Below are 71,774 nucleotides of genomic sequence, written 5' to 3'. Positions count from 1 at the left end.
TTAGGATGGAATGTTCTGAATATATCTGTTAAATCCATCTGGTCCAGTGTGTCATTCAAAGCCATTGTTTCCAATTGTTATATCTTCTTGTTGGATTGTCCCCTTTATTATTATATAGTGTTCTTCTTTGTCTTTTGTTACAGTCTGTTTTATTTTTTTATTTTTTAAAGATTTTTTAAAAATTTATTTATTTGAGAGAGAGAATGAGATAGAGAGAGCATGAGAGGGGGGAGGGTCAGAGGGAGAAGCAGACTCCCTGCCGAGCAGGGAGCCCGATGCGGGACTCGATCCCGGGACTCCAGGATCATGACCTGTGCCGAAGGCAGTTGCTTAACCAACTGAGCCACCCAGGCACCCTACAGTCTTTGTTTTAAAATCTATTTTGTCCGACATAAGTATTGCCACCAAGCTTTCTTTTGACATCCATTTGCATGATACATGTTTCTCCATCCCTTCACTTTTTAAAAAAGATTTTATTTATTTATTTGAGAGAGAGCGAGAGACAAAGCAAGCGAGCACATGCAAACGTGAGTAGGGGAGGGGCAGAAGGAGAGGGAGAGAGAATCTCAAGTTGAGATCAAGAGTTGGATGCTTAACCTACTGAGGTGCCCCTCCATCCCCTCACTTTCATTCTGCATGTGTCTTTAGGCCTGAAATGAGTCTCTTGTAGACAGCATATAGATGGGTCTTTTTTTTTTTTATTTAAGATTTTATTTATTTATTTTGACAGAGAGAGAGAGACAGTGAGAGAGGGAACACAAGCAGGGGGAGTGGGAGAAGGAGAAGCAGGCTTCCCACTGAGCAGAGAGCCTGACTTGGGGCTCGATCCCAGGACCCTGGGATCATGACCTGAGCCGAAGGCAGACACTTAATGACTGAGCCACCCAGGCACCCCTTGTTTTTTTTTATCCATTCCGTCACCCTATGTCTTTTGATTGGAGCGTTTAGTTAATTTACAGTCAAAGCAATTATTGGTAAGTATGTATTTATGGTCATTTTGTTACTTGTTTTATGGTTGTTTTTGAGGTTTTTTCCCTGATCGTTTCTCCTCTTGCTCTCTTCTCTCATGGTTTGCTGGCTTTCTTTAGTGATAGCCTTGTGTTCCTTTCTCTTTATTTTTTGCATAATTATTAGTGGTTTTTGATATAGCGATCTATATTAAATTGATGATTGCTTAAGTTTGAGCCCATTCTTTATCCTTCCCCGCCATGTTTTTGGTACATTGTGTCATACTTTACATCCTAAAGAAGATGTGGTATAAGATACAATGGAATATTATTCAGCCATAAAAAAGAGTGAAATCTTGCCATTTGCAACAACATGGATGGATCTAGAGAGTAGAATGCTAAGTCAAATAGAGAAAAACAAATACCATATGATTTCACTCATGTGGAATTTAAGAAACAAAACAGTGAAGAGCGCCTGGGTGGCTCCGTCGTTAAGCATCTGCCTTGGGTTCAGGTCATGATCCCAGGGTCCTGGGATTGAGCCCCATGTTGGGCTCCCTGTTCAGCGGGAAGCCTGCTTCTCCCTCTCCCCCAACCCCTGCTTGTGTTCCCTCTCTTGCTGTGTCTCCCTCTGTCAAATAAATAAATAAATAAATAAATAAAATCTTAAAAAAAAAAAAGAAACAAAACAGTGAACAAAGGAAGAAGAAAAGTGACAAGCCAAAAAACAGACTCTTAACTATAGAAAACAAACAAATGGTTACCAGAGGGGAGGTAGGTGGGGGGATGGGTGAAATAGGTGATGGGGATGAAGAGTACACTTATCTTGATGAGCACTGAGTAATATATGGAACTCTTGAATCACTATATTATACACCTGAAATTAATATAACACTATGTTAACTACACTGGAATTAAATTTTTTTTAGTTTTTTTTTTAAAGATTTTATTTATTTTTTTGACAGAGGCAGCTAGAGAGGGAACACAAGCAGGGGGAGTGGGAGAGGGAGAAGCAGGCTTCTCGTGGAGCAGGGAGCCCGATGTGGGGCTCGATCCCAGGACCCTGAGATCATGACCTGAGCTGAAGGCAGCCGCTTAACGACTGATCCACCCAGCCGCCCCCAAAGTTTTTTTTTAAGTAGGCTCCACACCCAGCATGGAGCCCAGCAATGGGCTTGAATTCACGACCCTGAGATGAAGACCTGAAGTGAGATCAAGAGTCAGACACTTAACTGACAGAGCCACCCAGGCACCCATGGAATTAAAAAATTTTTAAAAGGGATTCATAAAAAGAAAACAAAAAAACCTTAATAGAGCTTCAGTGTCCATAAATCTCTCTGCCTATTCATTTACTGCCTATATTTTAGGGCATGCTACTTCAACAAAACACTGATATCATCAAGTACTTTTTAAAAAATATTACTTTAAAAAATAATAAAATAATCTTATATAAAAACCCTTGCACATTTAAATGCATTTGAGAAATGCAGATCAATAGAAAAAAAATTTGTTTATAACACAAACATTTAACGTTTTCATGTATTTCTTTTTAGTCTGTTTTTTCCTCTCTTTATAGGTAATACTCATTTTTTATATGCACAATTAAATGGTATGCAAATTATATGCCAATAATTTTTCATTTTATTTTATTTAATTACTTTTTTTTAAAGATTTTATTTATTCATAAGAGACAGAGAGAGAGAGGCAGAGGGAGAAGCAGGCTCCCCGCTGAGCAGGGAGCCCGATGCGGGACTTGATCCCAGGATCCTGGGATCATGACCTGAGCCGAAGGCATACGCTTAACCATCTGAGCCACCCCTCCACCCTAATTTTTCATTTTAAAATATATAATATTTGTAACTTCTATTTTGAATGAGTATACATGGACTTTAAAAATATGAACATTTAGGTTATATCCACATTTTCCCCACTTGACAAAACAAAACAAAATACAGCACTGAAGGCTTATAATGGATTTATTTATTGAATTACTTCTTAAACGTGACTGCATTTTGGAATCACTTGGGGAGCTCTGCTGAGGCCCTACCCCAGACTAATTAAAGTAAAAATCTCTCAGGTGGGATTTTGTTAAGCTGTGATATTAATGTGCTGCCAAGTTTGAGAACTGTTATATTATAGGGGTGATTCTCAAAGTTTAGTGGGTATCAGAGTCACTTGGAGGGCTTATTAAAGGACAGGGTGGTCCTGCCCCCAGAGCTTCTGATTCAGGAGGTCTGGAGTGGGCTTGAGGAGATGCATTTTCTAACTAGTTCCCAGGCGAGACTGATGCTGATGCTGCTGGTCTGTGGACCCCACCTTGAGAGCCATTGATTTGTGGAGAATGATTCCTTCAAGAGAGACTACCTAAAAGAGATTTACAAGGACAGAGGGTAATAAATATCTATTTTTCCGACAAAGGACCTTAATCAAAGTGTTTTCAGGATAAGGTGCACAAATTTATAACTTTATTAGCAATGTATAGCTATAGTAGCTTCACTTTAGCACTCGTAGAATTATATTATAATTATTATATTTTATATATTTATATATATTAATATATTTATATTTATATGGTATATTTATATATTATGTTTCTATATTATAATTGTTTTGAGTTTTTTGGAGTTTATAGGCAGGAAAGGTTATTTGGAAAACAGTTTACTTGGAACGTCCTCTCATGCACTAGAGGCAGTATCGGGTGATTCACTAGGGCTCTGCCACGGGGCTAGGAGTTGGTGGTGGGGAAGAAGGAAGACCCTCTCTCTTGGAAGGTCAGTGGTTTCCGGGGAACATTTCTGTCTTGCCCCCTTTGGCACCTTCAGCGTGGGTGCAGTGAGGATGCGTAATTGCCATAGTGTTCTTCTTCTTTACGTCAGACTCATCTCTAGAAGTTCAGATTGAACGTTTAAAGAATTCTCCAGGTGCTTTTCACAGGAAGCAGCACGAGGACCCTGCTGGTGAGGAGATGCAGGCCCTGTAAGGTGTGGCTGCATTTGTGGTGGCACCTCTGAGCTGGCCGACTTCTACAGCTCTGCGTGGCTCCGGCCCCCGGTGGGTCAGGTGCTGAGAAGGCAGGGCCTCTATCAGATGCAAAGATGATTAGGCTTCAGCATGTGCACCCTATAAATCTCACAAAATTTACAGGAAGGGAAGCAGACATAGCGATTCCTGAGGCGTCTAAGGAGGCCACCAGACACCCTGGTTGATATTAGCAGCTTTGAAAGAGGTGTGGAAACCGCAGAAGCAATGGCATCTTGGTTGCCTAGTTATGTAGATATTTCCTAGGCTTGGACTCCTGGAGGCCAGATTCTCAGAGCGCTGATTCCTGCATGGGGAATTGATGTGCGAGGGTCACACTGCCCTGGTCTCTTTGAAGGGCCCCCGCGCCCTGGAAAGAAGAACACATCATGGGAGTACTGTTTCATGTATTTTGTCATGTAGCCTGTTGTGTAGCTTCCTTGTCCTTCTCTCCCGGAGCACTAGTCATTCAACTCTCAGATTCTGAGAGGCTGTTTTCGCCACTTCTCCACTGCCATGGGACTTGGACACATGAATTAACCTATCAGATATTTAGCAAGATACATTCCATCGCAGGATTGTTATAAGACTGTTTGAAATTGTCCGGCATATTGTACATCTGGCTATTTTAGAAAGCTTTACCAGTGTGTGTGGATCAAATTCTTTCTGGCCCTAAATGCTGTCCTAGCAAAGTCCTGGACGTCTCCTATTGGAGGGGAAGAGGACGAGGACATGGTGGATTTGGGGCACCAGCATTGCCATCAGGCTTGACTGCAGCTGTCACGCTTGCAAGCCTCTTCTACCAGGATAAGGGCGCATTATCATGGTACCATTCAGGCTTAGTTTGTCTTTGAAAGCCTATAAGAGGGGCACCTGGGTGGCTCAGTCGGTTGGACATCTGCCTTGGGCTCAGGTCATGATCCCAGGGTCCTGGGATCGAGTCCTGCATCGGGCTCCTTGCTCAGCAAGGAGTCTGCTTCTCGATCTCTCTCACAAATAAATAAAATCTTTAAAAAAATAAAAAAAGAAAGCCATTGGGGTTCCAAAGAGAAATACGTAAAACTAAAAAAAAAAGCCTTTAAGAAATGTAGGATGCTTTTGCTATCCCCACTTTTTCCTACAAAGAAAGTACTGTTCAGGGAGATTCTAGACCTCTCTAGGACCACACAGCTGACAAATATTAGAGCAGGACTTTAAGCTATGTCTTGAGGTTTTGGGCTGTTCTCAAACCTTGGTTTTTAATTGGTGTCATCTGGGAGCTTGGTAAAAATGTAGAGCCCAGGTCCTATTTAGTGTCGGTGGGCCTGGGGCTCTGTGGGCTCCTTGCTGATTCTGATAAAAAGCCAAGTTCAAGAAAAACTGCTTCAGATTCTGCTCTGCCCACAACCTAATCTGTTAGCTTCCACAGATAAAGTCTAGATGAAGGCAGTCACATCATCAGAGAAATCATTATTTCAGCAAACATAAGATTGCCCTTCCCATGTGTCCTGGGTCTTTAAGATAGGGAAGATAGTGCAGGAAGGGTTCTCTGGGCTTGGTCAAGGCACATAGGTGTGAGAAGAGGTTAAGTATTCTGGGATATTTAGCAGGGTAGTATTCTGGGAGCCTGCAAGGAAGGGAATACCAAGAAAAGATTATAGAAAGCTAGAATGGGGCCTGGCCACCAAGATCTCTGAATGTTGGGCTAAGGATCTGAGCTGTGTCTGTGTTCTTTAGAGTAGAGGTAACATAACGCTAAGACTGAGCTTATCAAGAAAATATTTATTTCATGATAAGGCACTGAAGTGCTGAACAGGGTAAGTGGATTAACCCTCTCTTTCTATTCTCTCGCTTGATTTTGGGAAGAGCTGGACACCAAGCAAGGAGAGAAGCAATGGCCTACCAGGGGCAGAACCAGGCCCCCAGACAAAAGCCTGTTCTCAAGGGCTCTGATGACAAGCTTACTGTGCCCAGTGATTCTAGGAAGATAGAACATGTTCCTGGACAACAGTCTCCCTCTGGGACCCCTGGAGGCAGGAGTGTAGGTGTGGCCCCAGATTCCCCTGTGATGGCCAGTGCAAGCTTAGGACCTTCTGCGGCTTTGCAAAGTTCCCCTTCTTCCTCAGGCAGCTCAAACCACTCTCTCGCCTTTGACATATTCTCTCAGTGAAAAGTCTACAGAATCGGGAAGTCAGAGACAAAAATCCCATCCCAGGACAGGGGCCCCTTAGGACACTAACTGGCTCCTCTGGGGAAGACCTAGGGCTATCTCAGCAATTCAACCACCAACTCTTGCAGCCATCACTGCAGGAATGTCCAAAATGGGAAGAACCCTTGAGTCCAAGTCTCAAGATGCTTCTACAAGCTTTTCTAAAATTCCAACATCCAAAGAATCCCCAGGAGATACTTCTTGATGTAAGAGATCCACAGTCAGACATGAAAAGGCTGTTCCAGGCCATGCTTCAGGATTTTTCTTCTTGGCAGTTGCTCTTAGATGAGAGCCTTGAGAGGATACTTCAGCAATACCTTTCAGCCTGGGGCCAGCAGCCTGGCTGGGGAGACCAGCAGGGGAACATGCTGCAGCCCCGTCCGCCCACAGTCCAGTATCAGCAGCAGCCCCATGGCCAGCGGGCTGGCTGGAGAGCACAGCAAGGCACACACTGCAGCCCATCCCCCATGGTCCAGGGTCAGCAGCCCGGCCGGGGAGAACAGCAGGGGCAGGTGCTGCAGGCCTGCCCACCGACAGGCTGGCAGCTCAGCTCAGAAGGCCAGCAGTCCCGGAAGGCTGCAACCCCATCACCTCTGTCCCAGGGCAGTGCACAAGGGGAGAGGTGACTGCCAACTCTTCACTAGTCTCTGATGTTGGAGCACGAGATGCACCTGCCTCAGCAATAGTCCCTAAATTAGCGCTACTTTTGGAGACTGCTCTCCAGATACATAAACCTGCATGCATGAGCATCTCCACCCACTGCCACAGCTGTGGGCTTTGTAGCTGCACTTGCAGTCTCTGAAATTGTGAAGGAATTGCCTATTCTGGGATCTCTGAAGTCACGTCAGCAAACCCAGAAGCAGCTTTGTATTGTCTCCAAAGCTGATGATGGTCTCAAGCACAGGATGGCTATATTCTTTCCCATCGAAGGTTCTAGGTGCCATCCTGAAGCAGAAACTGGCACAGGAGACTCCAGAGAAAGGTGCCTCTGCTGTCACTGTCAGCTGTCTAGACTACTAAGAGAGCCAAGGGGGTCCATTCAGACCCTTGTCTGGGAACAAGGTCAGGATCTGAATGTTTCTGACTAAGATCTAAATGTTCATTAGGTTAAAGAGTTTCACAAGTTTATAAGGGATGGCTCTGCCTCTGCTTTGCACAAATTCCTGACTGTGTCTCTGTAGGGGCAGTTGGACACTCATCTCTATGGGGCCTGTCACTGCTGCCAATTTTACCATTTTATTGTTGCACAAATTAACTATGAACTTATGGCTCCATAGCTCTCCTACCATGTTCCTTTTCTTACATATGATACAGGATGCAGATCTGAATTGTTATCCTAATGTGAATGAAGAAGGATGATTTAAAATCTTATTTCCAGGATGAAATCATTGATTAAAAATTAACTTCGGACATTGAGGAGAACCAGTACTTAAGGACCATAATCTGTGCTAAAGGGTTTAGCCCAGGTGGGGATGTGAGTTACACTGTAGCTTTTATTTTTTCTAATGGATCAATAAAGTTGTTATATATTTATTTTGAGTCACTGCATTCCCCTGCTGCTCTTCGTCCTCCACCATCTTAGGTCTTAGAACCAGGGACTCTTCGCATCGGGCTCCCTGCTCGGCGGGAAGCCTGCTTCTCCCTCTCCCACTCCCCGTTTGTGTTCCCTCTCTCGCTGTGTCTTTCTCTGTCAAATAAATAAATAAAATCTTTAAAAAAAGAAAAAAAAGAACCAGGGACTCTTCAGCTTGTCACAGGGTGGGGGCTGTCTTCCCCCTCATCAACTTATTTTCCAAGCCTTGTCTCACTTTTCTTTTCATTCAGCTCAATGGATCTAATGACTGAGTCTTGGGCAAAGTCCATCACCATTCTTCATCCCTGTCTTTGCTCATGACTTCCCTTCAGCTAGGCTTATTTTATCTAAAAACAAAGCCTAAAGACTCATTTTTTTAAAAAGATTTATTTATTTGTTTTAGAGAGAGAGAAATAACTTGAGCAGGGAGAGGGGCAGTGGGAGAGAGAATCCTCAAGCAGACTCCCTGCAGAGTGGGGAGCCCCACATGGATCATGACCTTAGCTGAAATCAAGAGTCTGCTGCTTAACTGACTGAGCCACCAAGGCGCTCCTCATTTTATTTTATTTTATTTTATTTTATTTTATTTTATTTTTTTTTATTTTTATTTATTTATTTATTTTTTTTTAAAAGATTTTATTTATTTATTTGACAGAGAGAGAGCACAAGCAGGGGGAGCGGAAGGCAGAGGGAGAAGCAGGCTCCCCGCTGAGCAGGGAGCCCGATGCGGGGCTCGATCCTAGGACCCTGGGATCATGACCTGAGCTGAAGGCAGACGCTTAACGACTGAGCCACCCAGGCGCCCCAATATATTTTTATTTTTTTTAAGGATTTTATTTATTTGACAGAGAGAGAGAGAGAGACAGCGAGCGAAGGAACACAAGCAGGGGGAGTGGGAGAGGGAGAAGCAGGCTTCCCTTGGATCAGGGAGCCTGATGCGGGGCTCGATCCCAGGAGCCTGGGATCATGACCCGAGCTGAAGGCAGACGCCTAATGACTGAGCCACCCAGGTGCCCCTATTTTATTTTTTTTTAAAGACATCCTACTTAATTTTTAAAAATATTTTATTTTTGGGTGGGGGGATGGGTTAGCCTGGTGATGGGTATTAAAGAGGGCACGTATTGAATGGAGCACTGGGTGTTATATGCAAACAATGAATCATGGAACATTACATAAAAAACTAATGATGTAATGTATGGTGATTAACATAACATAAGATTAAAAAAAAAATATTTTTAAGTAATTTCTACACCCAACGTAGGGCCCAAACCCACAACCTTGACATCAAGAGTCGCATGCTCCACTGACTGAGCCAGCCAGGAGCCCCAAGACTTTTTCTTTTTTTAAAGATTTATTTATTTATTTATTTGAGAGAGAGAGAGAAAGAGGGCATGAGTGTGTGAGCGAGGGGAGGGGCAGAGGGAGAGGGAGAGAGAGAGAGAATCTCCAGCAGACTCTCCGCTGAGCATGGAGCCCAACAGAGGGCTCGATCTCACAGCCCTGAAATCATGACCTGAGTGGAAATGAAGAGGCGGACACTTAACCGACTGAGCCACCCAGGCGCCCCCCTCCTCTAGGACCTTTTGTAGTCGAAAGCCAGAGGACCCGTTTTCAGCTATGGATATATAGGAGTATTCTGTTTCATATATTGAATATTACAAGTCTATGGAATGTGCATGTTTATATGTTCTCTTCTATTAAATATAGTTGCTTAAAATTATAGATCAATTTCTACTTGTGCAAGTCAGGAAGAATAGACACTGGAAACTAACTTGAATTTTTCCAGAAAAATTAAGAACTGTACCAAGAATAGGAAAAATTGTTAGCACAAGTGGACACACAATACCAGGTATAAAACCATGTGTTTTCAGACAATGTAGTCCCAAAAGTCCCAAGAGGAGAGTATACTACAAAGACTAGACTCCCTAGATATAGGAGATGAAGCCTCTGATCACCCTACTGGTTATAATCAGATGACAAGTAGGTGCAATGCAGTCAAGGGCAGACTGTGAGTAGACAGCCTGTGAGCAGACATGATGGACACGGAATAGGGAGACTGCTCTTTCAAAAAAGTAAACTTTTGGGGGTGCCTTGGGTGGCTCAGTCGGTTAAGCGTCTGCCTTTGGCTCAGGTCATGATTTTGGGGTCCTGGGATCGAGTCCGGCATCGGGCTCCCTGCTCAGTGGCAAGTCTACTTCTCCCTCTTCCTCTGTGATCTCTCTTAAATAAATAAAAGCAAACTTTTTATTTATGTATAACATAGAGAAAAGTGCCCAAACTATAAGTATACAGCTCAACTAATATACATAAAGTGAACACACTTGCATAACTGCCAGTTGGTTCAAGAAATTCAATATTACCAACACTACAGATGTCATCCTTGTGCCCCCTCACAGTCCCTGACCTCTCCAGTGTTAATCCTGACTTCTAACCCCATGTGTTATTTTTTCTTGCTTTTGCTATATTTTTAATGCCCAACCAGGACCAGCAAGGACAATTTAGTCCAAGGGCAGGCTTATTGGCTTGCTGCAACAAGGGAGGGCACCTCGGCAACTTGAGTGCATTTTGGTAAGAAGAGGGAGCAGGGAAAGGCTGGGATTGGGTTGAATAATTCTGAGGGGGACCAAGGGGAAGAGGGGATCAGCTCTAAATTGGGAGCTGTCATAAGGCAGCTTAGCAATTAAGTATCTCCATAATGTTTGCTCAGATGGGAACAGTGAGGCAGGACTGGTGCCTTATTAGTAAAAAGGCAGCAGTAACTTGAAGAAGGGGGTCATGATGGCACTTTATATCTGTAGCATGGCCTTGGGAGAAATATTTTTGGTTAACTTTGCAGCTGGCTTCATGTCTGTTATCAGATAATAGATATAGGCAATGGCTGATTCTTGGACTAATTCTATTTTTTTTTAATTTTTTTTATTGTTATGTTAATCCCCATACATTACATCATTAGTTTTAGATATAGTGTTCCATGATTCATTGTTTGTGCATAACACCCAGTGCTCCATGCAGAACGTGCCCTCCTCAATACCCATCACCAGGCTAACCCATCCTCCCACCCCCCTCCCCTCTAGAACCCTCAGTTTGTTTTTCAGAGTCCATCGTCTCTCATGGTTCTTCTCCCCCTCCGATTCCCCCCCTTCATTCTTCCCCTCCGGCTACATTCTTCTTCTTTTTTTCTTTCTTAACATATATTGCATTATTTGTTTCAGAGGTACAGATCTGAGATTCAACAGTTTTGGACTAATTCTATTCATTTGGTATAAATCACACAATGTAAATCTTTCATGTCTGGCTTCTTCCATTTGACATTGTGTTTGTGAGATTCATCCCTATAGTTGCATGTAATTGTGGTCTGCTCATTGTCAGTGCAGTGTAATATTCCCCTGTGTCATATACCACACTTTACCCATTCTGTTACGAGCACTGGAGAATTTTCAGTTCTTGGCACAAAGAATGGTGCTATTAACAGTCCAGTGAATGCTTTAGGTGAACAAATGGGCCCATTTCTGTTGAACATAAACCAAAAGTAACATTGCTGGGCCATTTGGTATGCATATAGTCAGCTTTAGTAGATTCCGCCATTGTTTTCCAACCTGGTTACTTCAATTTAGATTCTCACCAGTGGTGTAGCAGAGTTGCAGATGCTCCATGTCCTCACGAATGCAGGTATTGTCTGCCTTTTCACTTTAGCCATTAGGATGGATGTGGAGTTCTGCCTTGTGGGTTGTTTGTTTGTTTTGTTTTTTATTAAAGTAGGCTCTATGCCCAATATGGGCTTGATCTCATGACACCGGGATTAGGAGTTGCATGCTCTACCGACTGAGCCAGCCAGCCAGGTGCCCCTGCCTTGTGATTTTAATTGCATTTCCTTGATGGCTAATAAAGTAGAATATTTTAACACGTGGTTTATTGGCTATTTGGATAGGCTTTATTTGTGAAGTGCTTAAGTCTTTTGTTCATTTTTCTGTTGTGTTGCCAGCTTTTGTCTTATTAATTTATAGGTTTTATATCTCTCTCTCTCTCTCTATATATATTTTTGAGGGGGTGGGCAGAGAGAGAGGGAGAGAGAATCTTAAGCAGGCTCCTGCCCAGCTTGGAGCCCATCACGGGGCTCGATCTCACAACCTAAGCTGAAATCAAGGGTCTGACACAACTGACTGAGCCTCCCAGGCGCCCGTTTTATTTATATACTTTTTTTTTTTTTTAAAGATTTTATTTATTTTTTAACAGAGAGAGAGACAGCGGGAGAGGGAACACAAGCAGGGAGAGTGGGAGAGGGAGAAGCAGGCTTCCCACCAAGCAGGGAGCCAGATGTGGGACTCAGTCCCAGGATGCTGGGATCATGACCTGAGCCGAAGGCAGACGCTTAATGACTGAGCCACCCAGGCGCCCCTTATTTATATATTCTTGATATAAGGTCTTTGTCAGATAGAAGTATTGCAGGTATCTTCATCCACCATGGCTTGCCTTTTTACTTTTTTTTCTTTTTCTGTAAGATTTTAAGTAATTTCTACACCCAACGTGGGGCTGGAACTCACAACCCTGAGATCAAGAGTCATGTGTTCTACCAACTGAGCCAGCCAGGCGTCCTGCCTTTTTACTTTAATAGTATTTTTTTTGCACAGAAAATCTTAATGTGTTCCAATTTACCAGCTTTTTTCCCTTTGTGGTTAGAGTTTATTCACTGATGTGTCCTCAACTTCTAAGCCTAATATAGAGTGAGTGAATGGATGATTTAATGAAATAATGAAATTAAATGTATTAAAAATAGGGAGAGAAATAGGGTGTTCAGGGAAGAATATGCCCCAGGAGGTGTCATTGAAGAAAGGCCTGAATGAAATGGGGTGCAAAAAGACTTAAAGAAGGGTACCTGGGTGGCTCAGTCATTAAGTGTCTGCCTTTGGCTCAGGTCATGATCCCAGGGTCCTGGGATCGAGCCCTGCATCAGGTTCCCTGCTCCGCGGGAAGCCTGCTTCTCCCTCTCTCACTCCCCCTGCTTGTGTTCCTTCTCTCACTGTGTCTCTGTCAAATAAATAAATAAAATCTTTAAAAAAAAAAAAAAAGACTTAAGATGAAGACAAATGAAACTTAATATTGAGTAAAAGGAGGAGTATCTCATCAGATTCCCCCAAATGAGGACAGAGTGGTGGATGTTCAAGAAGAAGCATCAAAGGACTATTACAAATCAATATTTTAATTCTTATAAAATCCCAAGACCCATGCAGTCTCAGAACTTTGGGAAGAAAACGCATGTAAATGAATTGCAGTGTTCATAGGAAAATAGCAAACAGTTGGTGGCTGTTCAGAGGAAAACTGAACAAAAATAGTGTGGGGAGAATGTTTCCCTAAGCTCAGAGAAACCCATGGTTAACATCTGTCTTAACATCTGTCTGATAGCAAAGAGTACCTAACCCCACTTTTCAACAGTAAAGCAATCTGCCAATACTGCCAGTTAAGAGATCCTGCGAAAACAAAGCAGTTTTACTATTCCAAAATGATGTGCACTAGTACTTCATAGAATAGACAAACCCACAGAACCTGAAAGTAGAATGTTGGTTGCTAGAGGCTGTGGGGAGGGGGAGATAGAGGGCTGCATTTCAACAGGTATGAAGCTTCAGTTATGCAAGATGAATAAGTTTTAGAGATCTCCTGTCCAACATTGTGCCTATAGTTTATTTTATTTTTTTAAAGATTTTATTTATTTATTTGACAGAGAGAGAGAGACAGCGAGAGAGGGAACACAAGCAGGGGGAGTGGGAGAGGAAGAAGCAGGCCTCCCGCTGAGCAGGGAGCCCGACGCAGGGCTCGATCCCAGGACCCCGGGATCATGACCTGAGCCGAAGGCAGACGCTTAACCGACTGAGCCACCCAGGCGCCCCACATTGTGCCTATAGTTAACAGTACCACATTGTGCACTTACAAATTTGTTAAGAGTGCAGATCTCGGGCGCCTGGGTGGCTCAGTTGTTTAAGCGACTGCCTTCGGCTCAGGTCATGATCCTGGAGTCCCGGGATCGAGTCCTGCATCGGGCTCCCTGCTCAGCAGGGAGTCTGCTTCTCCCTCTGACTCTCCCCTTCTCATGCTCTCTATCACTATCTCTCTCAATAAATAAATAAAAAAAAAGAGTGCAGATCTCATGTTAAGTGTTCTTATACACAATACAAAAAATGTGCACTGGTGTATGTGTATGCATGTGTTTTAATTAGTTTTATTGATTTAGATTTATATACCATGTAAAATTTATATATAATATCTACCCATTTTATGTAAATAGTTCAATGAATGTACTCATGTCATTGCCACCACAGCTGAGTGAACATTTTCCATCCGTTATTCCACTTTGTAGTCAGTCACCTCTCTCCTATCCCCTAACCACCAGTCAACTGCCTTCTCTCATAGATTTGTCTTTTCTAGAATTTCCTATACATTATGTAACATTTTAAGTCTCATTTCTTTCATATAGCATAATGCTTTTGAGATTCATTCTGTTGTATTTTTTTTTTATTGTTGTTTACTCATTCACCTGCTGATGGACACTTAGGTTGTTTCCATTATGAATAGTATGCTTATTATGAGTAAGCCTGCTATGAACATTCACATAAAGGCTTTGGATGACAATGTTTTCACTGCTCTTTGTAAACACCTAGGAGTGGGATTGCCAGGCTCTGTGATAATTCTCACTTTGTAAGAATAGTCGAATTATTTTCCAAATGGCTATTTTGTATTTCTGCCAGCAGCTTGCTCCATGTTCTTGCCAATACTTGGTATTATTATGCCTTTCAAATTTTAGCTATTCTAGGGGTGCCTGGGTGGCTCAGTCATTAAGCGTCTGCCTTCGGCTTGGGTCATGATCCCAGGGTCCTGGGATCGAGCCTCGCATTGGGCTCCCTGCTCCGCGGGAGGCCTGCTTCTCCCTCTCCCACTCCCCCTGCTTGTGTTCCCTCTCTAGCTGTGTCTCTCTCTGTGAAATAAATAAAATATTTAAAAAAACCCAAATCTTTTATCCACTTTTTTTTTTTAAAGATTTTATTTGACAGAGAGAGATCACAAGTAGGCAGGCAGGCAGGCAGAGGGAGAGGGATTTTAAGAGTTCTTTATAGATTTGGATACAAGTCTTCCTTTATCAGATGTATGTTCTACAAGTATTTTCTCTCAGTCCATAGTTATTTTCTTCATATGAAATCTTAACATCGAAATCCAATTTACCAATTTTTCCTTTCTATGATTTGTGTTTTTTCTTCGAGGCACTTTATAGTTTTTGTTTTTATGTTTACATTGTTTATTTCTCTTAGCTTCTGGTAGTGGCTGTCCATCCTCATTGTGTCTCAGCTAGCAGCTGCACAACTCCAGTGTCTCTCCTGTCACATGGCATTCTCCCTTCATGTGCCTGGGTTTCTGTGTCTCTTCTATTTATGCTCTATTTCTTCTATTTCTTAAGGTGTGCTCCTCAGGCTCAACTCAGTTGCCCCAAACCCAGTGCAGGCTGGTACACGGTGCCTGCTGAGACTTATGGTGGCCCCTTCCTTTTTCTTTTCACTGCCTTGTTGTACTGGCTACGTCTGGGACAATGTTGGCTAGAAGAGAGGAGTAGACATCTTTGCCTTCTTCCCAGTTTTATGAGGAAACTGCTTTTTATTTTACCATTAAGTATGTCAGATGCAGGTTCTTCCATAGATGCCCTTTAGTAAATTGAGGATGATCCCTTTAATTCCTTATCAATTGAGAGTTTCTAATCATGATGAGTGGTTTTTTTTCACATACTTTTTCTACATTTTAAAAACGATACAGGTTTTGGGCGCCTGGGTGGCTCAGTTGGTTAAGCGACTGCCTTCGGCTCAGGTCATGATCCTGGAGTCCTGGGATCGAGTCCCGCATCGGGCTCCCTGCTCGGCAGGGAGTCTGCTTCTCCCTCTGACCCTCCTCCCTCTCATGCTCTCTGTCTCTCATTCTCTCTCTCTCAAATAAATAAATAAAATCTTAAAAAAAAAAAAAAAAAAGATACAGGTTTTCTTTTTTACTATGTTAGTATGATTAAATCCATTGATTCTGAATGCTAATGCAAACTTGCATTTCTAGAATAAACTCTATGATGTATTACCATCTTTTATAGATAGCAGTTTCTATTTGCTATTTAAAAAAAATTTTTTTTTTTTTTAAAGATTTTATTTATTTGACAGAGAGAGACACAGCGAGAGAGGGAACACAAGCAGGGGGAGTGGGAGAGGGAGAAGCAGGCCTCCTGCTGAGCAGGGAGCCCGATGCGGGGCTCGATCCCAGGACCCCGGGATCATGACCTGAGCCGAAGGCAGACGCTTAACGACTGAGCCACCCAGGTGCCCCTATTTTTTAAAATTTTTGCATCTGTTTATGAGAGATGTTGATGTATGGTTTTCTTTTCTCGTGAGGTCTTTTTCTGGCTTTGGTATGTGGGCAATGTTGGCTATAAATGAGTTGTAAAGTATTTCTTCCTAGAAGAGTTTTTATAGAATTGTTAATATGTCTCCCTTAAATGTTTGGTAGAATTCATTTGTGCCATCTGGGCCTGTACTTTTTCTGTGTGAGAAGGCTGTCAGCTACAAATTCAACTTATTAGGGCTATTCACGTTTTCTTTTTCTTAAATTTTTAAAAATATTATTTACTTATCTATTTTAAGGATTTTATTTATTGGAGAGAGAGAAAGCATGAGCGGGGGGGGGGGGGGGGGGGGGGAGAGGGAGAAGACTCCCCGCTGAGCAGGGAGCCCAATACCACCTGATCCCAGGACCCCAAGATGATGACCTGAGCCAAAGGCAGACGCTTAACTGACCGAGCCACCCAGGTGCCCCTCCTTTTTCTTCTTGAGTGAGCTTTGGTAGTTTGTGCCTTTCAAGGACTTTTTACATTTCACTTAAGTTGTTGAATTTATTGGCAAAAGTTAAAATTCCACACTGCTTTGGCTAGATCCAACAATTTCAATATATTCATTCAGTTCAAAATCTTTTCAGATGAGATTGGGCATGTTCAGGGTGGTATGGGCATAGACTAGTTCAAAATATTTTTTCTTTTCTTTTTTAAAGATTTTATTTATTTATTTGAGAGAGAGGGAGAAGCAGACTTCCTGCTGAGCAGTGAGCCCAACACGGGGCTCAATCCCAGGACCCTGGGATCATGACCTGAGCTGAAGGCAGATGCTTAACCAACTGAGCCACCCAGGTGTCCTAGCTCAAAATATTTTCAAATTTTTCTTTTTACCTCCTCTTTAATTCAGGGCTTATTTAGGAAGGTGATTTAATTTCCAAATATTTGGGAATTCTCAGATATCTTCCTGTTAGTGATTTCTAATTTAATTCTGTTCTGGTCATAGAACATCTTTGTATAGTTTTCATTCTTTTAAATCATTTGAAACTTGTTTTATAGCCCATAATATGTACACCGGAAAATAATGCATATTATGCTGTTGTTGGGTGGTGGTCTATAAATGTCATTTAATCAAGTTAGTTGATAGTATTATGTACTTTTTTTAAATTAAAGATTTTATTTATTTATTTGAGAGAGAGAAACAGTAAGAGAGAGCAGGAATGGAGAAGAAAGGGAGAAGCAGGCTCCCTATGAGCAGGGAGCCTGACATGGGGCTGGATCCCAGGACCCTGGGATCATGACCCCAGCCAAAGGCAGATGCTTAACAGACTAAGCCAGGCACCCCAATAGTATTATATACTCTTAACTGATTTTCTATTTTTATTATCATTTAAGTATTGAAATATCTATACTTGAAAACTTGCCTATTTCAATTTTACTAGGTTTTTTTTTTTTTTAAAGTAGGCTCCATGCCCAACATGGGGCTTGAACTCACAACCCCGAGATGGAGAGTTGCATGCTCCACCAGCTGAGCCAGCCAGGTGCCCCTTGACTTTCAGTTTATATTTCAGGCATTTTGAAACTCTAAGAGTAATGGAGCTAGAAGACAACTGCTTTACTGTTGGATTCTCAAATGCCAGAAATGGAGGTCTCTCTCTCGGAGTCATTCAATTTCTGCAGAGAAGAAACTTCCCATCTCTTGCTGAAGGGTAAATCTCTGGTTGGCAAGTGCACAGGGGTTGGGGAGGAGGGCATGTGCGTATGGGATTAAGTGAATGTTCCATATACAACAGGCCATTAATTTCACTGCTTTCCCTTCATGTCTCACTCCTGTCTTCTACAGTATTAAGCATTTCTGAGCCTGGAGCCAAACTGGCTCCTTTTTGTCCTTACCTACTATAAATGGCACCTGCTTCTGCTCTGATACAATAGCCATCCTCCTTCACCTTTCAAATTTTTGTTGAGATTCCTTGTTTGTTGTGGTCTTTCTCCTATTCTCTTTATTACTGTGGTTTTAAAAATGTAAATTTTTTTTAGCATTTTAATGCTGTCCAGAGAGATGTTTAACAAAAAGCACATTTTCTAGTCCTTTCTCTGCTAGTCATTTTCCTTAGCTGACCAAACAATGACATGATATCTGTAGCCCTTGCTGATCAATTACCACATGCTCGTATGTATTAGCTTTTCCCAGATCTACCTCTTGAACCTACTTGTTGTTCTCACCTGCTCTCAGGTACCAATCCAGTGCCAGTTTACTCTCACAACTACTTAGAGCATCTTGCTTTGAACTCTGCTTTCATTATCTAGGGTTCAGTATTGCACCCCATGACCAGTTATGACCCTTTCTTATCAATGATGTACAAAGAGAAAGGCATAGGAGCTTCCATATTTCTTTCTCTCCCCTAACTCTGGCTAGGGCAGATGGTAGGAAGAATTAAAATAATAGGGGTGCCTAGCTGGCTCAGTTAGTAGAGCATGCAACTCTTGATTCCAGGGTTCTGAGTTCGAGCCCCACACTGGGTATAGAGATTACTAGAAATAAAATCTTAAAAAAAAAAGAATTAAATATATTCATTAGTATTTTGATTTTAAGATATTAAACAATTCATTTAGAAAGGAAATAGCACTCACTGAATAGATATGAATTTTAAGATTTGTAAAGTCTCGAGTAGTCAACAAATAATCTGTAAACTATATCTTTTGCTAAATTAGGGACAGGATTATCAATTGGATATAATTGATGAGTACTGAGGATATCCAAAGGTCTTTGTTCAAATCAAGTACTTGTAAAGTATCAAGCCTACTGCAACCCTTGAACTCTGAAAAATTTTTTTTCAATAATCCTAAAACATCTTTTTTTAAAAATTTTCACATCCCTGAAATTGGGTATATTAAGCAAAGTGCTTTCTTTTTCACAATGGTTTCTTACTATCTGATGAAATGTGATATATCCCGTTGTTCCCCCTGCATTTTCATGTACAAGTTCCTCTTTTCCACAAACTTCCTTCCCATAATCCGTAAAATGCTTCCCAAGGACTCTGATCATATTTCAGTTGTATTAAGGAAGGTGATGCTTAAAAGAAAACAGTAAAAGCTAAATATAGTTAAAAACATTGATATTGTAAGTTATGCATAAAAGGAAATTTGGAAAAACAGGCTGTTTTACACCTGAGATCTGAACTTCAAACCTTCCCCCAGCTTCATCACATGTGGGTTCTTGTGATCTTATTTGGCTCCAAATCCCAGTGAGATCCTATACATCAGGAAATTAGAAGACATATGTGATGAAAAAGTCGAATCCAAAACAGATACTCAGGTATGATCCATGATGGTAGGAGGAATTGAGAAGCATTCATTACTCTAGAGATGGTGAAACAGAATCACATCATTTGTGATACTGCCTTAGGGTATCCAAATAACTGAAGGATATTATGGAATGCTAAAGGACAGATGCTCAATCACCACCCTAATCATTCCATATGGAATACTTGCCCAGGGATGGAGTCAAATATTCTGGAACTCTCAAAGAAAGGCAAATGTCTTTAATCTCTCTCCTTCATTCCTTAATAGAAATTAGCTGTTTCCCCAAAATTAATGTACAATTTCCCTGTTATCTGTGTCCAGGTAACTGCTTCAGGTTACATTGTCAGGATATATCAGTTACAACCCCACCTTCCCAAGCTAATAAATAAGGCATCCATATTTTCCCTACCATTTTTCATATATGGATACTAATTATTGGTGGAAAACTGGAATATTGAACACTGGGTAGCCTCCTAAGAAATGCTTGCAGAATCATTAACTATCAGAAAATGAGGGTTGCTGTCAGGAGCTCCTCATTGAACAGTAAATTCCAATTTAGTTATGTATGCAATCACTTTTCTACTCTCAACTGTTGCTTGAGTTTCTTGTATTAACTTCTAGGGGATGAATGTGTAACTTGGTGAGGTGTCCTACCTTCACAACCCAAGTGAATGATATGTGACACAGTGCATATTTTAGGCCTGATCATCCCAAACATACTCTCCAAATATGTTTTAAAATGTTTTTGTGTAGCTATTTTTATACAAAGTACTTTCAACCAAATATAAAAATAATTTTATAAAGAAGTTATAGGTCTATAGTGAGGCCTAAAGATTTAGGCTGGGGATGCTGTGAATACAAGCGGCTTTTGGCCGCATATTAAAACAAGAGATAAGCCCAAAGAGAAAAATATTAGAAACTTTCTCTCCTGACTTCTTTGTTTTATATAGTATAGAACATGAGTGCTGAAAAAAATTAATGAGGTATTGAGGAATTAAATACATTTAAATATATTTCAACTTCATTTGCTATGTTTCAACATGGTATGTACCCTACTTGGCTTTAGTTTGGCAGCAGGGGGTCATCTGAAGTGGTGAAATCTGGAAAAACTTCAACAGACCAGCTGTACCCAGGAAAAATAACTATTTATGTTCCTGAGCAGCTTTCTTGAGGGGAGAAATGGTGGGGGGGGTTCAACATCCTATAGTGCATGGGGTATACCAGACAAGTAGCTCTTCTCCACCTTCTTGTTGTGTGGCCACAGACTTGTATATTTTGCAATAAACACAACAGATTTCATGCCCATAATATCTCCAACCACTCCCTCGACCTAAAACTAACATGTGCAGTCATAGTTTAAAGAGGCTAATCAGGGCTGGAAGGAAATATGAAAAACACAAGGCACAAGATTTTAAGAGAAACCAGAGTTTCAATTTCTCAGAGAACATGAACAAAGGGAAACATGTTCTGCTTACACAAATATAAAGTTCTTGCACTTAAAAAAGCTGGGTAGGACATGTAGTTCTAATAACACTGGCTGAACTACAAAGTACAGACATTTCACTGTACCCATATGAGGAACCAGAAGTCAATTTGTTGTATAGCATAACAAAGAGCTTGGTACTTAAATACTTTAAATGAATGAATGATTTTCAGTGAGGGAACATAAATGAGTAACTTTTACTATCTCTCTCCTGAGAATATAAAAGAATGATGTTAAAAATATTTAAGTCTTTACAGCATGAGCATATGACTGAAGATCTATTTAATGGGATCTTTCCTATGAACCCGCTGGTGGATGTGGAGGTTGGAGCTCTGGCTGAAGCCCTTCCCACACTTGCTGCACTCATAGGGCTTCTCTCCAGTATGCACTCTCTGATGGATGAGGAGTTTTGAGCTCTGGCTAAATCCCTTCCCACACTTGCCACAGTGATAGGGCTTCTCTCCAGTGTGGACTCTGAGATGGATGCGGAGATCAGAGCTCTGGCTGAAGCCCTTCCCACACTCATAGCACTGGAAAGGCTTCTCGCCTGTGTGTATGCAGCGGTGAATGTGAAGGTTCGAACTCTGACTGAAGCCCTTCCCACACTCCCCACACTTGTAGGGCCTCTCCCCAGTGTGGACTCGCTGGTGGATGTGCAGGTTGGAGCGCTGACTGAAACTCATACCACACTCCCCACACTCATAGGGCTTCTCGCCAGTGTGCACTCGCTGGTGGATATGCAGTTTGGAGCTCTGACTAAAGCCCTTTCCACACCTGTCACATTTATAAGGCTTCTCGCCTGTATGGACTGCGTGATGAATGAGCAGACTCGAACTCCGAGTGAAGCCTTTCCCACACTTGTCACACTTATAGGGTTTCTCATCCGTGTGGACTGCTCGATGGATGAGGAGACTGGAGCTCCTTGTGAAGCCTTTCCCACACTGCTCACATTTGTAGGGCTTTTCTTCTGTGTGGTGTCTTTGATGAAGTAGTAGTTCTGAGTGCTCACTGAAGTCCTTACCACACTGACTACATCTGTGTAATTTCTCTGCAGTGTGGATTTTCTCACATGAATGACCGTCTGAGCTGTTGTTACGTCTCTTCCCAAGGTTGTAATGGTTACAGGGTTTCTCCTCTGTATGAGCTCTCCGATGACTACGACTGACCACTCGTGATTTCCAACCACAAATGTCTTTGCAGGTACAGTCAAAGAGATCCAAAGACTCTTTCAATTGGCCATTTTGGCATTTTGCCTCACCACTGACCAATGATGAGACCAGTTCTGTTACGTTAGATGTAAGTTTAACTTGAAGGTTCTCTGAACAATGGTCCATGGGAGGACTTTCTCCCCGCAAGACTTTTCTCTCAGTGCTTTCTTCAGTTACAGATAGACTTTTGCTTTTCTGAGGGTCCTGGGGCTCATTTTTACAGAACGTCACTGAGGAGTCCTGTGTGGCCATTTGGCTTGGGACTTTCAAAGACAAATATTCATTTGCCATGTTTTTGTAATCATCACTTTGAAGAGTTACCACACTGCTCATTTCTGGAAATATAGAAGATGCTTCTCCCTACTTCTGATAAGGGGAAAAATCTAGTTCAGGATTCCTGTACACGCCTCCTGGAAGATTCACAATATAATCCTGACTCTGTTATTGTACTGGCCATATCTTTAAAATTAGCCAGCAGAAAAGCCCCTATGTAATAGATCGCTAAGTCCTTTCTCTTGAAGATTCTCCATAGAATTTTCTTTCAAGTCTCCTAGGGAACAAAGAGAATTCAGTGATAAGAACACACAAAGAGTAGATTTCAAAATTTTATTTTTTTAAAGATTTTATTTATTCGTCAGAGAGAGAGAGAGAGCACAAGCAGGGGGAGGGGCAGAGGCAGAGGGAGAAGCAGGCTCCCTACTGAGCAGGGAGCCTGATGCAGAACTTGATCCCAGGACACTGGGATCATGACCTGAGCTGAAGGCAGACGCTTAACCAACTGAGCCACCCAAGCGTCCCAGATTTCAAGATATTAGAAATGGAGTGCCTAATGCCTGAAGATTTAGTAACTAGGAAAAAGTTCAGTCTTGTCCTTATAGTCATGTCCTTTGGGTTAATATCAGAAAGAGAAAGCTTAGCTGTATAAAACAGCTTGTACACAAAATCTTGTCTTGCCTTTTAAGCATAGCCAGTAAAAGTGTTCTTTCCCTACCCTGCAGAGGCTATGAATCCCATGTCCTTGTCACAAATAACATTTCATTTCACTGTACTTCATTTTACTTTAAATTTGTATTTAATTGGTAACCCACTTTAATAGGTGCTAAGGATACAAAGAAGAAAATAGAAATTCTTTTGCTAAGCAAGCTAGAGCCTACTGGAAGAAAAAAAACACATCAACCGTGGTAACGCTCTAAGTGCAACAATAGATGCATGCACAACGAGTCGTGGGAGCACAGAGTAGGGGCATTTGACCCAAATCTTGGGGAAGAATTCTGGGAACAAATATAAGGGAAAGAAAAAAAAGTGAAAATGTAGAGAAAATATGACATGCTCAGGAAAACTATATGCAACTTCTTGTGGAGGATATAAAACAGGTGACAGTGGTAAAGAACATGCCCTGGAGAAGAATGCAGGAGCCCAAACAAAGGGTTTGGTGAGTACTACTAAGGAGTTAGGGCTACAACCCTCAGGGATTTAAAGTTTAATGACTTCAGTGGAGAGTGAAATGCCTGACTTTGTGATTATAAACACCTTCAGAAATAACCAAGACTTTAGGTAGAACAACTGCTGCAGCAAATCAGAAGCAAAGTGATAAGGATGGTTAAGAAGAGAAAGGGAGAGATTCATTCTAAATCATGTGATGACTGACTAAATGTGGAAGGAGGCACCCAGCATGATCCTCATATTCCTTGCTTGAGTGACCAGGTATGAAAGTATAAATGGTAAGACAGCCAGGGGTTGGGAAGAGGGGACCAATAAACACAAACTTTGACTTGGTTAATTTGTGGTACTGGTGGAACATTCTTGAACTGTTCAGTAATATGGGTCTAGAACTCCGAGAGAGAACTGTGCTAGGAATACAGATTTTAGACTTACTAGTATGTATGTCAGTCATAACAATTAGAACGAATATCTTAATATTACACTGAGATGACAAAAAATAAGTCCACAATAGTCTTGGAAAAATAGAAAGTTTGCAATCAGCAGGATAATGTTGAGGAACAGAAATGTTGAGGATAATGTTGAGGAGCAGAAAATGTTGAGGAACTCCTAGATGATAAAGAGCAGATGGGTAAGAAATGATGGAGATACTAGGAAAAAAACCCCAAACACACAGCTCAAATCACATACAGAAGGCTTCCAAAAGACTAAGAGATCTTCTCAACAAGTCCTAGAGATTCAAATTCCAAACTCAGAAATAACAATTATAAAGTAAGAGAGGTTGATCTTGGAAACAGGTTTATTAATTCACATTAGGCCTTTCTTTCTCCCTCCCTCCCTTCCTTTCCTATTCATTCATTCATTCATTCATTCAGTCAAGTAATCTCTACACCCAATGTGGGGCTCAAACTCATGACCCCAAGATCAAGAGTCACATGCTCTTCCAGATGAGCCAGCCAGGTGCCCCTCATGTTAGGCATTTCTAATGGCTGGACCAGTTGTTGCCATTTGCAGCACCGCTCTCCCCAACACCTTCTTCCCTACAAAAACTGAAATACTGGGTGGCTAAGGGTAGTGGCCCCACATAAGCCTCAAGAACAAAATAAATGGCCAAAAGAAATGCCAAAGAAGGGGCGCCTGGGTGGCTCAGTCGTTAAGCGTCTGCCTTTGGCTCGGGTCATGATCCCAGGGTCCTGGGATCGAGCCCCGCATCGGGCTCCCTGCTCAGAGGGAGGCCTGCTTCTCCCTCTACCACTCCCCCTGCTTGTGTTCCCTCTCTCGCTGTCTCTCTCTCTGTCCAATAAATAAATAAAATCTCCAAAAAAAAAAAGTGCCAAAGAAAGACTCCTAATGGTATTATTTGGGCTGGAGAGAATAGCAGAAGTTGAGGTAATACTGAACCTGCACAATGACAGGGTTGATAAAGTACAAAAAGAAGCAAGTGACTCCACATCTGCCCAGGATAAAGGCTCAAGGTAACCCCTGAAGTGGGATTTCTGACAAGGGAGATACCTTAGAGCTGGAGATTGAGAAGCGGGGGATGTCCCAGGTAACTTACTGGACTGAAAAGGCAACATCAAAAAGGTGGTTGTAGAAGCACCCCCCATGTGGATTCTTATAGCCACCTCAAGCCCAATCAAAAGAAGCCTCCTCTATAAGGACAGCATGCATGCACCAAAGAGGGTCAAGCATCAGCTGAGGATGTATACTCCAGTATCATACTGTGAACATAAGACTTTTGAAAAAAACATATGAGACGATAAAAACAATATAAGCAGACCAAAAAAAAGTAGAAAATGAACATAAATGAAGATTGGCATAAACTAAAGAAATAACAAACAGAGGAAACAGAATTTAAATGGTACCTAATTAAAATCCCAGAGAAATCTGAGAGGGTATCACATCTAGAAAAACAACATAATCTAATAATAAAATATAAACACATTGCTAAGAAAAATAATCAGAATTCTTTTAAATTAATACAAGGATCGAAAAAGATGACAATTTTAAGAACTAAGACCTACCATGCCCATTTGAAGCACTCAGGCACTAGTTGCACAATCTCATGTAAGAGGAACTCCTAGGACATCTACACATGAGGAAACCCAAGGATGAAGAAATTAAGTAACTCGTGTCATGTCATAGCTACTGTTAAGGAGGCTGATCTTAAGGTCTGCAATCTAGATGGGTCGAGTAGCAAAATTAACACATGGTTAAGTTGGAAGACTGAGGGGTCGAGTAGCAAAATTAACACATGGTTAAGTTGGAAGACTGAGGGGTCCTCCTAGAATGTGGAATAAAAAGGACAGACAGATGGAAAGATAAAAGTAAAAGCCCATATTGTAGGAGTTCCATGAATATAATGAAGACAAAATGAAGGGAGAGAAATGATCAAAGCAGTAATAGATAAAAATGTTTCTTAGAATTCACAATTCACGGCTCACTGAATGCTTTAAGTTGTGTGGGAAACCTCTGGATTTCAAGGAAAAAAAAATTCCAGAAAATGCTAAAAGCATCCAGACAGAAATGGCAGATTGTGTGCAAATAAATGAGAGTTATATTGACACTGAACTAACAATCAGCAATACTGGATACCTAAAGATAATTGAGCAATATCTTCCAATTTTGTAGAAAAAGTGATTGTGAAAAAGATGATACATTATACAAGAAATAGCGGTGAGCAAAGAAGTCAATAAAACAGTGAAGCTGAATCATTTGTTGCTACATAAAACAGTAATAATTAACCAAATTAACCCAAATGCTATAAAACAGTATGGGACGAAAATCACTCCAAATAAAATATATTTTAAAAAGCAAGCATTAGCTTTAGGAAAGAAAAAAAAAAAGGAACTATAATAGTACACTATTCGACCCTGCAGGGAACAAGAGTTACAAGGTCAAAGCAATGTAAGCATTAATCACTGATATGACCCTGACATAAAATCTTGGGAGGATGCGCATGTTGGGGGAATTAATGTAAAAGGTCTAAATCCTCCTCTCTGATGTAGAAAAGTCAATACAGAGTATAAAATATTGATCAATTGAAAAACAGTAGTATATTATAATAAGCTCAAACTGGACTGAGATACCATTTTCCACTTGTTACCCTGGCAAAAACCCAAAGCCTGAAGCCACACTGCTTGTGAGTGTAAATTCGTATCACCCTCCAAGAAGGACATCTATCAAAATCATAAATGTATGCACTCAGCATTCCAGCTTGCGGGTTTTATTTTTCAGATTTCCAGGCAGAGTTGTGAAATGATACTTGCACAAGATTTACTCACTGCAGATGACTTGTGACAGCAAATGACCATAACCTGGTAGAGAGGAGTTAGGGATACGATGAAAGGCTTATACTGTGCACCTTTTTATTTTTGTAGTATAACTTTAATAATTTAAAAACATTTAGTACATTTGGGAACTTTGTTTTCTTTGCTGCTTGCACATACTTTATTTTCTGCCTTTTCTCAGAATGTTCAAAATTTTCATTGTACATTTTTTCCAGCTTTATTTAGGTATAACTGACAATTAATACTGTGTACCTTTTTATGCCTTTTTTTTTTTTTCTTAAACCAATGTGAATGTATTTGTTCCTTAAAAAAAAAGTAAGTAGCGGGGCACCTGGGTGGCTCAGTTGGTTAAGCATTTGACTTCAGCTCAGGTCATGATCTCAGGATCCCTGGGATCGAGCCCTCGTGTCAGGCTCTGTGCTCATCGGGGAGTCTGCTTCTCCCTGTGCCCCTCCCCCCGCTCGTGCTCTCTCTCTCTCTCTCTCTAAATCTTAAAAAAAAATTAGTAGCTGCCTAAATGTATTATTTGGAAATATGAAGGCAAATACAATAAGGAACAGCTGAAAGGATTAAAACCAAGTGACTATGAGAAGCTACCCTGTGGCATAAGGAGCAGCAGAGCAGGGAGACTGGCTTTTGTAATAAGACTTTTGATACAACTGGCTTTACCTAGGTGAATGTATTATTTTGTTCACAAAGTTTAAAAGTAATGGCAAAAAGGAAAAAGAAAAACAGTGCAGTTTGGAACAGTTAAGTCATGTGCTGGGCCAAAGTTATTAAATGGTCGAAGGACACTGCCTCAACATCCTTGCTGTACAATGCTTGGGAATGACTGCAAAAATGGCAGGTCTATGAAAATCAGTGGGGGAGACATTGTATTAATGGTAGTTTTTTTTTTTTTTTAAAGATTTTATTTATTTGAGAGAGAAGGAGAGCACAAGCAGGGGAGGGGCAGAGGGAGAGGGAGAAGCAGGCTCCTGGCTGAGCAGGGAGCCCGACGTGGGGCTTGATCCCAGGACCCTGAGATCATGACCTGAGCCGAAGGCAGACATTTAACCGACTGAGCCACCCAGGCGCCCCAATGGTAGGTTTTATAAATAGTTATGAAACCTTGTGATACTAGTTTTTAAAAAATATTTAAAATAAAGAATGAATATTTAATATCAGAAGAAAATGCTGATGTAATGAGAAAAGGGGTCCTTTTACAGGGAGTATTTATGTCATAACAGAGATCTCTAAGACATACTGCATAAGATTGCCAGTTGAAAAATACAGTATAATCTCACAAAATTTTAACACATATTTGTAATATACACACCTATGTATGGAGTACATAAAAAAAGGATACACAAACTATTATTAGTGATATCATTTCACAATACTTCTGTGTTGATTCTTTTAAATTTTTATATCTTACCTGCATTATAAAATGTTGGACAACCACGTTCAATTTTTTATCAATTAAAAATGAAAACCTAGGGGCACCTGGGTGGCTCAGGGATCGAGCCCCGCATCGGGCTCCCTGCTCCGCGGGAAGCCTGCTTCTCCCTCTCCCACTCCCCCTGCATGTATTCCCTCTCTCGCTGTGTCCCTGTCAAATAAATAAATAAAATCTTAAAAAAACCAAAAATGAAAACCTAGCGCCAAGCTTGAAACCGGAAGCACATCCTACTTCATTTTTGCCCCACTGCAAACCACTTTCTACACAGCAATCCCCTTGATAGTGGGTAAATCGGATCATACCACCCTGTTGTCCACTGGCTTCCCACTGAACTTAGCGTGAATTCACACTTTTTACCAGTGCCTTCAATGCCACAAATGAGCTAGGCCCTGCCCACCATGTCTCCCGCCTCTGTTTTTCCCAGGTGCTCCCTGTATTCTCACCACGCTCCTTCCAGATTTCAGATTTTCCTTTGTACTATTCTCTCTGCTTGGAATATTCTTACCCTAATCAGTCACCTGTTTCATGCCTATTAAGCCTTAGATCTCAGTTGAAATGTCATGTCAGAGGCTTTCCCTGAAACTTTCTTTTTTTTTTTTTTAAAGGTTTTATTTATTTATTTGAGAGAGAGAATGAGAGAGAGAGAGCATGAGGGGGGGGGAGGGTCAGAGGGAGAAACAGATTCCCTGCTGAGCAGGGAGCCTGATGTGGGACTCGATCCTGGGACTCAATCCTGGGATTCCAGGATCATGACCTGAGCCGAAGGCAGTTGTTTAACCAACTGAGCCACTCAGGCACCCCTCCCTGAAACTTTCAACAATACATATATTATCACTCTTGTCCCATCCCATGCCTTCATTTTCTCAGGGCACATTATTCTATCCTTCACAGGACTTAGCAATTTATAATAATATATTGTGTTTACTTAATGCCTCTTTTACAAGACTGTAAGACACATTTCTTCTTTGCTAAACTCCATAGTAGTCAAATTTTAAATCTTGACTATGTATACCCAGCACAGGAAGTATTAAGTACATTGCCTTCCCTCCAGAAACTTGGCTGGAAACAAGGAAAATAAATCAGACTTGCAGATACAATGGCTAAACTTGGCTGGAAACAAGGAAAATAAATCAGACTTGCAGATACAATGGTTAATATAAAAGCATACCAAAAAAAAAAATACCCAATCAGGTCTGATGAGACTGTGAGATATAAATTGAAAGCTCTGAGAAGGAATGGTCAAAAGTTTCACACTAGACTTCAAATAAAATCTTAAAGGACAAAATTAATCAGGAACCAGAGTATCATAACCATCAAAGATTCCAGAGAAAGCCAAGCAGGGAGTTTTGAGGCTCTAAACCAGCTACTAAAGGTAATTCCAGGTTTTTATGCAAAGAGTGACAAGATAAATGATATATTAGGGGAGATAAGTCTACTCACAACATCTACCTTGAGCCTGAGGAATGATGTCAACGATCTGTCTCATTGTTACCATTGTTAGCATGAAGTGGACCTATTTTAGAGTGCTGTCTGTGGGACTTAAGTGTTAATAAATTTAAAAGAACTTAAAGTCAAAAAAGAATTGGTGAGAGGATTACAGATGCTGGGGACGGTGAGGGACAAACTAATAATGGCTTATTTCTAACCTAGGGGGCTGGTAGGATGTTAATACTGACAAAAGTGGGAATATGAGAAGTTAAAAAGGAAAGTAACTTAGAAAATTCTCAATACACTGAATGTGAAGTGACACTGGATATTCAAGGGTAGATAGCCCATAGCCAAGAAAGTACATGGGAATAGAGTTTCATATGAGGATAGGAAATAAAGACATTAGGGTTATCACAGTAGAAAGGATAGTTGAGGCCATTTATGTGTGCACCAGCTCTTCAAGGGAGGCAGACAAGTGTACAGATACAGTGTACATTCTCAACAGGGGTACTACTGACACCAAGGGGGAGATAACAAAAAAAAAGTGGAGAAACATTGATAGATGGTGATCTAAAGGCAAAGGGCCTTTTAAGATCTCCAAAGTTAGAGGAAAGACAGAGAAGCCAGTGAACATGCAGAGAAAAGGAACAGGAGAAAGGCCAGAGGAAACAAGAAAACAATGACTTCATACATGTCAAAAAGTTTGAAGGTTAAGGTGAACACTATCAAAGCCATCAGAAGAATTGGTAATAGTAAATCTTGAAGAAAAATTAAAAAAGGAAAAGCTCTGAAAGGGACAAAAGTTTAATAGTGACCTCCAGGTGAACAATTCTGGTACAAAGAGCACAAGCATTAGGTTTACATAAAGAAAATGGAAACACAGGACTCTGACTACTTACAGGGACCAATTCACTCTGTGGTGCTTGTCTTACCTCCCAGGTGTAGCTGAAAACAATGGTTCGAGGGCCACAGTTATGAAAGAACCATGTGGACAGAGGCAGGAAAAAGCCCTGAAAGCCACCATTACAGGCTACTTCTTTTCGGTGGTTTTTGTACAATGTCCGTTTTCACTACAATATGGCAATTTCACATGGTTTAATCTAGTAGGTATATATGTATCTTACATCTAATTAAAAATTCTTTATCATTATTTTTTTTAAAGATTTTATTTATTTATTTGACAGAGAAAGAGAGCACAAGCAGGAGAGGGAGAAGCAGGCTCCCTGCTGAGCAGGGAGCCCGATGCGGGGGCTCGATCCCAGGACCCTGGGATCATGACCTGAGCCGAAGGCAGATGCCCAACTGACTGAGCCACCCAGGTACCCCATATCATTATATTTTTTAATGGGTACACATTTTTCTCTTGTATATTCCACTATAATTTGTATAACCAACACCCTGTGACACATTTGGTGAGTAATTTTTTTCACTATTTTAAATAATTCTACAATGACTTATCTTTTTCCACAATTTTCAGTTGAAGTTACTAATTATTTCCTTACGATACCTAAAAATGAATTATTACATCAAAAATGTTTAATGCTCTTTGATTGAAGCAGTCAAAATGTTTTTGAGAAAAACTGTGTCAATTATACTCATATCTTTCTCTATGGTATGAAATTTTGTCTCATCACAAGTATTGTCTGATATTCAGAAGGGGAGATGGATGAATCCCTGAATGGGAAGAAAAGAAGCAATGGAAACTAGATACTGTAGGGTGGGGATATTTAATGAAACTAAAGTCCAAGCAAAAATGGTACAAGGCCAATGTGGGGAAAATGTGGGAAAAGATAAGAGTACCAATAAGAAGGTCAGTGTGTATGGGAAAGACCACAACCATCTGCAAAGGAAGAGGGGGAATAAGTGAAGAGACAAAGGTATATCAGTATGTGCAAAGTATCCTTTCGATGCCCTGGCTTTCTCCACAAACCAGAGAACTTCAGAGAGAACTCAGAATATTTCAAAAGGAACTCCTCTTCCATGTATTAGCCTGAGCTTGTAATTTGCCATGGTACCTAGCTGATTTCTTTGGAGTTCATTCGCCATTATATAATGATCTTCACCCTGCTCTGAGAGATTACTTCTGGGTAACAGAGGGATCGGGTAACTGTGCAGAAAGCAAAATCAGTCCCAAGAGATGGTTTTATAAGGGATATGGTTTCTAAGACGACTCAGTAAAGCTACATTCTTCATTTCTTAACAAGCCAAATTCTTTGGCTGCTTAAAATAATCAGAAACATCCTTTGTGCCAAAAGGAAACTTTTGATTCCTAACCCACAATCCCTGGGGCCTCATTACTATTTAAAATTGAAGAAACAAAGAGTCCAGTGGGCAGGTGTCCAGGCTCATGTTCTTACCTATGGAGACCAACTGGCTGTTGTTCTCCAGCATCACAGCTCGGTGTAGCTTCCTCTGAGCGGGGTCCCGGCAGCCCCGCTCCTCCTCAGTGAAGCCCCCAGAGACATCCTTGAATGTTACCAGTTCCTAAAACATTAAGCAAATTCCTCCTCAACTGACAACTGTTTGCACAAATGCCCTGGAAGGACTGTGGGGCTGGCAGCATTGGACAAAGTGAGAAGGGGACAGAAGAGTACAGTGCAGGGAGCTGAGTCATCTAAGTTAAGTCTTGTTGGAACAGCTTTCCTTTCTCATCTACTTGGCTACTTCTATCCAAACCCTTCCCCTCCTGCCCACAACTCACTCAAGCTCAAGCTGTCCAGTTACTGAATCTTTCTTTGTCACTGTCATTTCACGGTCATTGCTGAGTTGTCCTTTCCACCCCATTCCTACCATTATTCTGACAACCTCAACACTCAAGAGAACAATTTGCTGAATGCTCTAACCTCACATTTCTTAATTTCTTTATAGTGCTCATGATCTCTGTCTCATTTCTTCACACTCAAAAACCATGACCAGGGCCATTTCACTATGTGGACCACTCTGCTTTTGAAATATTAATCTCTTAATATCCTACTCCTTAAAAACATCTTCCTGATCTTTTTGCTCTTCCTCTTCCATCACACCTGCTTTATCAAGATCACCACCCTCAACTCTTCCTCTTTTTTCCTTCCAGCCAAAGTATACTTCCGATCTCAAGTCTTTCCCTAGTCCTATCAATCATATGTCCTTTCTTGTTCTAAACTAAGTAGTTGAACATTCCTGGAAAAAAGAAAATAGCACACATACACAAACCATGATACTCTCCTTAGGTATTCCCAAATATTTACAGCCAGCCCTGTTTCTCCTCACCTGCAGGCTCCAAATCTCTACCTAACATCTGCACTTAGATGTCTAGGAGGCACTTAAAATTTAATAGGCCCCAACGGAACTCTTGCTCCCAACAATCTCCATCAATATCTGCTCTTCCCTAGGGGTCCCCACTTACAGTAAATGGCCACAGAACCCACCCAATTGCTGAAGCCAGTCTTAGAAGTCATTTTGATTCTCTCCTCTCTCCCTCACATTTTATCCATCACCAAGTCCTACCTCTAAAATGTATCAGAATCTACCCACTTCTCCCCACCTTGCACAGTTATGGTTATAAGCCCCAGCCATCATGTAGTCCCAACTGTACCAACCTCCCAATTTGTCTCTCTGCTTCCATACTTGCTCTCCAACACAATGAATTTTCTACATAGTAGCCAGGGTGATCTTTTAAAACATATACCACATCAGGCATGAAACCCTCCAAAGGCTTTGCAATGGACATCAAGTAAAATCTAGACGCTTCATCTTGGCCTGCAAGGTTTTATAGACTGGGGTCCTGTCATTTCTCCAACCTCAGCCTGAATCACTCCTCCCTATGTATCACACTCAGCCCCAGTGACCTTGCAGGTTCTTGACAACATCAAACCCATCCCAACTTAGGGCCTTTGCACTGGCCGTCCCCTCTGCCCACAACGTTCTTTTCCCACATCTTCACACGCCTGGTTCCTTATCATTCAGGTCTCAGCCAAATCGCTACTCCTCAGAGAAGCATTTCCTTGACTGTCTAATCCACAGTGGCACCCAGAAACTACCACTTCTTGTTTTAATTTCTTTGTACTTATGTCTTACCCCATTTTCTTATTTATTCATTTGCTTTCTTATTTAACTGTCTCTCCCCATTAAGATATATATTCCTTAAGAACAGAGAGATATTTGATCCTTGCATCCCCAAGGCCTCAAGCAATGCCTGGCATCTAACAGGAATCCAGGCGTTTATTTAGTTAACTTCACAGTGACTCTGGTTCCTTCCAGGGTTCTGTTGATGGAGCAACACTTCTCAAACTACCTCTGGTGAAGGACAAGTTTATTTTAAAAAGTTTCTAATATGTCACACTTTTGTCAGATATTTTTACAAAATACAATAAAAAAGAGTTACTAGAAATAAAAACCCAGATGTATAAAATACCAATGCCATTTTAAAAAATATTAGATTTGACAGACATAACATTTTTAAACACTCTTAGTTTCTCTCCTTATGTCTTTGCAGACTGGTAACAAGCAGCAGTCTGTGGACTGGCACCAGCCTTCGGGCCACACCCTGAAAAGCAGAATGACAGAATACACACAAAATGACTAAGAACCAAGTGAAGCCAAAGAAGCAGCTCAACTCTGGGCCAGGGAAGTACCTGATAACCTTCAGAACTCCAACACCTCAGGCCTGAAGCTGAAGGGGCACTACTCACACGCTCCTCAGGAATCTGAAGAAAACCAGGCTGTTTGCAGGAGTGACAGGACTACCCTACTTATCACCAGTGGAGAAGGTAATGATGAGGGAAGGTGGCAGTTTCCTCCCAAGCTCTCCTCTCAAGGTCTTGGGTCTCCACTGTGTCTGAGGTGAAAGAGATGAGATTGGGCTCAAGAAGCCTGCAAGTCCAGTGGCACCTGGGTGGCTGTTGGTTAAGCATCCAACTCTTGATTTCGGCTCAGGTCATGCTCTCAGGGTCCTGGGATTGAGCCCCGTGTTGGGCTTCATGCTCAGTGGGGAGTCTGCTTGAGGATTCTCTCTCTTCCTCTGCCCCTACCCCGCCACGCGCTCTCTCTCTCCCCCTCTCTAAGATAAATAAATAAATGTTAAAAAAAAAAAAAAAGCCTGCAAGTCCCTGTGCAAAGGTGGGACAGAGAAGGGGTAGAAATGGAGGTTGCTGGGCGCCTGGGTGGCTCAGTCGTTAAGCGTCTGCCTTCGGCTCAGGTCATGATCCCGGGGTCCTGGGATCGAGTCCCACATCGGGCTCCCTGCACCGTGGGAAGCCTGCTTCTCCCTCTCCCACTCCCCCTGCTTGTGTTCCTGCTCTCACTATGTCTCTCTCTGTCAAATAAATAAATAAAATCTTTAAAAAAAAAAAAAAAGAAATGGAGGTTGCTGCCTCAGGGAGCCATACATACACCCACTAGGACAACAGCGCCTGGGGTACATCGAGCAGTAGAATTAGCCACTCCTCTCAATCAGACTTTCTTCTCAGCCTCAGAGAACAAGGTTTCTTTCTGTCCAAGGCTAACCTCTCCCGATGCATTCTAGCTCCAATCCTTTGCTTCCTTCTGAAATTCAAGTCCATTAATTATCTTTTTTCCCTTTCATTTCTGATTCATTTTTCCACTCAGTCATCTGGATGGTCTAAGACTCCTACCCAATCTCAGTAATATTCAAACCACTTCAGATCTTGTCAACTCATGTCCCAAATCTCCCACCATAGTATTACCTCTTCTTTATTTTCACTGCCACTGTTCTATGTAAGGCCCTCATTTCATACCTAGACCACAATAACTCCTTACCAAGTCTTTAAAGTACAAGTTTTGTCATCTTTCAATCCATAGACTGAAAGACAGAATCATTACTTTTTTAAGATCTCACAAAGTGGTGGGGAGAATTCCATGCCAAGAATGGAAAGGGCACATACACATATATATAATATATATATTTTTTTCTTTTTGAAATGACATATTGATGGACTACTAACTCTGCAGTAGATTGGAGATTGCTGGATAAGAAATGGTGGAACAGTGGGCCAAATGAAAGGAATCAGTGTGACAAAGGAAAAGGGAAAGAAAATAGTGGTTCTGCTAAAGACAAAGGGGCGAATGAAGGAATCTGAATAATGAAGAGTCGTGTCCCCCGCCCCCCCCATCAGTGGAGCTAATAAGTTACACCCAAGGTGGACTCAGTATCCTGAAGGCCAACCAAAGGGGAAGGTCATGGGACTAGTAGTTTCCTGTTCCCACCTGACAAATTTCAAACTTTTTAAAACTACATATATCATGTGGCTTTCCACTTCCTTTTCAGAGCCCATCCTCGCTGGATCCAACAATTTACTTAGAGGCAGGAAACAGTAATGCTGAAGTCAGGAGGTGGACAAGATCTGTCATCACAGAGGATTACCTGCAGTCAACCAGATGTCATGCTGTAGTCTAGAATAGCCCTTTACATGCTGCTTCTGCCTTGACTTGTATTTCTCACATCCATTTTGCAACTCCTTCTAGTTTCAGGACAATCAACAACTGCCTTTCTGAAGCATGAAGATAAGTTAAATGTTTCCTTCTCCAAGATCTCATAGTATTTTTCCCATCTCTCTACCAAAGCTATAAAATCTGTCTTCCAAATTAGCTACAAGATTCTAAAGGATAGGGGCCATGTTCCGCTAATCTTTAAATCCCCAGCAACTAGCTCAACTGACTAGGAATCTAAATGATATTTATAAATTCACATTCAACTTAAATGAATAATGAAAAGATACAAGTAAAACTGAACTTCAGGATCATCAAAGGAAACTCTTAATTTTACAGATGAGAAAACCAAGGCTCATGATAGTGAAGTGACTTACTCAAGGTCACAAAGGGAGGGGTTAAATTGGGACTCCTGCCTTTCAGCAGACTCAAGGAGAATGTCTGGTTTATAAGAGAACACTCAATAAATATCGGTGGAATGAAATCCTTTCTTTAAATTCAAGTTATTAACATATACCAGAATCTCAAAATTTCACTATATTAGCAATCCCCATCGTTGTGATAAATAATCTTCATCAGGGACCAGGTAGAGGAAAAGGAAGGAAAATACAGAGAGCACAGGGTCTTATTCACATTAATTTCCCTTGAAGTCCTCAATTCCTTTTCAAGGCACAGAGATGGCATTCTCAGGACCTTGAGGCAGCTTACTGCCTTCTAAGCCCATTTTTATAAGAGCTCGTGTTCTCTTCCTATGTATGTAAGAACTGTATTTGCCAAGCAAGTTTGCTGGTAGTGGTGTTAAGAAACAATTATTTCTTCCTTAAAATCCAGCCTGATATTTCATTCAAGTAACTTCTGGTGTAACTAACCTCTTTAGCTCTGGAGAGGGAATAGCATGGAGTTGGAAGACATGGGCTTTCCTTCTGACTCTGCTGCTCTGCAACAGAGGACACGGTGTTTGCCTTCAGCTTTCTCAGAATTAGAGCTCTCCTTGGTAAAATGCCAGCACCAAGGCAGAGAGGGGGCTGGCTGATCCCTTCCATTTCAAACATTCTATGATTCTAAGTGTCAATCTTGAGGTAACTTTCTAGGAATGGTTTTATAGAGACAAATGAGTAATCAGTTTCTTAAAAAGTGCTACTCAGTAATTTAACAATTTATTGTACCAATTAAATATGTAGATATGTTGGTAAAGGGAACGAAGCAATCAGAGCATAAAAGATGAATAACCCATCTTACCTACCTTAATGATGCTCACATCGAGTATGCAGAGAAATATCTCACAATAAATCCAACAAATCGTTGGGTGTACAAAGGCCAATGGGATTTAAAAAAAAGTGAAATTCTTTTAGTAGGTTTGGGGTTGGGGGAAGTGCCTACAACTCTTAATTCTTAAAAAACACCACAGATAACTCTGATGAATATCTTGGTTAAGAAGCATTTCTGGGACTGATTTGGTAACTACTGTGCTGGCATTTAACAAATTTTTTAATGTTTAATAAATGGTTATTGTTAATATGTGTATTTTATTTTTTTCATACATGGAATCTGCTCATGAAGAAAAGCACCATAATTTATAATTCTGTTTGTTTTCCTGAGACTACTGAACACTGGCCAGAGCATGTGATAACTGAATAACTTTTAATGTGAGTGAAATGTCTTGGCAGGAAAAGGGTGACTTTGAGAGAGGACCAGGCAAAGATGCTGTGTGGAGTCTTTCAATAGAATAGCTGAGTGCTTTGGGGAGTGGGCCAAGTTCATGGAGGGAGGGTGGTTCAGTAAAAATGATGTGGAATTTAAAGTAAGCAGCCACATGTGCAGACTCTGGCCACATCATTTGATAGCTACATGTCCTCAGTATATTAATGTTCTTACACCCATATTTATAAAATGTATGTCTCACACTGAAGTCTGACAATAAAAATAAAGTACAGAACAAACACAGGACCTGACACCAGATAGGTGTCAATTAATGCTGATGTTCTTCCTTTGTTCCAAGGAAGAAAGGTTATGTTCATTCTCAAAGAGATGGCATTTTCAAAGAAGAAACCCCAACTCACCTGGAACTTGGTCATTTCCTCCTCTCAGGAAGGACAGAATCCTGGAAAAGTAGAGTTAGAGAAAGAGAAAAAGCCATGAATATCAAGTCCACCTTGCAGGATACAGAGTAGCCAGTCCAGCAAGACTGTAGGAAAAAAGTTACTCTGCTCCTGCTACTAACCCCTTTTCAGTCAACCCTTCACACGCTCTCCTGAGATGCCTTCCTAGTCTCCCCCAGGCTGCACCTCCCTCGCCTCTCTCCACAGGGTTTTGGATTAAACAGGCCAAGCCTCCCCGCCAAACCCACGAGGGTGAATAAATTCCGCTGCCCCCAGCAACACTAAGATGTGTCAATTTCCTCCGGGTTTCTGATTTCTGCCCTAAAGTTCGAGAAAGACCAGTAGGAGCTCTCGGCTTGGATGCTTTGCCTCAGAATGGATTTCGACTCCCTGAGGCGCCTTCCCCGACCTGCCTCATTTCTGGGGTGGGAGGACAGTGTTGTGGGGACAGAAACCTCGGTCCCTCAAAGAGGCCCCTCTAGGTCGCCTAACGTCCACCGAAAACCGTGGAATAAGGCCAGTCACCGGCACACAAATGGCCGGTGCGGCCAACTACGAAGCCTCCAGGCCGGCCAAAGCGAGCTCAGCCGGGCGAAGGATGGATCCCTCGGAGCCGCAGCCACTTCTGCGCTGGGGGCGCTTAGACTCAGGTGATCACAGTCAGGTCCGGCGGACAGAGCGGCGGTCGCGACGCTCGGACGCACGTGCGACCCCGGGCCGCACCTCCTGCAGGTCGCGCGCCCTCCCACAGCTGCCCAACCAGGCTTCCGGATCTCAGCGGCCCTGCACCTCCCCCGAGGCACTCCCACATCCCAACCACCAGACGCCTCCCTGCCCACGGCGCTGGCTGTCCTGTCCCGCGCGTCTCACCTCCCACGTGGAATACGATACCTGGAAAAGCAGGACTCCCGACACTGACCCGCACCCGCTCCTAGGGGCTCGGAACTACAAGTCCCAGAAAGCTGGGGGATGGCCACGCCCATTTCCGACACACGCTTCCGGCGCTGGTCCGGGCTTCGCGGACTGTGACGCCGAGGGTTGTTGCTTTACGCTGGCGTCTGCTTGTTCGCTGTTCTTTGAGGTTAGAGGCTAATTCATTCAAGTTCCCTTACTTTTTTTTGTTGCTGTTGTTAAACAAACGCGTAAGAATTATTTTAGGAATACCCATTAAAGGGTTTTTTATTTTGCTGAAGTGCTGCTGGCGTGAAAAGAACGTAAATATCAGCTCTAATTTTGTCTTTGCCTTAAACGAATATATGCTACTCAGCATCACCAATTCGGCTCCAAAGTTCATGCATTTGGCAAACATGAGGGCCTGCTATGTTCCAGGAACTTAAAAAATCACTGTGGATATTAAATTTTATTTATTTATTTATTTCTTCATTTATTTATTTATTTATTTATAAGATTTTATTTATTTGACGGAGACACAGCGAGAGAGGGAACACAAGCAGGGGGAGAGGGAGAAGCAAGCTTCCTGCTGAGCAGGGAGCCCGATTCGGGCTGGATCCCAGGACCCTGGGATCATGACCTGAGCCGAAGGCAGACGCTTAACGACTGAGCCACCCAGGCGCCCTGGATATTAAATTTTAGTGGGACAAAGAAATAATACTTGTTTATACATAAATGGTAGAGTGTGTTATAAAGTGATATGTGTTACAGAAAAAGTAGAGCTGAGTTGGAGGATTAAGGGGTGTTGGTGTGTGTTGAGATATGCTTTGCAGTTTTATTTTTTTAAGATTTTATTTATTAGAGCACAAGCAGGAGGAGCAGCAGGCAGAGGGAGAAGCAGGCTTCCCACTGAGCAGGGAGCCTGATCTGGGATTCCATCCCAGGACCCTGGGATCATGACCTGAGCCAGAGGCAGACGCTTAACCGACTGAGCCGCCCAGGCACCGCTGCTTTGCAGTTTTATTTATTTATTTATTTATTTTTTATTTTTTAAAGATTTTATTTATTTATTTGACAGAGAGAGACACAGAGAGAGAGGGAACACAAGCAGGGGGAGTGGGAGAGGGAGAAGCAGGCCTCCCGTGGAGCAGGGAGCCCGATGCGGGGTTCGATCCCAGGACCCTGGGATCATGACCTGAGCTGAAGGCAGACGCCTAACGACTGAGCCACCCAGGCGCCCCTGCTTTGCAGTTTTAAATAGGGGTTATTGGAGCAAAGATACTGAGATGAAGTAATCAGTCTCGCGACATTCAGAACTTTTTCTTAAATGTACACAGGCAACTATTTATGCACACACGTACTTTTTAAACAACATGGGGTCATGCCATATATATGGGCCTACAGTGGGCGCCTGGGTGGCTTCAGTTGGTTAAGCCTCTGCCTTCAGCTCAGGTCATGATCCCAGGATCCTGGGATTGAGCTCCGCATCAGGCTCCCTGCTTAGCAGGGAGCCTGCTTCTCCCTCTCCCTCTGCCAGCTTCTCTGCCTACTTGTTCTCTCTCTCTCTCTCTGTCAAATAAATAAATAAAATCTTAAAAAAATAATAATAAATTTACCAGAGAAACAAACCCTGCCCCCTTGAGACCCTTTTAATTGTTACAGCCTTCAAGGGGAGGGTGGCAAAATTCTCCCCAGGCTGCACCTTCATTACCTTCACCCCTTCCTGAGGGGCACAAGGCCACTCCCAACTCTCCCCCGGACCTTCCCTTCAGATTTATTTTGGGAGTTAACTGTTGCCTGGACCTCTCTTCTGTATCTTACCCCTTCGTTAGTGTATTAGCTTCCAATTGCTGCTGTAATAAATTACCACAAACCTAGTGACAAAAAACAAAACAAAACAAAAAACAAACCCCACAAATTTCTTTTCCTACAGTTCTGGAGGTCAGAAGTCTGAAATCAGTTTCACTGGGCTAAAGTCAAGGCATCAGCACAGCCGGTTCCTTCTGCAGGCTTAGAGAAGGATTTGTTTCCTTGTCTTTCTCAAAGTACAGTTGATAGCCTCTGTTCCTTGGCTGTGGCTTCTACTTCCATCTTCCAAGTGCTTGACTCCAATCTCTGCTTCTGTCATCACATTACCTTCTCTTGCACTGACTCTTCTTGTGTTCTTCTATGGACTGATGTGAGGACTTACATCAGGCCCACCTGGATAATCCAGGATAATTTCCCTACATCATGATCTTTAATCACATTCACAAAGTCCCTTTTGCTGTATGAGAACATTCAGTTTCTTCGGATTAGGACAGGGACACATTTGGGTGACCTACCATGTTTGGAGAGGCTCCTTCTCTGAGTTGCTTTCCTGCCTTTTGTCTGGGGAACACAAAGTATCAGGGCCCTAGTGCTCTCCTAAATATTCCCTGATCCATTGATTCTGTCACCTTTGCCCTGACTCTCACTTTCTGATGTTCTCAGTTACCTCCTCATCCAGTTTAGAGGCCATGGCTCATCACTATGGTTAGTCCTTTGCATATACTGTCAACTCTCTTGCCCATGTCTCACTTGGTTATATTCTGCCGATAAAACACCAAACCTGGTTGAATCCAATTCTCTGCCTGTTCTGTGCTTGCACTTGTGTAGTAGATGTGGCCTGAGAGAAACACATGGCCATGATGATTGGTCTCACTTTCAATTTATGACCACTAAGGTCAAGTGGGCCCTTAATGCTGCCCAGCTATCCTACTACATTTGCTTAGTCCATACATTCTTTTAACAATTTCACAGCTTCTCCTCACTCTTCAAGCCTCTGACAACTCTTTCTCCCATTTCACTCACAGCTGATGACTTTGCTTTCTATGAGAAAAGAGAACTAAGAGAACTATACTGTCCTACAAGTCCATCTGCCCACCTTTCTCCACTTGAATCTGTATGCTCTACTTCCCATTCTGAATGAACAGCCTCAGTTCCTATTTAAGACAACTCTCCATTTGCACCCTGAATTGTATCCCCTTTCTCAAACATGAGGGCATTCTTCTCTCTCTTCTGTATTACCAGTTTTTCATTCCATACCGAATCATCAACATACTAATGAATATGCTGTAATATCTTCTATAAAATACCCCTTTGTCCTTCATCCCATTTCTCAAGCTACTACCCCATTTCTCTGATTCTTTTTATTGCAGAACTCCTTAAAAAATTGTCTTTAAGGGGCACCTGGGTGGCTCAGTCATTAAGCGTCTGCCTTCGGCTCAGGTCATGATCCCGGGGTCCTGGGATCGAGCCCTGCATCGGGCTCCCTGCTCAGCAGGAAGCCTGCTTCTCCCTCTCCCACTCCCCCTGCTTGTGTTCCCTCTCTCGCTGTGTCTCTCTCTGTCAAATAAATAAAATCTTTAAAAAAGAAAGAAATTGTCTTTAAGAGATGTTTCCAATTCCCATTCTCTTGAATCCACTGCAATTAGGTGTTTTCCCCCACCAATCCAATGGAAAAGTCACCATTAGATTTCAATATCCTGTGTTCAAAATCTATAAATGAAAAACGTTTAGAATGGGAGAAATTGACAAATTACTATCAAACTTGGGTATTTTGACACACCTCTTACAGAAAAAAAAAAAAATCAAACCAGCAAAATTCTGCTTGGGATATGGAAAATCAGAAAAATACAGTTAAGCCTGATTTAGTAGGTAAATATAGTAGACCCCCAAAGCAGAAAATAACTGTTTTTTTAAAAACATGAAAAAGTCACAAAAATCCTATTAAAAATGATAAAATGTCAACAAATTTTACAGAGTTTATATTATATAGTCAACTTGCAGTTATCAAAATGGACTTTAGATGGACTCTCTCTATAGATGCTAGCCCATAAATCTGCTGTCCACAGGATTTCTGACATCACCTACCAAAGTGCTGAACTTTTTTTCTGTCCATCCAGAGGTTCTCAAATATTACTTCAACAGCAAAAGCTGATCTCCAATCCTGTAAAGAACATGGCAGCCATCTGAGAAAGGCCTGCAGTTGGAAGTAATGCTATTTGGAGTATGTAAACCATCTATTGTGCTTTCATATAAAAACCAATTAGAGCATTGAAATGTATCATTTATGACTCTGATTCCCACTTTCCAAGAACCTAAGACTATATGTTACCTGGATTATTTTGACTTTTATAATGTGCAATGAAGAACTTTATCTTTCTGACACTATCACCATTTTATAGATGTAGAAAACTAAGACAAAATGGAATTTTCCTGAAGTCACTCAACTTGTTATTGGCAAATCCTGTTAAGCCAAGATATTGCCTCTTGTCAGGGCAGTGCTTTTTTTCCTCTAAAAATCCGCCCCCGGGGTAGGATTGGGGTGGATGGAACCATCTAGAAGTCTAGCCTAAAGTTCTAGGGAGAGAGGTAGGGTCAGATGGTTAACAAAAGGATATGGGGACAGACCTGAGACTTATATCCTGACTAACAGGGCAACAGTTCTTCTCAGATTCTGCTGATTGCTTGGAACAGGAAAAGGCCCACTTGGAAGAACATGTTCTTAATGTGGTGAGGAAGAGGAAAGACAAGAATGGCAGCCTGCCCAGATACCAGCGAAAATCCTGGTTCTGTCTATGTCTTTTAACAAATTAAGCAAATATTAGCATATATGCCAAATACCATACCTTTATCTTACGTATTTTTTCCATACACTTTACTGAGAGGTAGGTAGTGTGACCCCATTTTACAGGTTTTACATTTTAAAAGTTTCAAGAAGCATATTTAGTGTCTCATAATACGTTTACCAATCTCATAATAAGGGTAGAGTATGGATTCAAATCCAGATTTTGGGTTTTTAAAAAATATTCCAAAGCACATGTTTTTCACAGTTGACTCCCTTTATAATTATCCTGTGTTTCCATGTAATTTTCCCCTTCAAGACTTGGTTTTCTCATTTATGAAAGGGACCCAGTAACCACAGCCCTTTTCAAGGAAACCGCCAGGAAGGCAAAAGGGGTTAAACTGTTCCAGGAACTTTCCAGGGTTCTATATGGTTGAAGATAATTATCACTGAAATGTGGTGCATTGTTCTTAGAAAATGTCAGGAGGTGTTTGTAGGGATGAGTTGAGAGGCCTCAGCAGGGGTTGTTATGGGGACAAAAATATTCACGTTGTGTTCTGCACAGTTTAGAATCCCTTGAGAATGATCCCTGGAGAATTTCCTCCCAGGGTGGTGCTGAGACCTTGGGATGTATGCTGAATGGCATTCTGCTGACAGTGATCAACCTGCCTACAAACATATACCCCATACTCATTCACACAAACTATATACATAAATACAATCTGTACCTTCACAAGCATGTTCCCACACAACCATATTCATACACAGCATGTGCTTACACTCTCACCCATTATTGTCCATGAGAGAGTATATTATTATTCTCAAATTTTTTTCAGTTCATATATTTTAAAAACTTTTTATTTTGAAATAATTATAGATTCACAGGAAGTTGGAAAAAATGGAGGTCCCTGTATCCTTCACCTAGTTTCTTCTAATGGCAGTGTCTTAGATTTTGTAATTTTCAGGATATAGATTCTGTAGATGTTTTGTTAAGTATATACTTAAGTAATTTTCTTAGGAAAGATCATAAATGATATTGTTTTTTATTTTCAGTTTTCACATGTTTGTTATTTAGTATATAGAAAATTGATTAATTTTTATGTTGATCTTGGACCCAGTGATCTTGCTGAACTTAGTGGTTATCGGAGGGCTTTCTTTTTTAAATGCTTTTTTGACATTGTTCACATAGAGAATAATATCATCTATAATTAGAGGTCATTTTCCTTCTTTATTTCCAATCTGTATCCCCTTTATGTTTTTTCTGACCTATTGCACTAGCTAGCATTTCCGGTACTATGATGCATAAGATGATGAGAGCAGACATCCTTGTTTGTTACTGTCTTAGGGAGAAGGCGTTTGATCTTAACATTAAGTTTGGTGTTACTTTAGGTCTTTATCAATTTGAGGAATTCCTTTCTATTCATAGTTTGCTGAGTGTTGTTATCATGAGTAGTTGTTGGATTTTATGAAATGCCTTTTCTTTTTCTTTCCTTTTTTTTAAAAAAGATTTTCTTTATTTGAGAGAGAGAGAGTCTGCATGTGCATGCATGAGTGGGGGGAGGGGCAGAGGGAGAGGAAGAAGCAGACTCCCCGCTGAGCAGGGAGCTGGAGGGATGGGGAGCTCAATCCCAGGACTCTGGATCATGTCCTGAGCCAAAGGCAGATGTTTAACTGATTGAGCCACCCAGGTGCCCCTAAAATGCTTTTTCTTATATCAATTTAATGATCTTAGTATTTTTCTTCTTTAGTATTGATATGGTAGATTATACTAATGGGTTTTCAAATATTGAACCAATATTGGTTGCATATGTGGAATAAATTCCACTTGGCTGAGGTATATAATCCTTTTTATACATTGCTGGATTTGATTTGATAATATTTTCTTGAGGATTTTTACATCTAAATTAATGAGATATTGCTCTGTAGTTTTTGTTTTGTTTTGTTTTGTTTTGATTCACCCTGGTTTGGGTTATCAGAGTAATGATGGCCTCATAAAATAAGCTGGGAAATGTTTCCTCTTATTTTTTGGAATAGATAGTATAAAATTTTATGTTAGTTCTTCTTTAAATGTTTGATAGAATTCTCCAGTGAAACAATGTAAGCCTGGAGATTTTATCTTAAATTACAAGTTCAGTTTCTTTAATAGTTCTATAACTATTCAGATTGTCTATTTTTGGGCGGGGTAGGTTATGGTTTTCAGGGAATAGGTTCATTGCTTCCAAGTTGTCACATTTATGAATGTAGAGTTGTTAGTAGTATTCCTTCTTGAGCCCTGTTTGGGGGACTCACAGTATGGTAAGGAGCCTTTTGCCTAAATAGTGGGACTGAGGCTCATAGGAATGTTTGTATCTTGTTTTCCAAGGTGAATGATCTGCTGTGTGGATGATCTAACAGTGCTTTTTTCCCTCTATCTTATTTTAGTCTTGCCCCACCCCTATCCAGTATCCTTTTGCCATCTCTCCTTAGCTGATTCCAACCCTGACCCCAGAGAAGGGCAGTAATGATGTGGCCCCCGAGGCCATTGAGGCCCTGCTAAGCCCTCCTTTCCAGGATGCTCTCCATGTTGTGAGAGCCAGGTGCTCTGGAGGAAGCTTGTGAGGTCTCCATCTGGGGTCTACATTTTCTGCCTGTTGTGGTCTTGGGACCTGGAGGAGCACCAGCCAGGGAGCACCTCAGTCTTTAGGCCTCAGCTGGAAAGCCCTTGGGAGACACACAGAAAGAAAGGTGGAGGGACTTCGATTTACAGATTTCCTCCTGGATGCCCTGTACTGGGCTCAGGGCCCAACGTTCATCCTTGCCTGTTAAAGCACTGGGGAATAGGGGTTATTCCTCACTTGTCTTAAATTGAAGGCACAGAGGATGAGAGAGAAAGGGGCCATGACTTGCGCAAGATTCTGCTGTTGGTAAATGGCAGAGTCAGGATTGAAACTCATTACCTTAGGTATTGCATTGGAAGCACTTTCACTATAGCACATTTATCTGTCACCTCATCTTTTCAGGGGATCACAGATGCAACAGGCCAGAACAGAGATGAAGAAAGGAACTTTTGTTGGACCCCTTGGGCTCTGCCTCCCAGTCCAGCCTGCTGGGGGAATCAATCCAACATAGAAATAGCAGGCCAATTAAGATGGTGGCAGATGCAGGTCCGGTCACAGTGGACTCCTAGGAAAGCTGGAGAAATCACTGTTGGAGCTGGAAAAGGGAGGTCAGGGCTTCCATGTGGATTTGAGCCCTTTCCCCAGCCAGGCTGGCTCCTGACTAGAGCAGGGGATCACAGAGCTCCCTCTGTCCAGATCCCTGTGAGTTCTAAGAATGTCTCCACGTCTGTTTCCCAAACTGTCCCCAGGGTGTGCTCAAATGATGTATAATCCTAGAAATGAAGAGGGTGATGAGGGGAGTCTCATCCAGCCCTCTTTTCAGACTGGGAATCAAGGCCCAGAGAAAAGAAGCGAATTGGTCGAGTGCCTCCAGGCAAGCAGGGAGGGGCGAGGAGGGAAGTTAATCCTGCCCAGTAATAAAGGGCTCTTGGTGCTGCCTGCTAAGGGGGGAGGGGGGAGGGGGAGATGGCCCCAGGGCTGTGGAAACTCATCATTATAGTGTACACGCTGCTAGATGCACCTCAGCATGATTCCTGCACTCACTCATTCAGAAGCGTTCAGCGACTATATTCTGTGTACCTCATCACATAAAATGCTGTTTCTCCACATGGCTCCACCAGCACTGGGGGGGAGGGTTTTAGCGGTTTTCAGCTTTATGAATCCTCTCTTCTCCCCCATCAGCCTCTCCATCCTGATTGTTGTTGCTGTACTTCCCACCTTTCTTCAGACTGTATCTGTTGACTTTCTCTAAGATACGGAGCACAGCCAACTAAGGGATACTAATGAGTAGATAACTTAAGGAGCATACCCCAATCCAAGGTTAAATGTATCATAGAGTATCCCTAAAGATCTAGAAATCTTTAAAACCAAAAAAAGGTTCCATTTAGATGTTGTATTAGGATGATAGAAATGTAAAAGAAAAAAGATCTGTGTGGAGTGGGCAGGGTTGGGTTGCCGGATTTAGCAAATGAAAATGTCCAGCTCAATTAGATGAAAATGAAAATGCCAAGCTCAATTAGAATTTCAGATACACAACGAATGACTTTTTTTTTTTTTTTTTTTTTTTTAGGAGATGTGTGTCCCTTGTAATGTTTGTCTGCAATTCAAATGTTGCTGGGCATCCTGTATTTTATCTGGAAACCCTAGAAGAGTGACATGTTTCCAAGAATGCCTTGAAAGACTCTAAGGGGGTAATTACAATCTGGTGAGCTAGCCCGGCCTTCGGCTTAGCCACCTACCTCAGAGAAAGAGGATACTGAGAATAGCTGCACAGAGCTTCTCAACAGCTCAATTACCAGCTCCTCCTGGCTCACCTTCTCTGTCCTCTGCCTTTCCCTCCTCTTCCATGAAAACCCACACCTTCTCCGCTTCAGGCACCAAGAGCAGCTAAAGGCAGGAGTGGTGGAATGAGATTGCTAAGGCAGGGGCGGTGGAATGAGATTGCTAAGGCAGGGGCCGTGGAGTGAGGTTGCTTGGGTGTAAATACAGGCTCCGCTACCAGAAAACAAGACACCATGGGCAGGTTATCAATGTCACTAAGTGCTGATTTCCTCCTCTGTAAAATGAGGCTTGTGAAAGCTGCCCCTCTCAGGCTGTCATGAGAACTGCAGGAAATAAGGCGTGGAAGGCCTGCATCACAGTGCCCTGTAAAAGTTAATTTACCTGTTTTGACATTTAGGGGGCGGCGGTTGCTAGCGGCATGCCCTTGGAGACAGAGGAACTGTGGGAGGGTGTTTTGACCTGCTCCAGGAATGTCTGCCTTTGCGCCCTGTTGTGTCCTTGTATCTCTGACTTCTCATTTCTTTTATCTCATTTATTTCTCACAACAGTCCTGGGAAGTAGGGGAGCAGAGATTATTAACTTTTTTGTATGTGAACACACCGAGGCCACATTATTTGGCCTCTCTAAACCTTCCTCATCTGTTAAAAAAAAAATGAGAAGCAGGGCAAGATCCTTACAGCAGCAGAGTTTTTTTTTTAATTAATTTTTTAAAGATTTTATTTATTTATTTGAGAGCACACAAGCAGGGGGAACAGCAGAGGGAGAGGGAGAAACAGGCTTTCTGCCGAGCAGAGAGCTCGATGCGGGGCTTGAACCCAGGACCCTGGGATCATGACCTGAGCTGAAGGCAGATGTTTAACTGACTGAGCCACCCAGGCACCCCTTTAAAAAAATTTTTTTTTTAAGATTTTATTTATTTATTTATTTGACAGAGAGAGAGTGAGCACACAAACAGGGGGAAACAGTGCAGGGAGAGGGAGAAACAGGAGCAGCAGAGTTTTTGAATTTCCCCAAGTCACTCATAAAAATGGACTGAGTCCCTAGGATAGCAGGAGAAACATCCCACTGGACAGTATCTTCAACAAAGCCAAAGTCAGGGTACCCCCACAACCAGAAGAGGTGAGGTCAAAGCACCGTGGGGCTTCAGCAGCTGTTCCAAAATAGTGAGAATCCTGGAACCCAGAACACAGAAACTACCACCACATAACACAGTCCCCAAAGAAGAGAACTCCATTCTGAGTGGACTCCTCAGCAGGAAGCTGAGAACACCGTTGAAACTGGGCTAAGGCCCATAGGCTCCTTCACAAGCTCCAGTTTGTAGGTAAATCCAAAAGATGGCAGGAAACTGAAAAAGCCAGGGCTCTTTGGAGAAGTGGCTGGTTTGTGGCAAAACATAGCGTAGGCCTCGGACAACTTGTCTGCCAGGGAGCAAGAAACTTCCAAAGAGGGTCCAGGGCTGATTGAAGCATTCCCCTTTGAGTCAAACAAATTAGGTATAAAAGAAATCTATGGGACACTTAGAGATATTCAGATTTGGACTGGATATTAGATATAAAAGAATTTGTGGAAAAAATGAAGACTAACCAAATGAGAATAAGCAAAGGCTATTTATACAAAGCATGCTGTGGCAAGGTAGCTACCATCCCTTGCATTTTGGCAGAGACTCAAAGGCAGTGGAGTGGTAAAGCTTCAGAGCGGAAAAAAGGGAAGGCTTTGGGTATGCCCTGATTGCAGGCCATTGGGAAGGGAAACTGGAGGTAGCTAAGTAGAAGAGGGCGTCCTATATGGTTGGTTAGGGGAGTATATTTGGCATTCTCTGATTGGAAGTGGGGACAAAACTAAGGGATACTGTCAGTTATTAACGTCTGACTCTTAGGGGCTGGTTAATAGTTTGGCTGCTTGGGCTGATGGCTAGAGATGATGTTTTGATTTCTTACAAGTCAGTCTACAAGCAGGCTGGCTTCCTGGGCTAGTTATTGTGAATTGTTGCTAGTTGCTATAGATTTTTTTTTTTAAGATTTTATTTATTTATTTGACAGAGAGAGACAAAGCAAGAGAAGGAACACAAGCAGGGGGAGTGGGAGAGGGAGAAGCAGGCTTCCCTTGGAGCAGGGAGCCTGATGTGGGGCTCAATCCCAGGACCCTGGACCATGACCTGAGCCAAAGGCAGACGCTTAACGACTGAGCCGCCCAGGCGCCCCTGTGACTATCTTGTTTTTGCTTAGTATTGTTTTCAAAGTTTATCAATTATGTAGCATATATCAATACTTTCCTTTTATTGCCAAATATCCCACTGTTTGGATATACCATACTTTTTTATCCATTTGCCAGTTGATGGACATTTGTGCCTTTCCCACTTTTGACTCTTATGAGTAACACTGGTATGGACTCTTATGTACAAGTTTTTGTGTAGATGTATTTTTCATTTCTCTTTGGTAGGTACCTGGGAATGGTATCACCGAGTGATATAACTCCATGTTTAAAGTTTTGAGGAACTGCCAAACTGTTTTCCAAAGTGGCCACACCATTTTATCATTCCACCAACAATGAATGAGGATTGTAATTCCCCACATTCTGATGGCTTCTTATCTCATTCAAAGTAAGAGCCAGTGTCCTTGCAGTGGACTAAATGGACCAATATTGTATTAGTCAGGGTCTTCCAGAGAAACAGAATGATAGTATATGTGTAATTAATTAATTAATTGGCTCATTTGTTTATAGAGGCTGAGAAGTCCCATGATCTGCCATCTGCAAGCAGGTATAATTCAGTCTGTGTCAGAAGGCCTGAGAACCAGGGGAGCCAATGGCTGAAGGCCTGAGAAGGGAGGGGTGGTGTGCTGGAGGAAGTCCCAGAATCTGAAGGCCTAAGAACCAGAAGCTCCGATGTCTGAGGACAAGAGAAGATGGATGTCTCAGCTCAAGAAGAGAGAGAGAATTCATCCTTCCTCCACATTTTTGTTCAACTGGACTCTCAATGGATTGGATGATGCCTGTCTATATTGGTAAAGGTAGATCTTCTTTACTCAGTCTACTGATGCAAATGGTAATGTTTTCTGGAAACATTCTCACAGACACATCCAGAATTAATGTTTTACCAGCTGTCTGGGTGTCCCTTAGCCCAATCAAGTTGACATGTAAAATTAATCATCACAAACATGATCTAGCCTTTACCTGTCTTTGGTGTTCTAACCCCTTGACTTTTTACTGTTCCTCAAGTAACCCAAGTACACTCTGTAGGGGCTTTGCATCTGCTGTTTTATCTGCCTGAAACTAACTTCCCACAGATATACCCCTTTTTGTTACCTCACTTCCTAAAGACTTCTGCACATATGATCTCTTATCAAAGGGGCCATTCCTTACAGCTCTAGATTAAATAAGAATCCTCTTCTCACTTCTTTACCCTGATTTTGTTGAATCTCTCTCTTCCAAATGTCCATTTGAATGTAAGATCTTTGAGGGGACAGACATTATTTGTTTGGTTCACGGTGTTAAAGAGAAATTATACTGACACCTTTTGAGACTTGCAAAGAAGACTATTCAAGACTTTATTGCATTGCAATATGGAAGAGAGTTTGTAACTCCCAGTACAAGAGGGACAAGTGGGGATTTATAGCCAACTGACAGGGTGAGGGAATAAATGGAAAAGGACTATGAAGAAATTGGTTAGGTATCAAGAAGGGGGAGGGCAGAATGGGAATTTGGTTAGATATCAAGGGTGGGGGAGGAGGAGCTTGATTGGATTCCAAGGGTGGGGGAATTCTTTTTTTTTTTTCTTTTTAAAGACTTTATTTACTTGAGATAGAGTGAGCACGAGCCGAGAGACAGAGGGAGAGGCAGAAGCAGGCTCTGCACTGAGCAGGGAGCCCGACGCGGGGCTCGATCCCAGGACCCTGGCACCATGACCCCATCCGAAGGTAGACGCTTAACTGACTGAGCCACCCAGGCCCCCCTGGGTGGGGGAATTCTTGATGAACTGGCTTAGGAGGATTCTTCGATAAAATTGGACTTACTACGCCAAACACAAGGTCTTATGGAAGAGGATTCAGAGGATCCTGACCAAAGTTTGGTTAAGGAGGGAGTCCTTATCAAGTGCTCTGTCCTTAGCATCTAGAATAGTGAGTGGCATTTAGCAGGGCACTGGTTAATCATTGTTAATTTGGTAAATAAATGCCCCGTTCTGAGAAATAGTCTTCCAAATAAAAAGTCCTAATTGAAAAAAAGAGATACACTTTCCTTTCTAAGCTATCCAATTCCTGGAGTTTATAAGTAGTACTTTTTTTTTTTTTTCCTAGAAAGTATCACATTTAAAAAAATGGATTCAATCTTGTTCCATCTTCTATGTCAGCAAATAGGAAATTTTTAGTGTTTTGGGTGTTCTACTTTTCTAACATGCTTTTTCTTTGCTTAAAATCAAAATGGGATTGCTTGGAAACAAGCAAACGAATCAATCATAAAGAGCTGTCCCAAAGTAACATAAAACAAGTCTCATAGATTTGCATGTTTCTAGCATTGGGTGCCAGTCTTGGCTACATATTAGAATCACGTAGGAGGTTAAAAAAATCCCGATGCCAGGACTACCCAGAGCATTACTCCAGAATCTCTGAAGCTGGGACCAAGGCCCCACTGCTTTTCAAAGCACCCCAAGTGATGCCTAGAAAGGCATAGGATGGAGACACTGAGACCCTGGAAGGAATCCCGGACTACATTTCCCAGAGGTCCCCGCGGCCGCTTCCGTTTCCGCCCTTGCCCGCCTCCGCGTGCGTAGAGCGAGGCTCCTGAAAGCTCGCGGGTCTGCGCGGCCAGTACCGTCATGGGTGGTCGCAGTTTTTCCGCGCGCTGAGCCTCGCGGTCCAGCGCGCCCAGCTTGGTCCTGGAACGCTGCTGGCGGGCTGGGGCCCTGAGACCTGGTGCACCCCTCTTTTCCTCAGGGAGCCGGCCTTGGAAGGAGCCGGCTGAGGAGGGGACGGGCAAATGTGGCCGGGGCCCCACCCCGAGGAGCGGTGCCCTGTCGAGTGACCGCCCGAATATGGCGCCTGACCGAAAGTTTAAAGGCTTGCGCTGAGGCCCAGAGATTGAGTCACCTACGAGACTTTCCACCGTGTTGGCGAAGGTGCCTGACTGACTCACACCCAGAGCTTGGCCTGGAGCTTGCTGCCGGGCCAGATTCCAGGCAGCCGGCCCTGACCTTAACCACCTTCACGTGTCCACCCACCTTTGTGGGGAGTGGGGAGGGTGGAGGACTGGTCTTGTCCAGCTTGCAGAGAGCAAGTTCCAGCTAGTTTAGGACATGGAGGGACTTCCTCATATTTCCTTTCTTTTTCCCCAGATTGGCTTATTCAGGATTCTTTGCCCTTGCCTGGGAGAACAGTTCAGGAGACAGATGGCCCCAAGACTACCAAGACCCCAAATCCAGGCAAGTTTGATTTCACCTTTTCCCGAGAAATGGCCACTGTTTCAAAGTGAAGTCGGGTTTATGCTTCTTGCCTGGAAGATACTCTGCCCTGTGTATGGACCAAATTAGGTTGCCTGAGCCTATCCTGGATTGGTGCAGCTTTACAGAGAAAGGAGCCCTCTCCCCACTGTTGTCCCTTCATTTCCTCTCTACCCATTACCGAGTTGTTCACTAAATCGATTTTTGCTACCCATGCTTTCTAGAGTGCTAGAAGCTGAAGAATACTTTGTAGGTAGAGTATAGCTGTTGCCTGAAAGGGGTTGCCAACTCACAGAAGATGAAAAACAGACTCATTTATCATATAACGACAGAGGTTGAAGTGTCAGTGAATGATAGACATGATACAGTGATGGTAGTGCCTTTGATATTCAGGGTCAGAGTCTAAAGGGTGGATGGGTGGTGGTGGTGGTGGTAATCCTTTTAGTTCTTCCTGAAGATTAAATGAAACTTGCATAATTGCAGAAGATGGGATGACTAGGGGAAGGCTAGGACATGAGTGAAGCCATCACATCTAAACCAGGAACAAACTGGTCCCAGAGAAATTTGGAAACATTTGGGGTCTAGAATGCCAGGCTGGAGTTTGCCTTTATCCTCGAGAAAACTGGGTTTTGAAGGATTTTGAAAAGTTGACAGGAAGTAATTAGCATTTTGACAGGAAGTAATATATGAGTATTACACAAATTAAGAGTACAGAAAATTTTATTTATTAAAAAAATTTTTAAAGATTTTATTTATTTGACAGAGAGAGACACAGCGAGAGAGGGAACACAAGCAGGGGGAGCGGGAGAGGGAGAAGCAGGCTTCCTGCGGATCAAGGAGCCTGATGTGGGGCTCGATCCCAGGACCCCGGGATCATGACCTGAGCTGAAGGCAGACGCTTAATGACTGAGCCACCCAGGCGCCCCAAGGGTACAGAAAATTTTAAAAATTAAAGGTTACCTGTATTCCTATCACACTAACAAGTCAAATTATTTCATTTGAAACACTTTCACATGTGTATTTTTTAGGTTTACCCATTTTTTTCTTTTTAATTTGTCATAGCCATTTCTTCCAATTTGCTCCATAGTCTCATTACCATTTTTTATAGTTCCTTTTTATACTGTAGTCAACCAGCCTGGTGACTTTGAACAGGTTCTTTCAACTCTCTGAGCTTTACTACCCTTAATGATAAAATAGATTTACTTTATGAATAGTCATGGTAGAAATTCAGAGAGATGATGTATAGCCTGGGGCTTAGCACTGTGCCTGGTACATATTAAGTTGCTATAGCTATGAAAGGCTATTGACAAATATATATTATTTCCCAGTAAATTCTAGGATGAAGCCAGTATCACTTTGCATGTCTTTTTGAGTTTTAGTTCATTTGTTAATTGACAAATCCTTGAACACTTCCGAAATGTGCCAGGCAGTATTTTAGGCTGGTGAGACAGCAGTGACCCACTGGTCCCTAACCTCACGGAGCTCACATTATAGATGATACCAACAATAAATCTAATCTTGCCAGGAAGTGAGAAATCCTGTGAAGAAAGTGAAGTGGGTCGTGGGATAGACGGTGGTAGAGGATGGGAAAAGAGAAAAGAGAAGAACTTTCTGATGAGGTGACATTTAAGTAAAGACCTACAAAGTGAGAGATGAGCAAATGCCACGCCCAGAGGAGGGAGCATGATAGGTGTGTTGGAAGGGCATGAGGAGGGCAGTGTGGTTCAGATGAGGGGCCATGACCTCCCTTTATCCCTGGCTGGATTTTCCAGCTTCTTATCTTTTAATTTTTTGTTCCTGTGTAGCAAGTCTGATTTCTGAGCCTGTCATATATTTTCCCCCTTGATCCTTTCATTAACTGTGTTCCACTTCCCTCTGCATAAACAATCTGAAATATCAGAAGCTGGCCTTGAATGTGTTACTTTCCTTTTCTAGTGAGGACTTCCTGGTTCTCTACTTCAGGGTCAAGGGTGTAAACAGTTCCTGGATGAGCAGAATTGGGTTTGATTTTGCAGGGATCACTGACATTTGGGGATGTAGCTGTGGCCTTTACCCAGTTTGAATGGAAACACCTGGATGCCACTCAGCAAGCCCTGTACAGGGATGTGATGCTGGAAAACTATGGGAATCTGGTGTCTGTGGGTAAGGGTGTCTTTTTTTTTTTTTTTTTTTAAGATTTTATTTATTAGAGAGAGAGAACATGAGGGTGCACGCAAGCAGGGGAGAGGGGCAGAGGGAGAGGGAGAAGCAGACTCCCTACTGAGCAGGGATCCTGACAGGGGGCTTGATCCCAGGACCCCAGGATCATGACCTGAGCTGAAGGCGGACTCTGAACCAACTGAGCCACCCAGGTACCCCGTAAGGATGTCTTTTTAACTCAAAATTGATTTCCTGGGCAACTGTGGGTTTTCACAGGGTATATGGGGTATTTAAAAATCTTAAATGGGGGGTTTTGTTTGTTTGTTTTTAACATGGACTTAGAGGCTGGAGTTAATGCTCATTCTGTCCCTCAAAGTCAGAGCCATACAGAGTTTAAGATGGTAGCTTTGTGTGCAGTCTAGCCCAGTTCTCTAAATTTTTCCATGTACATGTCTATAACTACATGATTTGGACATCCTGATACCACCCTGTAGGCCACCCTGAGATTGAGGTCTGGGATAACTGCTTTTGCTCATCACCACAGTCACATTCCTTTTCTTTCTGTACTAATAGGACTTCTCTCTTCCAAACCCAAACTAATCACCCAGTTGGAGCAAGGGGCAGAGCCATGGATGGAAGTACAACAGATTCCATCAGATACTTGCTCTGGTGAGTGAGGTGGGAGCCATTTCAAGCAGCAGCTGAACACATTGAATGGTGAGGAGGGGTTCTTGGTCAGAAGGCTCATCTTAGAGGGCCCATGTCTGGGCAGCAGGGCTGGGGCACTTGACACCAGTTTCCTCTTTTTAATGTCATTGTCGTGTCAAATGACTTGCCATTTTTCTCTTCATTCCTATGGAGAGCTGCTCCCTTCTCGAGGGCCTCAGGCCCATGACCTCTTGCTCTGAAATCCTCAGTCTCTTTATGTGTTTTTTTCCCCTCCCCATTTTCAGGCACTTGTCAGGCTATACTTTGTTTCTGTCTTCTGTCCCATTCTCAATTCCTTTCAAATTCTGTCATGGTTAGCTTCGTAAATGACTGTATATCCCTTTCTAGTTTTAATATCCATTATCTCTAATCATATAGTGACAGTGGCAGATTCCAAGTGTAAGCATAGTTTCCTATCAGATAATTACTATTTTTGGCAAACAAACTGATGGGGAAGCATTTTCTTCCCTGTGGTCTTTTTAAATTTCTCTTCTCTGTTATCCTTTACTCTTGACTCTCATTTTTTTTTTTTTTTTTTACATATACTTTGCATAAATTTCTGTATGTCACTTTCTTCGTGTCATAATTCATTTCAAAATCTTTAAACATGGATGTTTCTCTCACCTAAAATATTTATCCTGCCAATATTCCTTTTTTAAAAAACTCTGTCATTTTGCCTATATCATCCTCAGAGAAACCTTTATAACTGTATTTCATGGAAGATACCAAGGATACATAATTTGTTTAACCTAGGTTTTTGGCTTTGTTTTGTTTTTTAATGATTTTCAGTAATTCTTTTTGTTCTTACTACGTTTAACTAAATTTTCCTCTAAATTATTGTGTAGATTATTTTTTTTCAAAAAGATTTTATTTATTCATTTGAGAGAGAGAGAGTGCGTGCATGAGCAGGGGGCGGGGGGCAGAAGGGCAGAGGGAGAGGGAGAAGCAGACTCCCCGCTGAGCAGGAAGCCTGACTCCCGGGCTGACCCCAGGACCCTGAAATCATGACCTGAGCCCAAGGCAGATGCTTAACTGACTGAGTCATCCAGGCACCCCTGTGTAGATTCTTTCTAGGGTAACAACAGTAACTCAGTCTTCCTTATTCTTGGTTCTTTCTGTTTTAATTTTGGTATTTTTTGATATAAGATGTTTAGAATTTAGATGTAGTAAAAGCTAGCAGTGTTTCCTTTGATATTTCTTCCATCCATTTGGAAGGTAATACATCTTTATGCAAAGATTCCACAATAATTCCCTGTTTCACACTTCCCCCTCCTTTTTTGCATATTCCACTCTATTGGTTTTTAGAAATGCGTATGGTATAAAATTCAGATGGTTCAAATGGTATGCAGCCTTCATATACCTTTCTTAATCATCCAGTTCCTCTCCTCAGAGGCATCTTTATATAAATTTCTTGTGGAAATTTCCAGGTGTAATGTATGCTTTGCAAGAATATACATGTATTCCCTTTTTTTTTTTTTCAAGTACATGGTAGTACACTATTCTGTGTCTTGCTTTTGTCATATCTTGGAAGTCATTTCACATAGCTACATCATTTAGAGTGCTGTTTTATTTTTTAATGGCTGTATGGTGTTCCATTTTATGGCTATATTGTAACTTAAGTAATCAGTTCCCAATTGGACATAGTAGCTATGAACAGTGATGCAGTGATTATTGATACACATATCAATTCTCTCAAGTACAAGTAAATCTATAGGATAAATTCTAGAACAAGAATTTATACATGAAAGGGTAAGTATATTTTAAAATTTAGTGGATAATACTAGTATCCATACATTTATACTCCTATTGACAACATATGAGTGCCAGTCTGATCATACCTTGTCAACAGTGTCTTATACTTTTTGATAATTGCCAATCTGATAGTTAAAAACTTTTATTGTAATTTTAATTTGCATTCCTCTTACCGGGAGTGTAGTTGAGGATGGATTTTTTTAAAGTTTTATATTGACTTTTTCTGTATTGTCAACAATACAAAATGGAAATGCTTGTCTTTTTGTGTCTTTAATGGGATTGTGTCTAGGATTCTCCCATTTAGCTGGTTATTGGGTTGGGATACATAAATGTTATTATGTAAAGGAAGTATTTAATTCACTTTCATTAAGAAATTACTTTTTTTTAAAGTAAGCGCGGGCATTGAATTTTATCAAATGCCTTTTCAGCCTGTGTGGAGAGGGTATCTTTTCCCTTTTGATCTGTTAATATGGTAAATTTTATCTTCAGTTATCTTAACGACTTTGCATTCTTAATAGAACCGTCTTGGTTATGACAGTAAATGATTCTGTTTGCTAATCTTTTATGTAAGTTTTTGCACTGATATTTATAAAAAGTTTATTTACATTTTTCTTTTTGTCAGGCCATTTTCATTAGGTTTTGATTTCAGTTTTGTAATACCTCTTAAAAATTTTTTTTGGATCTTTCCTATTTTCATCCTCTGGTATAGTTTAATTCACATGATAGCTGGTTCCCTGAAAGTTTGGCCCTTGTTTTGTTTTTACTGATTTTTTTATTTTTTATTTATTAAAGATTTTATTTATTTATTTGACAGAGAGAGAGAGAACACAAGCAGGGGGAGATGCAGGCAGAGGGAGAGGGAGATGCAGGCTTCCCACTGAGCAGGGAGCCCAATGTGGGGCTCGATCCCAGGACCCTGAGATCACGACCTGAGCCGAAGGCAGATGTTTAACCAACTGAGCCAGTCAGGCGCCCCGGTTTTTACTTATTTTTAATGGCAGGGAGCAGGGGAGAGGAATTAGGGGGTAGTTATTTGATGATAATCTCTCTTTTATGGTAGCTTGTCCAAGTAGATTTTTGCTCTCTCTCAAAACAGTTTTGAAATTTACAATTTACTAAAAATATCCAGTAATTCAAGTTCTCAAATTATCTCTCTAGTTTTGAACAAAGTAGCCTTTATGATTCTTTTTTCTTTTTTAATTTTATTTATTTATTTATTTGAGGAGCAGGGGAGGGGGGAGCACTGGCTGGGGGGGAGAGGTAGAGGAGAGGGAGAAACAGACTCCCCGATGAGCAGGGAGCCCAACATGAGACTTGATCCCAGGACCCTGGGATCACGGCCTGAGCCAAAGGCAGATGCTTAACTGACTGAGCCACCCAGGTACCCTGCCTTTATGATTCTTTTTGATTTTTATTTATTTATTTTTTAAAAGTTTATTTATTTATCTTTTAAAGTAATCTCTACACTCAATGCGGGGCTCAAACTCATGATCCTGAGATCAAGAGTTGTGTGTTCTTCCAACTGAGCCAGCCGGGTACCCCTCTGATTCTTTTTGTAATATCCTCTACATTTATGGTTACTTTCTACTGATTTCTTACATTATTTATTTGTCTTTTTAAGATTTATTAACTCTTCTGCTTTTTAAAAGAGCTCTTAGATGTATTTATGTATTATTATTTTTTGTTTTTTAATATTTAATTCCTTTTCCCTTTTGTTTTCTTAGGTTTATTTACTTTTTCTAACCTTCTTAATTGTTTACTTAAATTCATTGATTTTCATTCTTGTTTATGTAATATAAATATTTAGAGCTTTAAACTTTTGTGCAGTGTTTTGGTTGTATTCAATAGATTCTGATATGGTTTTCATGATTATTAGATATTTTGCAATTTGTGTTTTGATTTCTCTGATCAAGTATTAAGAGACTCATAAGCTACCCTTCCTTTTTTTCTTTCTTAAAGCCTTTTAAAAATTTAATATATATATAGAAAAGTTGATAAATATATATACACAGTCTGAATTAGTGTTTTTAAAGCCACTACTATGTAACCAGCACTCAGGTCAAAGAAAAGAACATTGGCAATACTACTAAATCACATGTTGATCCCTCCCAATAATTAGCCATCCTCCCTCCACCCCCCTAAACTAACACTAAAGTTTATTTGGCCACTTTAATTCATTGTCCTTGCTGTGGATCAGTGATTCTTAAAACTTTAATATGCATCAGAAAGCATGCTTAAGTACAATTACTAGATCCCACCCTCAGAGTTTTTTATTCAGTAGGTTTGGAGTGTGAACTGAAAATTTCTACCAAGTTCCCAGGTGATGCTGATGCTGATGCTGTTGGGCTGGGGACCATGCTTGGAAAACCACTGCTGGAGTATTTTATTCATTGTATGGCTATTCCATAGCTTATCTCATATATGTGGATGGATATTTGGGATATTTCCAGCTTTTGACTGTTAGAGTTGCTATGAACATTCTTATAGGTTATCTTTTGGTTCATGTGTGGATACGTTTCTTTTGGACATATACCTAAGGAGTGGAATTTTTATTTTATGGGATATGCATATGTTCAACTTTAGTACATAATGCCAAATAGTTTTTGAAAGGTTTGTGCCATTTATATTTCTACCATCTGTGTGAGAGTACTTATTTTTCTGTATCTATGAACACTTGATGATGCCAGTCTTTTGAAGTTAGGCATTCTTTGGGTGTGTTATGTATCTCAATGTGGTTTTAATATCCTTATCCCTTATATATAATGAGGTTGAGGACATTTTCAAATGTTTATTGGCCATTATATATCATCTTTTATGAATTATCAATTCAGAGAGCCCTTTGTTGATTAAATATGCGGTATCACCGTTCTCTCTGTGGTTTGCTTTTGACTATTAATGGTCTTTTGATGAACAGAAGTTCTTAATTTTAATGATCTCTAGTTTATCAATCTTTCCCTTTCTTGTCAGTGCTTTTTGTGTCCTTTTAAATAAATCTTTCCTTTCCCCACATTCATGAAAACATTCTTCTGTGTTAACTCCTAGAAGTTTTTTTTTTTTATTAAAGATTTTATTTATTCATCTGAGACACAGAGATAGAGAGAGAGCATGAGCAGGGGGAGAGGCAAAGGGAGGGGGAGAAGCAAGCTCCCCGCTGAGTCAGGAGCCCGATGTGGGGCTTGATCCCAGGACCCTGGGATCATGACCTGAGCCGAAGGCAGACGTTTAACCATCTGAGCCACCCAGGCGCCCCAACTCCTAGAAGTTTTATTGTTTGTCTTTTATTTTTAGATTTATCATCCTCTTAGAATTGATTTTTGTGCATGGGAAGAGGTAGGGTTCATGTTTAACCACCCCCCCCCCACACCTCACAAGTGCCAGTGTAGTCTTCTCTTCCTCAATGCTCTGCAAGCTACCTTTGTTATAGAACAAGTGTCCATATGCTTGCGTTTCTCTTCATATGACTAATTTGCCTCCACCTTCCTTTACAATCAGTATCTTAAAGTTTTTTCTAGTTTAACCATTACACATTAAATGTATATCCCATCAAAGGCCATTTGAAGGATCTGGGCTGTTTCTCACCAGGCTTCATTTTCAACTTGAGTTTTCCTAAAAAAAAAAAACGTCTTAGCTCTAGTATCAGATGTATGGAATCTCTCCCCTGGCTAATAAATATAAATAATAAAATATATAAATGTAAATGTATATGTATGTATATAAGAAAAATTCATTCAGTAAAAGAATTGATCAATGATTGTTTTATCATAAATTTGGCTCCATTAGTTTTTCAGAATCTACTTGTCATAATCATCTTACCTATTTTCTGTTGGGTCATAGGTGTGTACTTTGTAAAAAAGATCACAATTTGATTGGTATGTTCTTTTTAAGATATGTTAAAAAACATAGATTACAGTACAATTTTTTGCCTGAGAACTGTTTTGGTTCCTTAAATATTTTGTCTGTTTTTTTCTCTGAGACACTAAGTATTGGTTCTCTGTTAAATTCTCAGAGAAATGTTATTCTTAAGTTTTTGGAGACATTAAGGTGTTCTCAAATGTACCACCCTATAGGAATCTGCCCTAGCAATCATGGTTTGCTTTGGGATATTTGGTTTTCTCTCCAAATTTGTGTTTATTCTCACATTCTCATCTATTTTTGGGGGGAATGTGTTTTCTGTGTTACCTTCCTAACTTGCCAACTTCTTAGATGCTCCTTGCATTCTTTAAATACGGTGTTTATGATATAACTTCATTCCATTTCTCTAGACTTTTATCTTTATTCTCGCCATCTTTTCTTAACACGAATCACAAGTGGGATGAATTAATTTTACATAACCCTTAGTTGTGTAGAATAGAAAATTTTTATCTTGTGCAGCTCTCACTTTCAGTATTTCAACATAGAGAATGTTTGAATTAAAAAAAATTTTTTCAGTCCAGGAGTACTGGTTTGAAACAAAGATGTCCCCCCTAAAGCAACATACTTCTGAAGGATCTGATCTGGGAGAGCAAACAAAAAGTGACGTGATGGAAAGAGGCCTGGACTGGGAGGGCAGAAGTTCCACAGAGAAGACACATTATAAATGTGAGGAATGTGGGAAAGTCTTCAAATATAATTCCTCCTTTATTAGCCACCAGAGAAATCATACTGGTGAGAAACCCCATAAATGTAATGAATGTGGCATAGCCTTTATGAGCAGTTCATCTCTTTTAAATCATCGTAAAATTCACACAGGCAAGCAGCCTTATAGATGTATTGAATGTGGGAAATTCCTTAAGAAGTACTCAACATTTGTTAATCATCAGAAAATTCATTCTAGAGAGAAACCTCATAAATGTAATGAATGTGGAAAAGCTTTTGGAAAGAACTCTATCCTTTTACGTCATCAGAGAATTCATACTGGTCAGAAACCCTACAAATGTAATGACTGTGGGAAAGCCTTTGCTCAGAATGTAGCCCTTACTCGTCATGAGAGAATACATAGTGGAGAGAAGCCTTTTGAATGTAATGTATGTGGGAAAACTTTTAGGGATAACTCAACTGTGTTGGAACATTTGAAAATCCATACTGGTGAAAAACCGTATTGGTGTAATGAATGTGGAAAAACCTTTAGGAAGAGCTCAACTCTTGTTAGTCATCAAAGAATGCATACAGAAGAGAAACCCTATCACTGCAGTAAATGTGGAAAATCTTTTAGGTATAGCTCATCCTTTGCTGGACATCAGAAAACTCATAGTGGAAATAAACCCTATCAATGTAACGACTGTGGGAAAGTCTTTACGAAGAGCTCAACCCTTATTGGACATCAGAGAATTCATACTGGAGAAAAGCCCTATTACTGTCAGAAATGTGGGAAATCCTTCAGGCATAGCTCTGGCCTTGTTGAACATCAGAGAATCCATACTGGAGAAAAACCTTATGAATGTAATGTATGTGGGAAGGCTTTTCGCTAGAGTTCAGCCCTTAAACAACATAAGAAAATGCATAACGAAGAAAGAGCCATCAAATGTAGTTAGTGTGGTAGATCATGCAGAAGTAGTTTATTCCTTTTGACCATCAAGGAGGAGACACTCAACAAATCACACATTTAAGAAAGATAGTCTGTGTACCTCTATCCTGGAGAACTTCTCACTTGTAAGGATGTTCACTGTAGTATGGTTTGTACTAGTGAAATATTTGAAGAACCTAAATGTCTATGAATATGGAAATAGTTACTATAGAACACTATGTAGGAAGTAAAAAGAATGAGGTAGAACTCTATATAGAACCATAGAAATATCCCCATGATACCTTGTTCAAGTTAAAAAAGCAAGTTGCAGAAAATCTACATAGTGTGGTCTAATTTATGTTTTAAAAAATGAAGCTATTTTTATTTGTACATATATGTCCTGTGTATTCAAAAAGAGCTGGTAAAATAAAGTCCAAAAGTTGTTATCTTTGAGAAGAATGTTTTTATTGGTATGATGAAATGAAATTTTGACTTTGGCTTTGTTTTTTGAAATATTTAATCACATATATATTCATGTATCTTCTATAATTTAACACAGTTGTCTTTCTAAATAAGAACATTCAGAAGCCATAAAACACACACACACACACACAAAAACTAAAAACTTTTGTATGATCAGAGGCTTCATGGTGTTAAAATACAAAGAACCAGACTTGGAGAGAATAATATTACCATCATCATATTATAACAAATAATACTTAGAATATCTAAAGAGTTCATAAAGATGCGTAAGAATAATATAAAAATCCCAGGGGCGCCTGGGTAGCTCAGTCGGTTAAATGTCCTACTCTTGATTTCAGTTCAGGCTGTGAGATCAAGCCCTGCCTCAGGTTCCTTGCTCAGCGGGGAGTTTGCTTTAGATTCTCTCCCCTGCTCTCCCTCTTCCCCTCCCCCCTATGCACTCACTCTCTCTAAAATAAATAAATCTTTAAAAAAAGAATAATATAAAAATCCCAGTGGAGAAATGGTTTGGAATATGAATATACAGTTGTCAGAAAAAACAAGCACAAGTAGTCAAAAAGAGATAACCAGCTTTAGAGAAATGTGAAAATGATCAAAATTTTTTTGTCCTATTTGGCAAAAATTTATAAGATAAAAATATTTTGTGCTTTTGAAGGTGCAAGAAAATAGGCACACCTACGTGTCGTTGAAGGAATTGTGAATTAATGAAGTGTTTGGTGATGAGAAGCATAATTTGACTATATCGACCAACTTTTAGAAAGCTACTCTTTGACTTAACATTTCTACTTCTTAAAATCCAATAAAGAGTAAAGATGGTCTTTAGAGCACTACAGTAATGAAAAGTTGGAGTCACCATAGTATCTATCACCAGGGCAATGGTTAAATTAAGATACATGCATTCATTGGACTACCATGCAGTCATTTAATATATAACAATTACAAAGCAGTCATTCAGTTAATCAATTAACATTTAATGAGTTAATTTTTTATTTTATTTTATTTTTTTAAAATATATATTTTTAAAGATTTTATTTATTTGACAGAGACATAGCAAGAGAGGGAACACAAGCAGGGGAGTGGGAGAGGGAGAAGCAGGCTTCCCGCAGAGCAGGGAGCCCGATACGGGGCTCGATCCCAGGATCCTGGAGATCATGACCTGAGCCAAAGGCAGACGCTTAACGACTGAGCCACCCAGGCGCCCTGAGTTAATTTTTAAAAATATTTATTTATTAGAGGGGCGCCTGGGTGGCTCAGTCGTTAAGCGTCTGCCTTCGGCTCAGGTCATGATCCCAGGGTCCTGGGATCGAGTCCCACATCGGGCTCCCTGCTCCGCGGGAATCCTGCTTCTCCCTCTCCCACTCCCCCTGCTTGTGTTCCCTCTCTCGCTGTGTCTCTCTCTGTCAAATAAATAAATAAAATCTTTAAAAAAAAAATTTATTAGAGAGAGTGAGCATGAGCCGGGGGAGGGGCAGAGGGAGAGGGAGAAGCAGATTCCCTTGCTGAGTGGAGCTCGATCCCAGGATCCTGAAATCATGACCTGAGCTGAAGTCAGACCTTTAACTGGCTGAGCCACCTAGGTGCCCTTAATGAATTAATTTTTTAATTAACAGGGAAATATGTCTAAGACATTAAGTGGGAAAAGAGCCAAATTGTGTAATGATGTAGGATCCATTTAATATAGTTTGTGCATTACTTCAATCTTTTATTACACAAATATATCACTGGTAGTTTAAAATATAAGATAAAGCAAGATTATTGATGAATTTTATGGAACAGAAAGGAACTAAACATTCAACTTAAACTAGAAAAGGGCTAGTATTAATTAGAAGCACAGTTGGGAATATGTGTGTTATTAGTGAAAACTGGTTAAGCTTTGGATAGCAGTTTGACAATGTGAATGTAAATCTAAATGTATGCTCCCATTGACCCAGAAAAGCCACTCGCAAATAATTCGACTAGCTTACAGAGATTGTATTGCTCATCATAGCATTGTTTATAATAAAGCCCTGGAAAGAGGTGGGAAAAACACCTAGGATAGGAAAATGTTTAAATAAGTTCTAGAACTTTCATAGACTGGTATCCCAGTTACTATTGGTACATAATAAGCCACCCAGATTTAGTTACCATTTTGTTATGCTCACAGATTTCGTATCAACAATTCAGAAAGAGCATAGCAGGAACAATTTTCTAACTGTATGATATTTGGGTCTCAGCTGGGAAAACTCAAGGCTGGAATGGACTTAACAGTTGCATGGTTGAATCATTTGAGGCTGTCACAGTACAGTAGCCACAAGTGGCTAATGAGCAGTTAAAAAGAGGCTGGTCTGAATTGAGATGTGCTATAAGTGTAAAACATACATTGGATTTTGAAGACAGTATGAAGAAACTAAAATATCTCAATAATTTTTTAATGTTATTATAGGTCAAAATATTTTGGATATATAGGTTAAATTAAATAGAATTATTTAAAATGATTTTAATGTGTCTGCTAGAAAATTTAGTTACATATGAGACCCACATTTGGGGTTCACATTATATTTCTATTGGTCAATACTGATCTGAAAGCCTGCTTACAGGTTTGGTGGTTGATGCTATTGGCCGAGACCTCAGGTAGGGCCTTCTGTACAAAGGGCACTCTGGCAGGACAGCTGAGGCTGAAGTAGGCGTGGACCAGGGCAGTCCTGGGGCTCTCTGTGCAGAGGGCACCCTGGCAGGACAGCTGAAGCTGAAGTGAGTACAAGCTGGGGTGTCTTGGGGTGCTCAGCATAGGGGACACCTTGGTGGGGTGGCTTGAGTCAAGGCAGGTATGGGCCAGGGGTTTCTGGGATCTACTTGGAGGGGTGCCCTGGCTGGGTGGCTGGAGCTGAGGTGGATCACCCGTTGGGGTTTCCCAGGGTGCTCTGTGAAGGGAGGCGCCTTGGCAAGGTGATTTATTTTTGTAAGTGGAAGTTTGTACCTTTTGACTCCCCATCACCCATTTAATCCCCCTTGTCATAGATTAATTTATTGTGGGTTTATTTCTGGGCTCTCTTTTCTGTTCCATTGATCTCTGTGTCTCTTATGCCAATACATACTGTTTTGATTACGATAGCTTTGTAATATAGCTTGAAATCAGAGAGCATATTGTCTCCAGCTTTGTTCTTTTAAGATTGCCTTGGCTATTTGGGGTCTTTTGTGGTTCCATACAAATTTTAGGATTGTCTATTTCTTTTATTTTTTAAAAAAGATTTTATTTATTTGAGCGAGAGAGAGTGAGAGACAGCATGAACAGAGGGAATAGGGAGAAGCAGACTCTCTGCTGAGCAGGGAGTCTGATGTGGGGATCTACTACAGGCCCCGGGATCACAACCTGAGCTGAAGGCAGGCACTTAACCTACTGAGCCACCACGGCACCCCAGGATTGTCTATTTCAGGGAAAAATGCCATTGGAGTTTCAACAAGGATTTCATTGAATATATAGATTGCTTTGAGTAGTGTGGACTTTTTTTTTTTTTTAAGATTTTATTTATTCATGAGAGAGAGGCAGAGGCAGAGGGAGAAGCAGGCTCAATGTAGGATTCAATCCCAGGACCCTGGGATCACGACCTGAGCTGAAGGCAGATACTTAACTGACTGAGCCACTCAGGCGCCCTTAGTGTGGACATTTTTTTTTTTTTTTCATAATAGAAGTATTTTTATTTTATGTACAATGTGTTGGCATTAAAGTAGGTATCTTGGGTATCTGCAGTTAAGGTAGGTTATCCTGGATGACCAATTCAAGGAAGTTCACTTAATCCAACTTAATGAAGCCTATGTCCTTCGCGTACTGACGGAAACACTGGCGGCACATATTGAGGCTGTATTTCCGGATCAGACCGTGCCGGTTTGAGCAGACGCGCGGCAAGAACGAGAACCCTGGCCAAATTTCCTCGGATGGCTCCAGTACAGCTGCTGGTGACCCATCTTGCTCTCTCGGATGCAATGAGGTAAAAGGCTAGTGTGGACATTTTAACAATATTAATTCTTCCATCCATGAGCACAGAATATCTTTCCATTTATTTGTTTTATTTGATTTCTTTCATCAATGTCTTATAGTTTTTAGTGTACAGGCCTTCCACCTCCTTTGTTAAATTTATTTCTAGATATTTTATTCTTTTTGATGCAATTGTAAGTGGGATTGTTTTCTCAATTTCTCTTTCTGATAGTTTGTTACTGGTGTACAGAAATGTAACAGATTTTGTATATTTATTTTCTACCCTCGACTGAACTCATTTATTTTAACAGTTTTTTGGTGATGTCTTTGGGTTTTTTTTTTTTTTTGAAAGATTTTATTTATGTATTTGACAGAGAGAGACACAGCAAGAGAGGGAACACGAGCAGGGGGAGTGGGAGAGGGAGAAGCAGGCTTCCCGCTGAGCAGGGAGCCCAATGCGGGGCTCGATCCCAGGACCCTGGGATCATGACCTGAGCCGAAGGCAGACGCTTAACGACTGAGCCACCCAGGTGCCCATTTTTGGGTTTTCTTTTCTTTTTTTCAGAGAGAGAGCGTGCATGTAGGGGGCAGGAGGGAGAGAATCTTAAGCAGGCTCCATGCCCAACACGGAGCCCAGTGCAGGGCTGGATCTCACAACCCTGAGATCATGACCTGAGGCAAAATCAAGAGTCGTGTGTTTAACCAACTGAGCCACCCAGGCACCCCTGGGTTTTCTATATATAAGATCATGTCATCTGCAAATAGTGACAGTTTTGCTTCTTCCTTTCTAATTTGAAATAAAATGCCTTTTATTTCTTTATCTTGCCTAATTGCTCTGGCTGGGATTTTCATTACTATGTTGAATAAAAGTGGGGATAGTGGGCATCCTTGTCTTGTTTCTGATCTTAGAGGAAAAGCTTTCAGCTTTTTACTCTGAGTATGATGTTAGCTGTGGACTTGTCATATATGGTCTTTATTATGTTGAGGTGTGTTTCCTCTTATCAACTTTGTTGAGTATTTTTACTATGAACAGATGTTGGATTTTGTCAAATGTTTTTCTGTATCTATTGAGATGATCATAGGATTTTTCTTTCATTTGGTTAATGTGGTGTATCACATTGATTAATTTGTGGATGTTGAAGCACCCTTGCATCCCTGGAATAAATCCCTTCAGTCATGGTGTATGATCTTTTAATATATTGTTGAATTCAGTATGTGAATATATTGTTTTTTTTTAAAGATTTTATTTATTTGAGAGAGAGAAAGAGAAAGATACTGAGAGAATGAGTGGGAGGAGGGGCAGAGGGAGAAACAGACTTCCTGTAGAGCAGGGAGCCCAATGCAGGACTTGATCCCAGGACCCTGGGATCATGACCTGAGCTGAAGGTAGACACTTAACCGACTGAGCCACCCAGGTGCCCCTGATTTGTGAATATACTGTTGAGGATTTTTGTATCTTATGTTCAGCAGGGATATTGGCCTATAGTTTTCTTGTGGTATTCTTATCTGGTTTTGGTATCAGGGTAATGCTTCATAAAATGAGTTTGGAAATATTCCTTCCTTTTTAAATTTTTGAAAAGTTTAAGAAGGACTGGTTGTTATCCTTTATTTATTTATTTATTTATTTATTTATTTATTTATTTTAGAGAGAGAGAGTGAGAAAGAGCATGAGAAGGGAGATGGTCAGAGGGTGAAGCAGACTCCCCATTGAGCAGGGAACCCGATGCAGGACTCGATCCCGGGACTCCAGGATCATGACCTGAGCAGTTGCTTAACCAACTGAGCCACCCAGGCGCCCTGGTTGTTAGCCTTTAAATGCTTGGTAAAATTCACCAGTGAACCATCTATTCCTGCATTTTTGTTTGTTGAGATGTTTTTGATTACTGATTCAATCTCTAGTAATCAGTTTGTTCAGATTTTGTATTTCTTCATGATTCCATCTTAGTGGTTGTATGTTTCTAGAATCCGTTCTTCTAAGCTGTCTAATTTGTTGGCCTATAATTGTTCATAGTAGTCTCTGTGGTCCTTTGCATTTCTGTGGTATCAGTTGTAATGTCTTCTCTTTCATTTCTGATTTTGAATCCTCTTATCTTTTTTCTTGGTGAATCTTGCTAAAGGTTTGTCAGTTTTGTTTATCTTTTTAAAGAAAAAACTTTTAGTTTCATCGATCTTTTCTATTGTCTTTTTAGTCTCTATGTTATTTGTTTCTCCTCTGATCTTTGTTATGTCCTTTATTCTATTAACTTTGGGCTTTAAAAAAAAAAAAGATTTTATTTATTTGAGAGGGAGAGAGAGAGAGAGAGAGAGAGAGAGAGAGATATCAAGAGTGCAAGAACAGGGGGAAGGAGAAGCAGACTGCCCCCTGAGCAGGGAGCCTGACATGGGGCTCAATCCCAGGACCCTGGGATCATGACGTGAGCTGAAGGCAGATGCTTAACTGACTGAGCCACCCAGATGCCCCTAACTTTGGGCTTTGTTTGTTCTTTTTCTAGTTCCTTCACGTGTAAAGTTAGATTGTTTATTTAAGATCTGTTTTTTCCTTGATGTAGACATTTAATGCTATGAGCTTCCCCCGTAGATTTGGCTGCATCCCATAAGTTTTGGTATGCTGTATTTTCATTTATATTTGCCTTATGTATTTTTTTATTTCCCTTTTGATTTCTTCTTTGACCAATTGGTTGTTCAGTACCATGTTTTATTTCCACATATTTGTGAATTTTCTAATTTTCTTTTTGTAATTGATTTCTACTTTCATACCACTGTGGTTGGAAAAGATGTCTGATATGATTTCAGTCTTCTTAAATTTATTAAGGTTTGTTTTGTGTCCTAATATATGATCTATTCTAGAGAATGTTCCATGTGTGAGAGGAATGTGTTCTATTGCTTTTGGATGGAATGTTCTGTATATATCCGTTATAATCCTATGTATAAGTTATATATCTGTTAAGTCTATCTGGTCTAACATTTTTTTTTTTTTTAAGATTTTATTTATTCATTTGAGACACAGAGAGACAGAGAGAGAGTATGAGCAGGGGGAGAGGCAGAAGGAGAAGGAGAAGCAGGCTCCCTGCTGAGTCAGGAGCCTGATGTGGGGCTCAATCCCAGGACCCTGGGATCAGGACCTGAGCCGAAGGCAGATGCTTAACAACTGAGCCACCCAGGCGCCCCAGTAACCTAAGTTTGAATGTATTCTAAAGCTCTGCATTTTACTCACTCCTCCCACATTTTTTTTTGATGTCACATTTTATACCTTTTTATTTTGTGTATCCCTTAACTAATTATTGTAGTTATAGTATTCTTACTACTTTTGTCTGTTAGCCTTCATACTTGCTTTATAATCAATTAATCCACCACATTTACAACATTAGATTTTTCTAAATTTTACTATATATTTATTTACCTTATTGATGAGATTTATACTTTCATATTTTCCTGTTACTAATTAGTGTCTGTTTTTTTTCAGCTTAAAGAAGTCCCTTTAACATTTCTTGTAAGGCTGGTCTAGTGATAATGAACTCCTTTTAGCTTTTGCTTGTCTGGAAAACTCTTTTTTTTTTTTTTTTTTTTGGTTTGAAAAGCTCTTTATCCCGCTTTCAATTATGAAGGACTTTTTTTTCTTTTTCTGGGTAGGATAGTCTTGGTTGGCAGTTTTTTTTCTTTCAGTACTTTGAATATACCAAGCTACCTCCTTCTGGTATACAAAGTTTCTGTTGATACCTTTATGGGGGGTTTCCTTTAACGTAACAAGTTGTTTTTGTCTTGTTTTTACGATTCTCTCCTTGTC

The 71,774-nt window shown here is 41.0% G+C and overlaps 2 protein-coding genes and 1 pseudogene across 6 annotated transcripts; 1 reads left to right on the top strand and 2 right to left on the bottom strand.

Annotated features, from left to right (window-relative positions):
- Positions 1–20,783: 20,783 nt before the first annotated feature.
- Positions 20,784–39,136, bottom strand: ZNF239 (zinc finger protein 239). Its single transcript, XM_032432219.1, has 3 exons — positions 39,077–39,136; positions 38,147–38,187; positions 20,784–22,611 (listed from the first exon to the last, which is right to left on the bottom strand). The coding sequence occupies exon 3, from the start codon at positions 22,392–22,394 to the stop codon at positions 21,132–21,134; it is 1,263 nt and encodes a 420-aa protein (XP_032288110.1). The 5' UTR covers positions 22,395–22,611; positions 38,147–38,187; positions 39,077–39,136; the 3' UTR covers positions 20,784–21,131.
- ZNF485 (zinc finger protein 485) lies at positions 30,940–63,985 on the top strand. Of its 5 annotated transcripts, none has more exons than XM_032432214.1 (7): positions 30,940–30,979; positions 34,135–34,408; positions 50,765–51,051; positions 53,370–53,456; positions 55,490–55,616; positions 56,187–56,282; positions 62,502–63,985. In XM_032432214.1, the coding sequence occupies exons 4-7, from the start codon at positions 53,424–53,426 to the stop codon at positions 63,518–63,520; spliced, it is 1,275 nt and encodes a 424-aa protein (XP_032288105.1). In that variant the 5' UTR covers positions 30,940–30,979; positions 34,135–34,408; positions 50,765–51,051; positions 53,370–53,423; the 3' UTR covers positions 63,521–63,985. The 5 variants fall into 5 exon arrangements, with proteins under 5 accessions (XP_032288105.1, XP_032288107.1, XP_032288109.1 ...); XM_032432216.1 differs by lacking the exons at positions 30,940–30,979; positions 34,135–34,408 and adding exons at positions 39,195–39,266; positions 43,003–43,106; XM_032432217.1 differs by lacking the exons at positions 30,940–30,979; positions 34,135–34,408 and adding exons at positions 39,222–39,399; positions 43,003–43,106.
- Positions 63,986–67,681: 3,696 nt separating this feature from the next.
- On the bottom strand, positions 67,682–67,980 carry LOC116649599 (annotated as a pseudogene).
- Positions 67,981–71,774: the final 3,794 nt, after the last annotated feature.

This window comes from Phoca vitulina, unplaced genomic scaffold (genome assembly GCF_004348235.1).
Source record: "Phoca vitulina isolate PV1807 unplaced genomic scaffold, GSC_HSeal_1.0 scaffold48, whole genome shotgun sequence".
In the NCBI taxonomy this organism is placed as follows: Eukaryota; Metazoa; Chordata; class Mammalia; order Carnivora; family Phocidae; genus Phoca; species Phoca vitulina.
This window is presented reverse-complemented; position numbering and strand designations above follow the sequence as displayed.

Excerpts from the sequence above, each read along its gene's own strand:
- ZNF239 (XM_032432219.1), bottom strand. The coding sequence starts at position 22,394 with ATGAGCAGTGTGGTAACTCTTCAAAGTGATGATTACAAAAACATGGCA.
- ZNF485 (XM_032432214.1), top strand. The coding sequence starts at position 53,424 with ATGGCCCCAAGACTACCAAGACCCCAAATCCAG. Across the intron at positions 55,617-56,186 it reads TGGGAATCTGGTGTCTGTGG|GACTTCTCTCTTCCAAACCC; the intron begins GTAAGGGTGTCT and ends CTGTACTAATAG. Across the intron at positions 56,283-62,501 it reads TCCATCAGATACTTGCTCTG|TCCAGGAGTACTGGTTTGAA; the intron begins GTGAGTGAGGTG and ends AAATTTTTTCAG.